This window comes from Panthera onca, chromosome C2, assembly GCF_046562875.1.
Source record: "Panthera onca isolate mPanOnc1 chromosome C2, mPanOnc1 haplotype 2, whole genome shotgun sequence".
NCBI classification, from domain to species: domain Eukaryota; kingdom Metazoa; phylum Chordata; class Mammalia; order Carnivora; family Felidae; genus Panthera; species Panthera onca.
Window position 1 is genome coordinate 125,263,432 of NC_138347.1, and position 72,089 is coordinate 125,335,520.

Genomic DNA, 72,089 nt, shown 5'->3' on the forward strand with positions numbered 1-72,089 from the left:
AGCCAGATGTCCAACTGACTGGACCACCCAGGCCCCCTTCTCTTGAAATTTTTAGACTTTAATTGCTGCATTTCTAGTATGTGATCCCTTTCCATGTTGACCATACTCTTGCTTTCCACAGAGAGATTCCTGTAGTGAGGATGGGTGGAGGGGCTGTGGGTGGGGAAGAACAAGGTATGTCCATTAAGTAAAGTATGTCCATATGTTCTTGACCATGGCTTAAGACTGACTCAGGAGAGCAAGATGCCACCACATCAATTGGAGGCAAGAGAGGACATCAATTGGAAGAACTCATTTGTGTTGCATAATGATAGTCTCAAAACACTTCAGGGGGTATAGAAGGGACCACCCCCAGAGGACTGCTGGACACATGGCATGGAGGGCTTGGAGGACTGCCCTGGGTGCCAGCCATGAGGGACACACAGGATAAATGACACCTGCTGCTATCCAACGGTGTCATTCTGAGGTGGTACTGAGGATGGAAGGGTGAGAGTTAATGCATGGCCCATACATGTGGCAGTGGACTTTGGGTAGCTCAGAACCCCAAACTTATTCTTAAGAAATATGTCACTCCAAATCAGCTTGTTAATACCATTTTAGGGGCCAGTTTTGCATGATCCCTCAGAGAAACAACGCACTGACTAGTAAGAGTGAAGTGCTTGCCTGGCTGCCACAAGTCCCAGAATCCCTTTGGGCATCTGATTGATCGCTCATTTAGGGTAGAGAATCATAGAGCACTGAGAAGGGGAGAAACAGGGACTGAGTTCTCTGTGCCCTTCTCTGGGCTTAAGGAGCCCTATCAGATGGTACTGCTGCCCTGGCTAGTCCAGGCCCTGGAGGGGACTTTGAAAATCCTAATGGGGCCATGTGAAAGAGCAGAGGCCCTTGAGGCCTGCGCCCCTTGCCTGCCTGTGTCAAAGTGTTATATTGCTCCTGCCCTTCTCCTCATTAAGATGACCATAACACCATTAGCAGAGGCAGAGGAGAGTCCTAGGCCTGTGCACACTGGGCACAGGAGGTGAGGCTGTGGTGAGTTTCGGCTTGATGGGTGTGAGAAATAAGCCCACTGACCCAATCAAAGGAGGGATGCAGAGACTTGGAGCACAGTGAAGCAAGGCTTTAATCAATGTTCTTGCAAGAGTGGGTGTCTGATGGACAGGCACACTTGGGGCAGTTACAGCAGACAATTTATCTTCTAGAAGTGGGAAGTCCCTCCCCTGATTCCTCATTGGTTGAGTACCACAGAGGTTACAGCCTTACCCGGAAGTCACCTATGTCCACGTAACGCAAAAAGTAGTCTGATTGGAACAAATGTACCTTCCTTGAGGTGACGCAGAGACTTCACTTCTTTGGGGCATGCTCATTGCAAAGCCAGTGAAAAATAAGCTCTTGAAAAATAAGCTCAAGAAAAGGAGAGGGGAAGAAGAACCAGGAAGTGAAGTGTCTAACCGTTTGGGACTCCATTGTTGCCCGGGGCGGGAGGAGGGGGGCGGTGCTGTACATATTTCTTTTCTTTTCTTTTTTTTAAATTTTTAAAAAATTTTTATTATTATTATTATTTTTTTAATATATGAAATTTATTGTCAAATTGGTTTCCATACAACACCCAGTGCTCATCCCAAAAGGTGCCCTCCTCAATACCCATCACCCACCCTCCCCTCCCTCCCACCCCCCATCAACCCTCAGTTTGTTCTCAATTTTTAACAGTCTCTTATGTTTTGGCTCTCTCCCACTCTAACCTCTTTTTTTTTTTTTTCCTTCCCTTCTCCCATGGGTTTCTGTTAAGTTTCTTAGGATCCACATAAGAGTGAAATCATATGGTATCTGTCTTTCTCTGTATGGCTTATTTCACTTAGCATCACACTCTCCAGTTCCATCCACATTGCTACAAAAGGCCATATTTCATTCTTTCTCATTGCCACGTAGTATTCCATTGTGTATATAAACCACAATTTCTTTATCCATTCATCAGTTGATGGACATTTAGGCTCTTTCCATAATTTGGCTATTGTTGAGAGTGCTGCTATAAGCATTGGGGTACAAGTGCCCCTATGCATCAGTACTCCTGTATCCCTTGGGTAAATTCCTAGCAGTGCTATTGCTGGGTCATAGGGTAGGTCTATTTTTCATTTTCCGAGGAACTTCCACACTGCTTTCCAGAGCGGCTGCACCAATTTGCATTCCCACCAACAGTGCAAGAGGGTTCCCGTTTCTCTACATCCTCTCCTCCATCCTCTCTACATCTATAGTCTCCTGATTTGTTCAACATAGTGCTGGAAGTTCTAGCATCAGCAATCAGACAACAAAAGGAAATCAAAGGCATCAAAATTGGCAAAGATGAAGTCAAGCTTTCGCTTTTTGCAGATGACATAATATTATACATGGAAAATCCGATAGACTCCACCAAAAGTCTGCTAGAACTGATACATGAATTCAGCAAAGTTGCAGGATACAAAATCAATGTACAGAAATCAGTTGCATTCTTATACACTAACAACGAAGCAACAGAAAGACAAATAAAGAAACTGATCCCATTCACAATTGCACCAAGAAGCATAAAATACCTAGGAGTAAATCTAACCAAAGATGTAAAAGATCTGTATGCTGAAAACTATAGAAAGCTTATGAAGGTAATTGAAGAAGATATAAAGAAATGGAAAGACATTCCCTGCTCATGGATTGGAAGAATAAATATTGTCAAAATGTCAATACTACCCAAAGCTATCTACACATTCAATGCAATCCCAATCAAAATTGCGCCAGCATTCTTCTTGAAACTAGAACAAGCAATCCTAAAATTCACATGGAACCACAAAAAGCCCCGAATAGCCAAAGTAATTTTGAAGAAGACCAAAGCAGGAGGCATCACAATCCCAGACTTTAGCCTCTACTACAAAGCTGTAATCATCAAGACAGCATGGTATTGGCTGTACATATTTCTAATAGTTTGTAAACTTATTGTTAACTAGACACCACAGCTTTTATTTGGTGTTTCTGGAAATGAATCATCTCACTCCTTACAATGGGCGATGATGTATGTGAGTCCTCCAAGTTTAGTCTCCTGTTTGATACTCTTTTACCAATTGATCTCTTAAAGTAAGTACTGTCCTGAAGACATTCATTTTGTTCTTAACCATACAGTCAGAACCCATAATGAGGAAAAGACATTTCTTCCATCTGCAGAAGTCTGTCCTAACCTTGGCCTTAAGGAATCTCTATGACTGGGGGGAGGAGCTTTTCTTTCTGGCTTCACCTGGAAACCTTTCATGAAATGTTTGTGGGTTTTTGTTTGTTTGCTTGTTTGTTCTTTGCTTACCTCAGGTCTTTAGACTTGGACAAGCTCTTTCACATCGGGAAATAACCCCTAGTGAGTAAGAATGTCTGTATATGTGGTGTTTGGGAGCTGTTGTAGTTATTGTTTTGTTTTTTTTGCCAATTATTCCTGTGAAATAAAGCACATTTTTGTTTGAGTATGCCTCATATTGCAGTAGGTACTGGATTCCTGATATAACAGAGGAGGAAGTGGATGCTCTTAGTGGTCTGAGCATACCAGGGTCTCACAGCAAGGGTCCGTACCCTGGCACTCACACCCTGGGATACCATACTGAGACCACACCTTGGGACTCACACCTTGAGATTACACTGAAGAGGTGCAGGATGAGACACCCCAAAATGTGCCACTTTGGCATAAAGATTATTTAGAGTTAGAAGTAATAAAAACCCAGCAGATGCATGAAAGATGCTCTGCTTCCCCCATAACCGCCTACATTTACATCGGAAAGGAGAGCCTGCAACAGGAAAAGTATTCACAGAAGCCCCCTTTACAGAAGGAACTCATCTGCATAATAGAACAACCTTGTTTTTCCAAACATCCTCTTTCACCTTCTTGCTAATGAGTTTTCTCCCCTTTTTGTCTTCAGGCCTTACCCTTCTCCTTAGCTCACGTAAACTTCTTGTTGCTTCATTGTCTTGAGATTTTATGTCTGTGTGGATTCTCCCTCTGTACACTATTAAAGTTGATTTTCTCCTGTTAATTAGTCTCATGTCAATTTGATTCTAAGTCCAGCATAGGGCAGAGGAAGGTCTTCCTCCCTGACAATACTATAGTATCACACCAAGGGATCCACACCTTTGGATCATACCTTGGGATCACATCCTGGGACCCATGCCTTGGGATCATACCCTTGGATCACACCCTAGAATCCACACCCTGGGATCACACCCCGGTAAGCCTGGTTCTCCTTTCATGCTTCTCCAGCCCACAAGTGAGTGGTGCTGCCACGAGGTTCTGAAACCTCCAGGAAATTAAGGCGCATCTTCCTGGGGTTTCAATTTTATTTGAAAATGAGGGGATGAAAGGTAAACATTTTATTTGGCAAATAACTTTAAAAGAAGCCCAAATTGCCGTCGTTTGCCCCCCACAACAGCAAACCAAGACTTAATTACAGTTTCAACCTATCCCAGGAATGTGATCTTTTAAAAGTCAATCTGAAATATACTGATTAGCACTAGTGAAATAACCTATATGATAAAAACCCTGCAGCCCCGCCTTCCCCACCAAAAAAAGAAAAAGTCCTGGCCCAAAACAATCCTTTCTTTTCTTTTGTTTATTACTTTTGCCCATCCCCCTTCCATTTTGTATAGCTCTTAGGAGCATTTCTCTACTTTCAACTCATGAATCGCTTAATAAAACCAATTAGGTTTTCAAATTTACTTGCTTGAATTTTGTTTTTTAACACCCTTCAAATACCAAAGCACGCAGAGGTATTCTATGGTGCAGAAAGCAACAAGCACAAGAGAGACCCTACTTGAGTCCAGGCCCTTCAGGCCTCACAAGGACAAGTTTCCCAAGGCTATTTCCCTTGCTTTTGTTTTGTTTTAATGTGTTTTTTTAATTCATGTAGTATAAATGTTACCACTTTAAAATGCACAATTCAGTAATTTATAGTATGTTCACAATGTTGTACAGCCACCCCCACCCTTACTCTGTTTTTAAGGGGTTTTTTGGTGAAAAAGTTTGGGAAGTGCTCTTTGCCACTTCTCCAAAGTAGAATTTGCAGCATCAGTGACAGGAGGTAGGAAAACAATTTTATTTGGTGGTGGTTGGGGGGTGCTTTGGGTATCATGGGGATGCATCTTCAGTTCCTCTCAAGTCCTTCCACTCAGGCAACTGCCCTTCTCTATTTGGGAGGCAGCCCGTTCCTTGAGTGTTCATGCTGCATTATGGATGGATTATCTCTAGAAGAAACAAGGATGGATTCTTCCTGCCGTAGAAATTACTGAATCACAAAGGACTAAGCAGCTTAGAACCTGTGGAGACTCCTGAGAGAATCGAAGAGGTTGGATTTGCTTCCGATCAGGTTTCAATGCAGAGACAGGTGTCCTGTCAATTCCCTCATTCAAGGACACATTTGTCGTGGCATTAACAAACAAAGTCAGCCTCCCCCCACAGACCATCAAAAGCCTGATCCAGTGTGAATTTGTGCCTTTCTATAATGATTTGCCTGGGATTCCAGACAGTTTAGATAATGGCCTTCCTCTCACTGTAGATGCCGTAGCTATTCCAGGGGGCCAGACTTGGTGGTTATGTCGCTTATCACTTGTCATGCAAATTCACAGGCAGACTCAACAATGGTGAGTCCCCTTGTCATTCCTGGCCGGTAGTTCGGCTGAAGGAGGACTTGGGAGTAGGAAAGCAGTCTTTGAACTTGCCTCTGATTTGGGATTTTCTCTTCTTGCCGACTCTCCTGAGATTCTTGAGTCAACTATATACTTTCTAAAAGTCATATAACAAAATCTTGTTAACTTTGGTCCTAGATTTCATGATTTGTACCCAATGCAAACTCTGAGAATTCAGTGTGTAGGAAAATGGCTCCTGCCTCTTTGAGAAATGGTAATTTACAAGGATAGGAATAACAGTAGCTATTCTTTATAGACTGCCATGTGGTAGGTGCTTTACACATATCATCTTTATTCCTTGCAACTACCTTGCAAGGTAGGAATTACCCCATGTTGACTGGGCTGCTGAGGCTAGGGGTGGTTAGTAACTGGCCCACTTTCACACAATTAGCTAGGAAGTGCTCTGACTGCAAATTTCCCAGGACCCCTCCTTCCACTTTCCTATGAACCATACTTCTAATTTGGTCTTTGTCATTGTGCAGTGAAACACCATGGGCTTTGAGTTAGACAGACAGGATTCAAATCTCAGCTCCAGTAATCACTCAATGCATGAGTCTGCAAGTCAAGTAACCTCCATGAGCCTCAGTTTCCTCAGCTGTGTTTGTGATAATGATGCTTTCGGAGGTTGTTATGGAAATGAAATGAGCTGAAACACTTCAACCTCCCCAACGTGGTATTGGTACATTGCATAGCACAGCAGGGTCTCAACAAATGATACTTTATCTTTCTTCTTTATTCATCTGTGTACCTGCCATGGCCCCTGATACAGAGTAGGTACTCAAGACATATTTATGAAAGTAAATTCAAAGGATTTTGCATGGCCTTGCTTCACAGGGACATTATGAAGTTGGACCCTCTCCAAAAGCTCCCTGAAAGAACAAAAGAAGTTTTGAAGCATGTCAAATGTACGCATGTTTAAAATCTTTAGCACGAAGCAGGAAGACAAGAATAATCCTAAAAATAACAATAGTACTACGATTCTGAAGTGAAATTCACTAGGTGGAGTGCTGTTGCTTTTTAAGAAATAGCAATAGTTGAGGATTGTTAAGTGCTCTGAAGCATAAGGGACAATAAATGTGATGAGAATGCCTCTTGGGTTTGTCGGATTGTTCAACAATGACTAGATTGGTTGGAGACAGTGCACTTTTATAAGTGTATCCTTGCTTAAGAGTAGATAAAAAATAAATACAAGATTTTTGAACGCATAACATGGGATGTTGAAAGAAGCGCATCCTCAGTGTAATACGGGGAATGGTTGGCTGACTTCCATCTTGGAGGGATTCAGGGAGGTGAGTGTATGGCAAGTGTACTACCATTCCCCAGCCGGTTCCATGACAGACATTGCTCATTGATCATGACATTCTCTCATACCTGAGTCCTAACAACAGTTAATTGGAATCTGTCCGAGTTGGCATTTAAGATCCAGCCATTTGTTGTCCCTGGCTCCAAACAAGGAGACTTTATGTCAGTTTAGTACCCAAGATTCGAAGACCACTCCTCCTCCCCAGGAAACGTCAGTTGCATCTACTTATCAGCAGGGTTGTGGTACTAAAGCTACTAGTACCTCTCAAAGTATGTCATGGAGATTTTAGTGAAGTAGTTGTTAATATTTTTCACTTCTTTTTGTAGTGAGCTTGCCCTAGAATTCAGATACAAGTCAATCTGCAGTAGATTAGAGGACGATCAAAATGAAACCATGACTCTGTATCCAGAATCATCCCTGCTCATCCTTGAAGTAAACTTGTTCTTTCCCACTTTTCTTCTCTTGGGATGGGATGTCCTAGGACATTCAGTTTTCATGTTTGTCATGTTCACCAAACCCATGTAGCACAGTGGAAATTTCTGGAAGAGCTGTATTCATCCATGGTCCTTGATGAAAACCTGGCATGGTTGTCCAAGTTTGTTTTTATTAGCTATTCTCATGCATTGGCTTTAACTAACAGTAAAATTGAGAGGGAGAGAGAGAGAGAGAGAGAGAGAGAGAGAGAGAGAGAGAGAGAGACTCCCAAGCAGGCTCCATGCTGTCAGCACAGATCCCAGTGCAGAGATATATCTCACAAACTGTGAGATTGTGACCTTAGCCGAAATTAACAGTTGGACACTCAAACGACTGAGCCACCCAGGCACCCCAAATGTTGTATTTTAATAGCAAAATATCTTTATGTTGCTGTAAAATAGACATTAAAAACATACTTATTCAGTAAGTGAATACAGTGAGTCTTGAAAATATATTATGTGCATGAAACTCAATTTGGAAAACAGTGAAGTAAGTGCCAATCTTCGTGTTCAGAAAAAGGAAAGCCAGCCTCCACGTAAGAAAGAGGATGTGAAAGGATTGCACGTAAGTGGAGAAGCCTCGCATTCAGCCTCTTTTTAGGGTTTCCACTCTACTGCAGCTTGAATCAGAGCAGAGGAAGGGAACTGGAGGGAAGGCAGCTGTGGGGTTCACAGTTGCATCTTTACTCCTTGTCTGTGCTGCCCTACTCTGCAAACCACACTCCTCAGCAGCTCTCTGAAGTTAAGCTGTCCACTGCAGAAGCCATGATCGTTCCCTTGAGACAGTCTGGCCCAAAGACTGCTGCTTTGGAAAGGCTTTTCCTCCACATCCAGGAGGGGAAATATGCTTAAAGAGAGGGGAGAGTTGAACTATTTGCCACTAACAATAATGACTAATTGACACTATGTAATCCTTCTGTGAATAGTTTCCAGCACTATTGATTAAAAGCAGAGTGGACTTAGTTTTATTTCTTTTAAAATCGTATCTTCCCTACAGCTTTCATACATACACACAATTCCCCCACTATCACCCTAATGTGGAGAAGTTATTTTAGCAAGTAGTTTCAATCAATTCAGTGTGCTAGGCATAAATTTCCTTTGTTTGTTTGTTTTTCTGCTGTTATTCTTTCAGAAGCTGAGAAATCTTCCTTTCTAGAGAGGTCTAACAAATTGATAGCTTGGTGAGAAATATGAAATAAAAAAATATTTTTTTTTTAAAGCTGACACTACTTCCTACTGTGGGCCAAGACACGCAGAGAATGACCATTATTTTGTTGTCTTTTGTACTGGCTTTGCTGATCATATTAAGACCTATTAGGAGATGCCTTTGAGATATGAGGCTCATGAGGAAATTTGCCTCCTGGAAACTTCATTTCTATATCAAGTGTCTGCAGAGTAACATTTGCACAATTGTTCTTTCAGTTCAGTTGGTTCCCAAAGTTAAGAATTTCCTGGTTTAGTATTGTGTTTAGAGACTGCCAAGATTTGCCCATTACTATTATTCACAAACAGTTATTTGCTTCTTAATGTGGCTCAATTGATACTCCCAGTTATGTGGGGGAGTGTGGAATATTGACAGCCGCCCAGAATTGCTGTGGTGGTTATGGGGAAGGCTAGATACTGTGCACTGACTCTCAGATTCTCAGGCTTTGAACCTTGCATTATACCTAGTGACATACAATGTTCTATTTAATAAGATCTTCATTTCTTCTTGAAGATCCTTGTTTCCATGTGGCATCATTTCCCTTCAGTTTGAAGAACTTTCTTTAGCATTTTTTTTTTTTTTGTAGTCAGATCTGCTGGAAATAAATACATGGTTTCCTTTTCTTGGAAAACTATATTTTGCCTTCATTTTTGAAGGATATTTGAGCTGGGTATAGACTTTTAGGTTGAGAGTTTTTCTTTCAGACCTTAGTATCACACCAATATCTTCTGGTCTCCCTTGTTTCTTTTCTTTTTTTTTAAATTTTTTAAAAAAATGTTTGTTTATTATAATTTTTTTTTGAGAGAGAGAGAGACAGACAGAGTGTGAATGGGGGAGGGGCAGTGAGAGAGAGGGACACACAGAATCTGAAGCAGGCTCCAGGCTCTGAGCTGTCAGCACAGAGCCCAATGCAGGGCTTGAACTCATGAACTGAGAGATCATAACCCGAGCTTAAGTCGGACACTTAACCGACTGAGCCACCCAGGTGCCACCCAGGTCTCCCTTGTTTCTTTTTGATATTATACTATAAGTCCCTGAGGTTTTGTTTTTGTTCAAACTTCTTTTTCTCTGTTCTTGGATAATTTCTATTGATCTGTCTTCAAGTTAACTGAGGATTTCCTGTCCTCTCCATTTTGCTTTTAAGTTCATATAATACATTTTTATAAATTTCAGAAATCATATTTTCAGTTCTAGAGTTTCTGTTCTAAAAAAATAGTTTCTACTTCTCTGCTGAGATTTCTTATCTTTTCATTCATTATAAGCACATTTTCTTTTGTGTGTTTGACCATAGTTACAATAGCTGCTTTAAAATCCTTATCTGCTATTCTATCGCTGGAGTTATTTTGAAGTTAGTCTCCCTGATTACCTTCTCTATGAATAATGGGTTATGTCCTCTACATGTTAAATAATTTTTATTCTATCCTGTGTGTTGTGAATGTTATATTTTAGAGACAGGGTTCTATTATGTTCTTCCAAATAGTGCTGATTTTGTTTGTTTATTTGTTTGTGTAAACAATTAACTTGCTTGTACTCTTACCACAAACTCTGTGTCTTGAGGGCATCTCAAATCTCCATTTAGTTTTTTATCCTAAGCCAGATGTTTACAAGTCAGCCCTGTACTTGTATAGTTCAGGGTTGAATCAGAGAGTTAGGGAAAAGTTTACATACAAAATTTGGACATTACTCCTCTCAGTCTGTTTATTCCAAGATTCCCTTCTCATTTTATGGTGGCTCTGGTTTCCCTAAACTCTGTTCTTTCATTCTTCAGGCCATAAAGAATGCAGGTTTTCTCACTGAGTTTTAGCTGCTCCATGCTGCTTGACTTTGACCTTCATTTGGGCCAGAAGCCACTAGAATGGTTTTATGCCTTTCCTTTCTTCCAAGTGTCATCTATCCTCAGAATATCCCTCTCTTTTTTTGCTCTCCAGTGGCTTCAGGTGGCTGTTTTTTATAGTTTTTTAGAGTTTATATTTGTTATCTGCAGGAGGGTTAGTCTGGCAGGAACTTTCTAAGTCATACTAGAAGTTGAGTTCCTCCAGACTAGTTTTGGTAATAATTTCTGTGCTATGCAAGAGCTCCAAGCCAGGAAAAACTGGTAGAAGCACTGCTTGTAGACCATGAAGTCTTATATACAGCATGGAACATGGGTTCATTTTCCTCACAGGTGATTTCTTTCCCATCCCTAGTGCACAATCAGTAGCACATTTCTGTTCAGTGTTTGTCGGCTAGTGAAGACAGTGTTTCCATTTTTCTTTATGTAGTGAGCTCAGTTCAAATATCTACATGCATGGGGTCTGATGCTTCTCAAAGGAGGTTAAAATATAAACCCATGATGCATGTCTAGTGGAAATCCCCTGTGGGCCATGTGGCATCAACTTCCACTCATCACTCTGGCTTTAAGTTCTTTCTTCATTTCCAGCACTTGTGGTTGCCATGCTCTAGTTTGGCTAAAGATTTTTTTAAAAAAGTTTATTCAGTTTTATCCAGCATTCCTATGTGTTTGAACTGACCATGGGGTGGGGGTAGGGTTCCCATGTCAGCTCAGCTTGCTGCCTTGATTGGGAGGCAACTGCTTAAGCTCCTGATGATTCAGGGTCCCATTTGCCTAGCTGTCTTCTCTCTGAGGTTGGGAGGAGGGGAGGCTCTCATCCAAGAGGAATACCACCCATCCAGTTCCAGACTCTGCCCAAAATCTTGGCATATGCTTCCAGGGGCTGAGACGGGGTAGCTGAGAAATGCCATCCTGTGTTTGATTTTAAAATGTTCTATACCAGATCTGCTGAACCAGTGTTCTAGGACCACACTGGGGCACCTTGCTTCTCTCCTGCTTCAGAGTGACTTTCTTCTCTCCAAGTATAGACCTTCCCCTTCTAATTTTGGAAGCAGACTTTGTTCTCTCTTATTGCTAAAGCCTTAACCTGTGTGTCATGATCCAAGCGTCAGTTGCACAGACATCTGCAATCTTTCTTCCAGATCTTCCTGCAAACAGATCTCCCTCATGGTGGTGTGCTCTGCTGTGTGACAATTCCCAAGGAGGGCATATAGTCTCCACTTCTCCCACCCTCTCCTCCCTGCTCCCTGTCCCTTCATTTCCCCCAAGGTCCTATTTTTTTCTCTATACACACAAAATGTGGTAATTAATTTTTTCCCTTCAAAGCTGTCTGAAATTTTCTTCCCTAAAGAGATTGCTGTGGGATCAGCACATTTGCTGTAGCAAGAAGGTTAACAGAAGGAATTTAATTTGCTCCTTTTCCCATGTCTTCTGGCTGGTCGGTGGAGTCATCACCTGGGATAGGCATGCCAATGGGAAGAGAGCTGAGAGCGGTCCCAGCCCTGGCCCGGGAAGAGTAGGGGTGGGGAGAAAAAGCCAGCTGATTACATAGGCAGGACATCTTGCTGGTTGTTCACCACAGCCTTAGTACAACCTTGCCTCTCTGCTCTGTCTTCCTCAACAGTCCCACTTTTTTTTAAAAAAAATATAATTTATTATCAAGTTAGCTAACATACAGTGAATACAGTGTGCTCTTGGTTTTGGGGGTAGATTCCCATAATTCATTGCTTATATACAACCCCCAGTGTTCATCCCAACAAGTAACACGTGGTTTTTTTTTTGTTTGCTTGTTTTGTTTTTACCAGCAAAAGAGAAACCAAAAGAGTAAGAGAGAGAGAGAGAGAGAACTGCTTTAAACACTTAACTCCAGCTATTTCTTGCAGACAGGGCTTCTCAAATTTCAATGAGCACAGAAATTACTTGAGGATCTTGTTAAAATTCAGATTCTGATTCAATAGGTCTGGGATGGCATTTCTAAAAAGCTCCCTGGTAATACCAAACATGCTGGTCCTTCCTTTGTCCCCGTCTGTCAGTACCAAAGTCCTACAGTTTAGAGGTATAGCCAGGAACTAACATCAAGGGGAGGGAGTCTGGGCCCTGGGGCAGAATGCCATCTGAGATTTTTCCAATACTTCATGGTCTCTGCCACAGTGGGACAATACCAGTGGAGGCAAAGAAGGAATGAGAGGGCATGACATCTTAAATTTGGGGTCTCTATCTTGGCAACAAAACTGTACTTTTATATACTTCATAAATCTGGTTTTTGCTCGGGTCTGATTTCAAAAGGGGGAGAAGTCCACACTGAGAAACAGAAATCTCTATGTGACCAGCATGTGCTATGGAACTTTACCAGTTTTAAACTCCTGTATGTACACACTTAGGCCAGTCTTAAGAAACAATTGCATCAGTTGGGAATACATCCAACTTCCAGTTACAGAAAATCTAGTGACAGTGGGGTTGACTGGTTCCACGTAATGGGAAGTCTGAATCATTGGGGATTGGGGTGTCATCTCTGACCTCTCTTTCTGTATTCCTCCAGAAGTTGGTTCTCAACCCCAGCCAGACCACTTGGGGAGCTTTTAAAAATCCCTATGCCCAGGTGACTGCCTAGAACAATTAAGTCAGAATTTCCAGGATTAGGACCTGGGCATCAATATTTACAAAACCTGCCCACGTGATTGTAATGGTTGAGAACCTCTTCTCTTGGCCTTGCTGCCACACAGCTTCCTCCAATGCTTTTCATCAGGGTCTTAACAACCTGAACTGCTTCCATTGGCTCAGTGCCTGATGGTGTTACCACCAGCATCTCCGTGATTCTCTTGGCCTTTTCAGCTTTGGTTCCCAGATGGCTGCCATGGCCTCACTCGCTCACTGTGTCTGCATTCTAGGCAGTAAGAGGGAGAAAGGGCAGAGACAGGGCTCAGACTTCCACTCACATCTCACAGCTGGAAATGTGCCATGTGGCTTCTGCTAGGACAAATGTGGCTGGATAAGTGACTATTCCAGCCTCTACAGCAGAAGCAGGCAAGAGCAAAGAGAGCTGGGAACGCTATGAGGTAAGAGAACATGTGTAGGTCTTTAAAAATGAGTGCTGTTATTGCAAACATAAAAACTACATGCTCCATACAGAAAATTTAGAAAAACAGAATAGAAGAAAATAAACTTACCGAAGTCTCGGCACTTACACTTGAGAACTGTTAATAGTGTGATGCATTTCCTTTCAGATTGTCTGTTTTCCCCATGATTCGGGTCATAGTATATTTACAATGATGAATTTTGCCCTTTCTTATAACATGAAAGGATGAGAATTTCTCCACTGGCGTGATGATTTTCTTTTTCTTTTTTTTAAATTTTTTTAATGTTTATTTATTATTGAGAAAGAGAGAGAGAGACAGAGCATGAGCATGGGAGGGGCAGAGAGAGGAGGAAACACAGAATCTGAAGCAGGCTCCAGGCTCTGAGCTGTCAGCACAGAGTCTGATGCGGGGCTTGAACTCACAAACCATGAGATTATGACCTGAATCGAAGTCAGCTGCTTAACCGCTTAACCGACAGAGCCACCCAGGTGCCCCTGCTGTGATGATTTCTTTTTTTTTTTTAATGTTTATTTATTTATTTATTTAATATATGAAATTTACTGTCAAATTGGTTTCCATACAACACCCAGTGCTCATCCCAAAAGGTGCCCTCCTCAATACCCATCACCCACGCTATCCTTCCTCCCACCCCCCATCAACCCTCAGTTTGTTCTCAGTTTTTGACAGTCTCTTATGCTTTGGCTCTCTCCCACTCTAACCTCTTTTTTTTTTTTTTCTTTTCCTTCCCCTCCCCCATGGGTTTCTGTTAAGTTTCTCAGGATCCACATAAGAGTGAAACCATATGGTATCTGTCTTTCTCTGTATGGCTTATTTCACTTAGCATGTGATGATTTCTTAAACATAATTTTATCTTCTGCATTGTATTTCACTATGCTACTGTGCTATAGTTTAACTTCTTTCCTGCTGTTAGGATTAAGAAGGGTTTTCCCCCCTTTTTCTGATGTTACAGAATTAAAAACAACCCTGCATGGAACTTCTTTGTGCCTTCCATCTTTTGCCCCTTTGTTCTATGTATTTCTTTTCTTTCTTGGGGAGGAGGGAGGGGAGAAGGTAAAAAAAAAAAAAAAAAGTTTGGTGTTTGCTCCAAAGAGCTTTTCCAAAGAGTGGTGATCCATTTGTATTACATATCATCATGGATGACCACTGTGCTCTGGGCTTTCATGACAGTTTGAATTCAAGGTAACATGTGTAATATGTTTTTCTGAAATCTGTGTTCATTTGCACCTATGCGGGGTGTTCTGTGTGCCCTTGTTCTCAGATGAAAGGTATTGGTGTTTTGGTTCCAAGAAATACAGTCTGTTTGATTTGGGTCCAGACTAATTACTAAGGACCCATTCAGCAATAATAGTCTCAAGTATTTAAATACTTAGTGAAACTGCAATGAATTGAGGGACTATTGGTTCTAAGAACTAGGCAACCAACAGGGACTGAGAGAAGAATTTTAAGTTGGACACCAAGTTCAGAGCCAAATGTCAATAATCTCACTTGTGCAATACTTATAAAGTAGAGGATAATAAGAATGATCTGAATAAGGTTAAGTAAGAAGTACATACAGAACAGGGACATCTTATTTTCCATTAAATTTGCCACCTATTCCACTTCAATAAAATGCCTGTAAGGAAAATAACAATTCAAGGTGGAAGACTCTATTGCTGTTGTTCAGAAACTTCCTGAGAGTGAAAGAATGAACACTGATCAACTTCCCTGGTTTAAACTTAACTATTTGTTTTACAACATATTATTTTGTAACTTGAACATCTATGTTATGCCTTCAAAAGTCCAAGAAGAAAGTAAAATCTTATAGAAAGACAGAAACTTCACCAATATATCTAGACAGACGTTTTCTGGTAGTTTTTGGTGTCTAAAACCTATTTTCCCCACATCATATGGATGCCCTTTTTGTAGGCACAGCCCTGCCAGGAATGAGAACCTGGGTAGTGCAGAGAACTTTTACAAATTCTCCAAGTGGAGAACTCATTCTTTCTATGTGACTGATTTCTTGCTTTTTTGAAGTCAAGGCTTTATTTTTGTTCAGCTTCTTTTTACCATTTCTGTAGTATGTGGATGTGCTTGTGTATTTGGATGTGCAAAGATACGTGTCTGGAGTGATAGCAGTATCAAGTTTCTTTTCACATTTTCTGTACACCATTCTTCTGTCGAGGACTCCCTTAGCGGCAGGACCATGGTCAGGACAATTTCCTTTGAGCAGATTCCCAGGAATGGAACTACTGGGTCTCAGAAAACGAGCCAGGTAGAGTCTTGCTGTATGTTGCCAGGGAAGCTGTCAGGGTCATTGTGATGCCAACTCTCCATGAACCTTTATCGGGTTCTCTGTGTTCTATCAGCTGTGCCCCTCTGCAGGTAGATGGGACGGTCTGTCTGCAAGAAAGCCACTGGAGGGAGGGCTCTGCCAGTCCTTGTGACAAGACAGTCACATGCACTCACTGCTGATGTTCAAAATATCTCCATCCATATTCTGACCTCCCACCCCTCAAAATGTTTGTTTACAACTGGAAGTTTTTGTTTCTCTCTCTCTCTCTCTCTCTCTCTCTCTCTCTCTCTCTGTCTCAATTATGACTTAACTCCTAAGACTTGGGCAAACACTCCCAGTATCATAAGAGGCTGGCTGGCTGGGCAGCCTGTGCCCCATAATGGTATTTTATTCACCCTCCAGTCTCACTCCATCATTCTTATCAGAGCCATTGCTATGGCAACTGTCCTCCTTCGACCATTAAGTATAGGTAGCAAAGTCCTACGTGCCTAATATGTTTGATATTTCACCTTTCAAAAAATACTTTGGGGAAATTCAAGTTGGCTTGTCAAGTAAAACAAATAAGCTTTATTATCGTCAACAAGGACTAAGGGTGGCAGCTTTGATAAGAGGGGAAGACTGGACAGGTCACAAACCTAAGACCAGTCATATCCAGCTCCACTTGAGACAAGAAAGGAATGGGAAGCCTCTCAAAGGTTGGTGGAGACTGACTCAGACCCCAGTGTTGGGGGCCCCAACCTAAGATTAGTGATAAGTTGACATAGGCCTTGGCCCAAACCCAATCTTGGGGACCTTCAGCTGCTACCACTGGAGGATTTTTACCTGCAGACAGCACTTTGGGGGCCCTGGGGTTTTCCCTGCCTTTCAGGTGGCATCACACCACAGTCCTCTCTGGACCTAGAACCCTTAAAATTTTGTACACACATGTTGCCTAGCACCCTGAGAGCTTAGCTGAGGTGAATGCGACAGCTCAGAAGGGACTTAATGTTCTCTTCCATTCCTACCATCTGTCCACCATTTACAATAGATTTGCTCTTGTTTGACATGTTTTTTAACTTGAGAATTAAAAATTGAATTTGCAGGAGTGCCTTGGGTGGCTCAGTTGGTTAAGTGTCCAATTCATGATTTCAGCTCAGGTCATGATCTCACAGTTGGTGAGATTTTGCCCCCGTGTCAGGCTCTGTGCTGACAGCACAGAACCTGCTAGGGATTCTCTCTTTCCCTCTTTCTGCCTCTCTCTCATGCTTACTCTTTCTCAAATTAATTAATTAATTAATTAATTAAAAAAATAGAATTTGCTATGTGCTGTTTTAAGCATTATGCTTGTTGGATTCATAGGCAAATATTTTTTTCTTTAAAGTTGATTTGCTCTTCCCTCCTGCCTCTTCCTTCCTTCCTTCCTTTCTTCCTTCCTTCCTTCCATTTTTCCTTCTTTCCTTTGTATGTATTTTACCTGTTTAGTGAGATTCACTCCAGCATAGTAGAAAGAGAGTGAGATGTGGAGCCATGCTTTTCTGTTAGCTATGTAGCCTTGACATAGGGTGACCAGCCGTCCTGGTTTGCTGGGAGCTGAGGTGTTCCTGGAAATGCAGGACTTTCAGTCTAAACTAAGGACAATCTTGGACAAACCAGGACAGTTGATCATCACTTGGGCAAGATTCAGCCTCACTGAGCTTTGATTTCTTTATCTGTGAAACAGGCATAATAATACTTGTCTCATGGATTATTTTGAGGATTGGAGCCAGTGTACAGAAAGTGCCTGAACCTATCTCTGAGATCTGCTAGATCTAAACAGATGATAATGATAGTAATATTAACATTTATAATTATCTGTATTTTTTTAAAGGTTCAAAATGGTGTTTCTCTAGCAGTCATTTCTGCCATCAATGCTTTCTTCTTCATTTTTAATGTCTGCTCAGGAAATGGTAGTTTATTCTGGGTATAAAATGAAAATATTGTTGAAAATTTTTGAAAAGTCTGAAAAATATAAAGAAAAAGTATTATTATATCCCTAACCAGAAGCAACCACTTTAAAAAAATTCTTTGGATCCAGGTTTACTATTCTAAACAAATGATATATATTTTTAGGCATAAATATTTATGATCATTTCCTTAGAGGAAATTTGAGAAAGGGAGATTGCTGGATTAAAGGACAAATACTTTTAGCCTTATTTTATATTAGATATAACATTATCTTTATATTCATCCAAAAATATAGGTTGACAGAACAAAGTATGTTATTTTCTATGGAAGGGACCTGTATGTTCCTTGTTTCCACACAGGACCCAGTTTTCCTTGGAAGGCTCTCTAAGGAAGAAGTCTGGTTTCTTTTAGCAACCCCTATGGTAGGGGTGGCTAAGAGATTTCATTTTATTTGGTCATTAGGTAGTAGTTGCTTTTACTATGGAGTATTGTGGTGGTATGCACACTAAGCGATCACTGTTAGAACTTTTTTTTTTTGGTATCTAAATTAAATACTTTAGTGACATTTTGTCCCCATGATATAGTATCTGGCACTCAATATTAAACAAAAGGTTTATCTTCAACTCCTAATGCTTATTTTAATGCTTATTTCATATTAATTTGAGCTATTATAAATTTTTTTTTTTAACGTTTATTTATTTTTGAGACAGGGAGAGACAGCATGAACGGGGGAGGGTCACAGAGAGAGGGAAACACAGAATCTGAAACAGGCTCCAGGCTCTGAGCTGTCAGCACAGAGCCTGACGCGGGGCTCAAACTCACGGACCGCGATTTCATGACCTGAGCTGAGGTCGGACGCCTAACTGACTGAGCCACCCAGGCGCCCCATAATTTGAGCTATTATAAAGAGAATAATCTCTTTCCTTTCTAACTGTGGATTGGTAAGTAGGAAAAATCAGCCAGGCTTCAGCTCAAGGAATGGAATAGTTCAAAAGCAGTTCTGAGGCACCTGTAAATGCCTAAGAGTTGAAAAAAATCAGATAAATTAGGGACCCTGCCGAGGATCCAGAAACATAACCAGGCGTTTGAGTGTGTGTATCTGTGAGTGTTCATTTGTGTGTGTGAGTGTGTGTGTGTGGTTGCTGACCCGTGTCTGGGAGCTTTGGGCCCCTCACTCAGACTGGTCACAGGTTGGAGGCTAGTGAGATCAAGACTGTTGGAGGGGTAGAGATGAAGCATGTAAAAGTATTAAATGCAGTACTGATGAACACAAAGAATCAATGCAAAATTAATGAAAGCATGTTGTGAATTCTTGTCGTCGATCCTTCAGGTTCACACTGCTGTTTGGCCTTGGAGTCAGGACAAGTTCGGGTTTCTGATTCCAAGCTCACTGTTCTGTCCAGTGGAAAGTGTTGGCTCTGAAATGCCAGGTGCTTTGGCAAAAACTGCGGTCATTGCAATGGTTGACCCTGTGTAATGTTCTGTGGAGGTGGGATGGGGCTGAGTATTACCCTAGAAAAAGGTGAAAGAATTGGCCATCCCATGGAGACATTGATTATACCTCCTTCCTTTTGGGCCTCAAGGTGATGACAGAGGAATACTCAGTAGTCCATAGCTTGGGATTCGCCAGGGAATTTTATGGATAACGATAGTGAGTCACATTTTATACATGTATGTTATGATTTGATTCCTTCATTTATGTCTTTGCATGAGAGTCTTCAAAATGTCCCTAATCTTGGGAAATCTAAACTCGAATAGCTCAAAATTATATAACCGAGGACAGTTTTCTACTAACCAGTTTTGTAATCCCATTGGTTTAAAGTTGAATGTTACATTTTTGCCATTTTTCTGTTTTAATTATCCATTTTCTGTGAGAACCAGAGTAATCTCTCAGATCCTCCCTCTGTGCTATAAATATGCTGTTTGGTAACTGGTCAGAAAGGTTCAGACGCTGTGCCTCTGAAACTTTTCTTGGAGTTCAGGTTCAACCAAAGGTGTAAAAAAACGAGGCAAAGCAATGAGTTTGCCTGATTTCTAAGGACTCTCGGTCCTTAATGGCATATAACAAGTCTCTACATTTTGACTGTGGGGCCCAGGCTAGGCTAAGCTAAATACCACTGCTCTGGTTATATGAAGATATTTAGGGGTGGCTACATGACTCAAATAGTCCAATAAGTTTTATCAGGATTTTTTTTTCTCCTACAGATATCAGAGAGGAGATACATCCTTTTGGCAAGGCACCCTAGCTGAAAGATGGCATAGGCTGAGAAATATGAGCAGCCATCACTACTATCCTGTGGGGACAACCTGTTCCAGAAGCAAACCAACAGAGAGGAAAGCAGAATTGAAGTATGGGCAGGAAAAAGTAGAATCTTGGTCATATTCCTTGATCCAGCTGTGTCTGAAGCCAACGCTGGCCTCAGGTATCCTAGTTACCTTAGTCAATACCCAGCTTGTCTTAAAGTTATGCAAGTTGAGTGTTTATACCTGCATTATTCCATTATGCTTATCATCCCCATTCCATAGAAACCCACCCTCAGAGAGATTAAGTCCTTTGCTCAACCTAATACAAGTGGTGTGGCCTGGATTTGAGATTGGGCTGTTCTGACTCTATAGCTCATGTTGCTTCCAAAGCTTGATTCAGCCTCAGTGAGTACAGCTAACTGAGCTGGTGAACCCAGCCCTCGACAGCATTAAGAGGACAGACATTGGCTCTCTTGTTTTACTAGCTCATGGGGAGGCCAATGACATTAGACGCTTCAGGCTGGTGCACTAAGGGTCAGACAGGCTAAATGTGGTTCTTGGATCCCATGCCACATGCCTGGCTGCTCAGGAAATCCCTTTTTATTCAGGCTTCTCAACTTTCAGAAACCACTAACCGGGCTGGATCAAATCTAGTTGGCCTCCAGGCAGCCAGGCTACAGCTGAGCAGACAGTTTCTGCAATGAGAAACACTCCAGGAAGATACCCTCAGCTTTGAGGTGCTGAGACTTCCATCTCCACTTCCTGAAGCTCAGGACAAAAGAGCAGCAGTTGTTCAAATGTGAGATCATAGTATTTTTAATAGTTAACAAAACATGCAGGTCAATAGTCAATGCATATACAATAGGACAGAGCAACAACAACAACAAAATTACAAGGCACAGTCTAACTCCATAGAGGCTTTCAAATGACGTGTTGGATAGAGAATGTGCTAATTAAAAACCCAGATGAGACACACCTCAGTGCCTCAGACCTGACCACGGCTTTCTGGTGGTAGGAAGGAGAGCTCATCGTGCCCATGGCTTTCAAGTCAAATACTGAGAACTCTTTACAATCTCCATGCTCTAGGTTGTTCAGTTTTGTCTTCCCCATCCCTGTTTTTTTGTTTGTTTGTTTCTTGATTTATCTATTCATCCTTTATCCCATCTCAGACAATGAGTTCCATGAATACTCTATCTGAGATAGCCTCGAACCATTGGTGTCTCAGTGAGCAGGGTCTCTGAGTTTGTTTTGGCTGTTGGTGAACAAAATTCCTTTCTGTTGAATGGGCTGTGATCTGCATTTCCCCATACAGAATCTGTCCAGCCTGAAGCCCCCTATGAATATTCACCATCTCCTTAGAGGCCACTTTTATATGCACTATTGATGTGAGGACTTTTTCCCCCAAATAATAACCCAGTGGTGAGATTCCCCCATTGCCTGCTGCTCCCTGATTAGGTAATTTGAGAGATTCCCCCCCCCCCCCCCCACCTTAATTCCCAGGGTGACTATTCTGGCTCTGGTGTCGGGATAGAATTCTGGTAACCTGGAAGGAGTGTAGGCTTCCTACAGCAGTGATGTGAACACCAGGAAGGTGTGCGGCTGCAAAGAGCTTTTGGTTCTTGAACATCCAATGTGGCAACGACTGTAGGTAAATTTAGTGAAGGGAAGAGCTCTCACAGTAACAAAGGTAACCACAATGCCAAGTATGTGACCTCTGGCCATGCAAGTGTGGGCATGTGTCATTTGGAAATGTAACATTACATTCAGGGTCATCACTGTTTTCTTGTTTTTCAAAAGAACTTGTTTCAACTCACTCCCTAGGTTTCATCCTTTGGTTTTTACAGGGTTACACTGTATTTATCGTGCATCGTCACAGTCCTGGAGAGCTCAAAGGGAAACAATTCGGATGAGTGAGCATTTCATAGAATTCAAACTTAAGTGTGATTTTACAAAGTCCACATTGACAATATCAAAAGCAATTATTTTTTCTTTTTCTTCAAGTGCAGGGGTGAGGCTAATTCACAGAGACAGTGTATCATTTCACTAATATATAATTTATTCTAATTATATTTAGAATACCAAATATACTCAGATTACCCACAAGTATCCTTTCCTCATTCTTCTAGGGACACTTTCTGGCCTGCGACAGAAAGATGCCCTGCAGTGGAGAGGTCAGGAGACCCCTGGGGGGTGTCTTGCTGGAATTAGCAGATGCCAACAAAAGCAGAAAGCTTTCTTCAAACTGAAATCACTTTGGTCCAGGTAATGTTCAAGATCACAGTGTAAGAAAACTCAGATAATGAGCTGGAGACATTACATATCTCTTTCCCCATCACTTCTTCTTCAATCAGTGTTTATTAGTAGCCAGGTTGGTGGGGGAGGTTAAAATCAAATAGCAGAAAATGATGTCTTTTGATCGACTCTCCTTTTTTCCTTTCAGAATTGTTCTGGGGGATGAGTTGGGAAATAGATCATTGATGGGCTATTGTCTGATAGGAATTCAAACCACATTCTATCATCAGATGAGGAAGGTTAAATTAAAAAAAAAAATAGAGGATTGGAAACTGTGAACTATAGCCTCTAATTCATATCTGATAACTCGGCTGTTTTTGTGATGGAGCATTAGAGACAGAGACATGTGGCCCAGACCATCTAGCCTCTTCATGGATGAAATCAAGGTTTTTCTAACTTCCAACTGTGAGTCAAAAGCAATCAGGAGTCAAGGTAAAATCTCCTTGTTTTTCGAGTGCACTCTAATTGGTGGGGGAGTTCTTCTGCCCATGCCGAGGTGTCTTGGAGTTATACATAGTCGTACTTGGAAGGATGAGACTGTACCTCGTCCTCTGTGCGGGCACCCCCATCGTATATCTTCTTGTTTTTGCTGTTGGGCCCAAAGCCAGTGCTGGCCTTGAAGCCTCCCGGCTTGTAGCCGACGTTGTGGCCCGAGGCATGATAAGACACGGCTTTGTAGCTGAGAGAAAAAGAAACATTCCGTGACCACAGATGTATTTGATAAGACGGAAAGCCACTCCATTTCCCCTGGAATGTCTCTGTTTTAGCCCTGAAAAGTGTCCCAGGAAACCCTTAGCCCTGGGCAAACTGAGACAGGTGGTCACCCCCAGGCTTTGAGACACCAGCTTTTCTGCCTCTGCATTGGAGCAGAATTTCTTGCCTTGTATTAAGCCAGTCATTAGTGACCAGTGAGTTCCCGCTGTTAATTAAAATGAAGCTGAGCCAGGGGCGCCTGGGTGGCTCGGTCGGTTAAACGTCCGACTTCGGCTCAGGTCATGATCTCACAGTCTGTGAGTTCGAGCCCCGCGTCAGGCTCTGTGCTGACAGCTCAGAGCCTGGAGCCTGTTTCAGATTCTGTGTCTCCCTCTCTCTCTGCCCCTCCCCTGTTCACGCTCTGTCTCTCTCTGTCTTGAAAATAAATAAACGTTAAAAAAAAAAATTAAAAAAAAAAAAATGCAGCTGAGCCAGAAACAATGTCCAGGGGAACATGGTTAGGCAAAAAAAAAAAAAAAAAAAAAAAAAAAAAATCCAAGAATTTGTGAGTGCAAAGGTACATACATGGAGCCCATCTCTTCTAATCTGCACAGTTTATGGGTAAGCTGACAGAGGCCCAGAGAAGGCAAATGACTTGTTAGAACTCACAGGACTAGTTAGCACAGAACTGGACTAGGATTGAGGTCTCCCAGCTCCGAGCCCCTTTATGGGGTTACAGTGGGGTTTCTCTGCAGCAGTACTTTGGCATTTTGGAACAGATGCCTCTTTGTTGTGAGCGCCTGACCTGTGCATCGGGCAAGGGTTAGCAACATCCCTGGGCCCCACCCACTAGATGCCAGGATCACCCCCACCCCACCCCAAAGCTGCAACAATCAAGAGTGTTCAGTTGTTGCCAAATGCCTCGTGGAGGGCAGAATTGTTTTCAGCTGAGAACCACAGTTACAGACTACTGGAGTCTGAAGGAACCTGGAGGGATACTTTTCTCTCTCAAACAGGATTATTCCTAAATCTGCTCAGCTGAAATGTTCCTATTCTGTTCTTTAGGTCCCCCATAAAAGAGAAGGCTCAGGATCCTTCAGTTAATAAAGTTCTTCAAAAACCCAGACTGATCCTTCTGGCTGCAAATTATACTTTAAAATGGACTCGGATGAAATGTCTGATTGCATTGGGATGGGGAGACTCACGTGGTTTCCTCAGGCACCAGGCCCCGGCAGGCAATGCACATCATCACACCCCCAATTAGCGTCAGGCCTCCAGCGACCCAGCCCACGAACAGGGCCGAACCAAAGGTGTACCTGAGGGGGGAAGTGAGGCCATGAGTATGGGTGACTCCACTCTCAGACTCTACCCGCTGTGCCTGGCCATGCCCATCCTCTCTGTCAGCCCTTCTGGGGGTTCCACACCTACCCCTGACCATGCTGCTGAATGCTTATTTGGGTCACAGCCGGCTGAACAAGGGACCCTGGAGAACAGAAGTGGGACTGAAGCTAGTCAGTAAAACGGCTGTGAGATTTTCGGGCCCCTGGCATCACTCAGGCATGGAATTAATTATAAGTCTCTACTCTCAGAGAAACATCATTGGAAATCCCCCTTCCTCCCTATTGGCATTGGGTGGGGGGTGTCTTCAAGGTTTGGCAAGAGAAATTTGAGAGATATGGAAGCAGTCTGAAGTTATTATTTCTGAAGGAATTTTGGCCCCTCGAGTTCTTACTGTGGGCCAGTAAGCTCTCATCTTACCTAACTCAAGTAGCCCTGGCAGCCGTCCACACAGGTAGGAGCATTATCGTCAGGAAGAACTAATGTGAAGTGACCATTCATTCTTTCATTTGTTTACTCATTTGTTCAGCAAGTATTTCTTGAGCTCCTGCCGTGTGCCTGGCACTGCCCTGGCACTGGGATGCAGGGGTGACCAAGCCCTCACTTTCATGGTGCTTCTACTCCAGCTCACGCTGGAACTCAAACCTGTGGCGGTCTGATTCCAGTGCTGGTGCCCTTCCCTCCCAGGGGAACACAGTCCCTCCATGGGACTCAGTTAGATCTGACTGGGATTGTCCAAGAACCAAGTCTCCTGAGAATAGAATAATTCTGATTCCACATGGACCTCTGTGGACAGTGGGGAGAGTGGCCAAAAACTTTTAGGATGTCACTGGGTATTTCCGTTGGTTAGAAAGTTACCAACTTTCCCTTCATCTCCAAGAGCCCCACAGAAAAGGACAGCTCAGCATGGCGGATACCTGCCCTTGGAGGTTTTCCCCTCATGTCCACCAAAGAGCATGGGGCTGTCTGTGGAACACCATGAATCACTAGTATGTTTAAAAGTCACCAACTAAGAACATTATACCAGTAGCTGGAAGACAGCAATGTGTGTGCAGACCTCCACAACCTAAGAAAATAAAATCCTTTAGATGTGCTTTAAAAGTACACACATTTTAGCAGGATCAAAGTAAGCAATATAAGCCTGATGACCAAGCGTAATGTAAAGGGAAAAGCTGGCAGACTGAGCTCAGGGCTTGAAAAAGTTCTGGAAGAACATTTATCTGCAGGCAGTTTTTACTTCCTTTGGACTTGGAAGTGACAGACATTTGTTTTGAAAGCTGTTGGTTTGGAATGAAGAACCTCATCCCACCCTGTTGGCCCTCCCCAGCGTGGCTAGGGGCTTAACACCTAACCTTTTCCTGGGCGTCCTCCTGAGAGGCCCCTGCGTAAATCTCCTGGGGGCAGTCTTGGTCCCTCAGCCCTGGCGCAGACAGAACCCCTGTCCTTGATACCTCTAAAGATGGTCGAGTGACCACATAATGTTAATGATGACAACCATCACTAGCATTTATTGAGCACTTACTGACACTGTGATGGGCACCTTTATCACAATCTCATTTAATTCTTCCAACAGCCTCATTTTGCAGGATTTCTCACTCCCATTTTACAGAGGAGGGGATTGAGGTTTAGAGAGGCTAAGTAACTTTTCCAAAGACCCAGGAAGGACACAGGAGCTACTGAAATTCAAATGCAGATCCTTCTGCCTCCAAAGCCTTCATTGTTCATCATTAAGCTAATACTATCTTCTGGGCAAGGGGAACATGGGGACTGAGGTCTCCTTCTTTCACTCAGATCCTCTTGGTCAAGGTTAGCAAACTTAAATACCTAACTAGGACAGCTAAGAAATTTAAATGAGTGAAGTGGGGAAAACCCCCACAAGCATAATGATAAATGGCCTCAGCGTTGGGACATTTGAGAGTGGTGGGATAAACTGGAGAGGGTGAGCTCTTGCTAAGAGGGCAACTATTTTGCAGCTGCAGAGATTGTTGCCATAGAAAGTGAGGGCCCATTACTGCCGGATCTGATGTTTTTCTTTTACAAGGAGCTGGAAAAACGGATTGCATACGTGTGTGTGTGTGCGTGTGTGTGTGTGTGGTGTGAAATATCCTTGTAGTAAACACTAATGGCGCTTTGCCCATGTCCCTTATGTCCCTTTCACCATTTCTGTGTTTCTTCTTCAGCTCCTGTGGTCTTTGCCTTTGCCTGCTGGCCCCCATGTTTTCCTTTGGAGGTCAGGTTTTGATTTAGCCACTGGAGCCATTTTGCCCATGTGCACAGAGGCTGATTGGTGCTGAAGTATGAAAGTTTGGGAGTCAAGACAACTCTGAGGTATGTTTCATGCCCCACAGCTCCCCAGGATTGGGCTGAGTCCCAGAATTCATTGCAATTACCCTCTTCTCTGTCCTGGGTGCCTCACTCCCTACCCGGTCTCCCCTTCCTTAATATATCACTTGCACATGAAACCTCAGAATCTGTTTTTCAGGCTCTGTGTTTGAGTAACCCAACATATGACACTTCTAATTTTTAAAAAGTAGTGAATAATTCAGGTTATAAAATGAAGTGTTTAGGCTAATACAAAACACCTCACAAGCTCTGAATAGCATGAAAGCAGGCACTTTGTAGCTTGGGTACCCTTAACACGGTGTTGGCAGAGGATGGGATGCTGGGACCAAATGGGGTACCAGAAAGCCCATCAGTTCACTGTCAAGACCTTTCTTGGCAGCCATGTTGTCTTGTGTGACTTCTGGGTAGAGAGGATGAGAAAACAGAAAGAAGGGAAAAACTGCTGCCCATCTATGGAGGAAGGCACTCAGTGAACATTCTAGAATCTTATAGTCTCAATCTCAGGACTGAAGTTGCCTGACCGAGGGATGGTACAGGTTGTAGGGAGATGGTGTGAGAGGATGATGTGGGTATTAGCACTGTGTGCCAGTGGGGTGGGTGACTCCTCTTGGCAGGGGCAGTGACACAGGTGCCCAGATACTCTGGGTAAGGTAGGCTCTTCTAAGTAGGCTGACCAACCATCCTGACTTGCCCATGAGGGAGGAGTTTCCCAGGACGTGGGACTTTTAGTGCTAAAACTGGTAAAGTCCCAGGAAAACATGGTCAGCGTACTTCTAAGTTGCCCTTATAACCAAAAGACCATGGGAAGATCACAGAAGAGGATGAGGGGAGCTTATGGGGATCACTTCCTTCTCATTCTTGAAACAAAGCAGGAACATGGATGGGGACTGGAGTTCCTGGGAGCCAGAAAGTAATGGATTTATACAACCTCACCCCCTGTCTGTATCCCACGATGGTGTGGCTGGAGAAATACCAAGTGTATCCACTCCAGAGATGACGGGTCACTTAGATATGATATTTACATCACTGTCTCAGAAGAAGGTTTTTTTCTCCATCAAGAATTTACTGCTGCTTCTTGCTTTGAAATATGTCCCTTTGAAGTGACTAAATGAATATAGGTGTTAGAGTTGCTCTTCCAGCGTTTAAAAGTTCTACCCTCTTCAGACACCAAATTATAGTGGGGTTTCGTCTCCCTCAGCTAGACTGTAACCTCCGTGAGGATGGGGAACTTGTCTTATCCCCAGCTTTCAGAACAGCTCCTGGCTCACATCAGGTGCTCTATACATTTGTAGAATGAATGAATGAATGAATGAATGAATGAATGAATGAGAAGAAGAGGCAGCTGTACAAGGAAGAAACATAACATTACTCTTCTCACCTATACTGCACCTTTCTCAGTTCTACTCAAGCTTTCACCTGTCCCTAGTCAGGTTCCCGTCATGGTCTGGGGATGTGGGTTGATGCTCATTTACATGCCTGGGCTAATAGTGCCTGTTTCATTGCCACCACAACGGGGCCTGTGTAAGCATGTTAGATAAATACTGTGAACTGTCGCTGTATTTCAATGCAAATGTCAGCTCAGCCTCAAGTCATAGCACCAAGGATATTTCACTGAAATGAAGTTTATGAATTTACAGATCATTGTTGATTTACGATATGGCATGGTTGCCTCTGATAAATTTTTGCTATTTCAGGCACTGACAGTCACGTTAGGCATATGTGTTTAATAGGATTTTTATAACAATATTCACCACAGGATACTAAGACTAGATTGGAAGCTTACCTGGTCTGAACAGTCTGCACCATCCCACCCATCCCAGTGTACATGTTCGCTGTAGACATCCAGAAGTTAGTAACCAGCATGTTGGCAAACACAGATACTCCAGCAATTGCACAGAGACCTGTGGGCAAAATACAAGAAAGCGCCAGAGTCAGCTTTAAAGGGATCACAGCGTTTCTGAGGCAATGTATGCTGAAATGAGTTTAGATGAGCAGGCTGCGAACATTCCATTCATATAACAGAATAGCTAATCCAAGCATTGATTATTGAATTCCCACTATGTGCTAGACATTATGTTAGACTCTCTTAGAGTGCTTAGATTCTCTTATCTCTCTAACTGTGGAGGGATTTGTATGTGTGCAGAAAGAGATTTTTCCATGCATCTTGGGACAAAGGATTAGTAATACAAATATTTTGGGTCTGGTCCTTCGATGGTGTCAAGTGCTCTTTCCTTAAAATCATTTTCAAGAATCTTGCCAAAATAATGTCTTTAGGGACTGACTCACATGGCTACCTTAGGACTGAGAATTTCTTATAATAATCAGATGGCAGCTAAGGGGGACCTTAACATTCATGATCATTCTGTAGAGCATAATTGGGCTCTAGTCTCAGATCTTGAATCCTAGTGTGTAAAGTTCTGATCCATGTTCAAACTGTGTTCATTAGGGAGAAACCATGTTTCCTCTGCCAGAATAATTTTACTTTGACATTCCCAGAAAAGCATTTGAGAGAGGGAACCCTGGCTGCTTGTTTACCTGAGATGATGAACATGATCCCAGAGGTCAGTGTCATGTTGGCTTTGGCAGAATCCTCCATGCTGCCTATGCGGATGCACTTCAGGGCGAAGATGGACACCAGCAGGCCAATGGCACCCAGGACAATGCCCACGATCATCAGGGCTCGCACTGCCTGCAGCATGGCTGTGGGGCAAGAGGCAAGACACAAGCAGACAGATGAGACCACTTCTGCATGACCACCAGGCTTTAGTTTAATAAAATAAAGCAACCACAATCAGCCAGCATCCAATTCCTGAGAAATAGCAAGTCCATAAAATGTGAACCTTGTCATTGCCAGGGGATGTGGAATTGTGAGAAATGCAAAACCACCACATACAATCCTCTGATTGTTGAAGGACCTGCATGTACACAATTGTCTGTAGAATGACAAAATCATGAACTGTTGGGAGTAGGGACAACCAATGGATAGCTATTTCATTTCCTCATTTTAAAGCCTGATAAGCTGGGGTCTAGAAAGAGGAAATAGCTTGATTAAGGTGACATGAAAAATTACTGATAGAGCTTATAGTAAAACTGCGTGACTTTGGCTTCTATCCCAAACGTCGTTCTCCTCTAGTCTTTTCATATGGGCTCAATGCTTCATATTGTTGCGTCCGCTTTAGAAAAACCCGATATTCATTCATAGCATGTGATGAAGCAAGGTTACTAGGTGATATACTAAGGGCACCATGTTTTTGCTTGTTTCCAAAGGGACTACTATAGTCAGGGTAAGCTGTAGGTTTTGGGTATATATAACAGACTGCTATATCATTCACAGGCCTTTCAACATGACCAGCTGATCAGCAGTTCCCTTCTCAGGAAGCAATGGGAGCTGTAGATCCTGCTGGGACTCTCCCCCAATGCCTCCCCTCCAGATAAATCCAAAGTGGTTTCTAGTGTGTCCTTAATGTGCACTGACTCATCTCAACAGTTTTTTTCTGAGCCCCTATGACTAGGCACAGGGATGACAGTAATTAATAGGTCAGCCATGGTCTCTCCGCTCACGGATCTTATGTCGAAGTGGAGAAAGACAGTCATTAAACATGCCCGCTACAAGCATAATGCATTTACAAAAGAAAGACAAATGAGTCTTGGTGTTTTCCAGAGGGAAAGGCCCCAAGTGTGGGTATTTCTGGTGGAGCAGAACTGAAGAATTGTGTGAAGCAAAGCAGAAAGCTCTGTCTTACCCTAGTTATCAGAGCCAATTGCAACTTTTGATTGAAAGCTATAAGTCGCTTTTCAGACATGAACAAATCCAGTCCACATTAAAAAACCCCTGCAATGTCGGTGATATGATTGCCTTCATTTTATAATTGAAGAAATTGAGACAGAGAGGTTCAGGAACTTGCCCGAGGACATATTTTGAGGGACAAGCAAGAGCTGGGGATCAAACCCAGAACTATCTCCAAATTGTTTTTCCCATCACAGTACATTCCTTTGAGGTACCTAATCCTGGAAAAACAGGCTGCCATCAGGGTACAGGGATCTGTAAGCACCTAAGAGAATGTATCCTCCAAACTCGGAGACTCAGCCATGAAATATCAACCTCTAAAATGGATGCTAAAAATGTATAAAGAAATATTATCTAAAAATCATCTCAGGGAATAACATGTCCTAGGAGATTTTATTTGTGAATGTGGCTCTCAAGACAAGGACGTCCTGGGAGGAATTTCTCTCTAATCTCTCCAGGAAGATTTTCATCTCAAATATGGCCAATATCAATGGAGCTGCCAGCTTATTCACTCTAAGGTGTGTATCACAAAGCAACTTGTCATGATGGAAGAATTGGGAATCAATGAAGTATACTGAAAAAGGAGAGGCAGATCATTCAGAATTCGTTAAAGAGCCTTTGGCATTGTCTGAGGAATGGAGGCCCTGTCAACTTTCTCTCCGTGGAGGTGATGGCATCCAGCCACTCTAGTTCTATGCTGCTTGATTCTTATTCTCTTCCCCTGAAGCAACTTCTGATTTGAACTTTGCTTCTCTGCTGAGAAGAGAATTCTACAAGCAGCTATGTAATCAGTCTTGGTCCTATTAGCAACTATATTTGCAGGATAAATATATTGGTTTATGGTGTGGATCAATCCTCCAGGATCTGACCATTCATCCCTGGAAGAATTGAATTGATTAACATTGGCATCTTGAGATTACAGCTGAGTTCTGATGCTAGAGCTGTGGTGACCCCAGTTGGGCAAAGAGAACCAATGAGGGCCTTGGAGTTGCCCTTGGATCCACTCTTAATGTAGGAGGGCTGTAGAGGGCCACCTTTGTTCTCTAAAGCCTTGCTCAATGGTTTTGCTGGCCCCACAGGATACTGGGAACAAACATTCTGTTCATTCCCTTATTAACAAATGCAAGCGTGTGTCATGTACTTGTGTATTCATTTATATTTTTGTGTTTTCACTCAGCACATGTTGGTATGTGCTCATAGTCATATGTTACATAATCATATAACTCATCCATGAATTCATTCATTCATTCATCAAGTATTTTTAAGCTCAAATTCTCTACAAAACCCTATGTCAGATGTTGTAGAAGATATAAAGTTTCATGAAAAATAGTCACTGCCTTCAAGCACTTTACAATCTGGGAAGATCATATTTTTACTGGAAATCTTGAACCTCAAATTTCTTTTCACTTTGAGAGTATCTATTCTCATAGTTGCTTATGATGTGGTTCTAGTTCTCTTTAACACATACAATTATACTACTACAAGCCTGGTTCAGGACAGGTATGGACAGGACATTTGCTGGGCAGCCCCAGGCTTCAGGAAATATCCTCCAGGCTATACTGATGTGAATGTTACTACCAGAAAACTGGACATATGGAAAGAGGAAGGTGCTTGACTTTCTCTTCATCTTGTCCTCATGGGCCTCTTGTGAACTTCAAATCCACCCAGAAACTTGCTGGAGATTTTAAAATCTGCTCTTGTTCTGACATTTTAAGCCTTAAGCTATTCAGAAAACAAAATCATTTACCCCTTTTGAGAAACACCTGGCAAGGCATCTGGTTAAAACAACCAAAACCAACCAACCAACCAACCAACTAACCAACCAACCAAAACCAACCAACCAACCAAACAAACTAACAAAAACCAAATAAACGATATTAACTAAGTAGGATAAAGGATGTCCTTTCCTCATTCTATAACAAATTAACATTTCTCCTGGACTCTCAGCAAGGGTGGGGCCATTAACTCTTTAGACTGAGTAGTTTTAATGTTTGTTCTTGAAAACACATCATGAGGGGGCCGTGGCTGAGGCACATGGTCTTGCCTGTCATTGCTGGATTAGAAGGGCTGTGAGATTGGCAAGTGGGAGGTGAAATCACTGTGGACTTGCCTCGTATGGAGAGTTGCTGTTGCTATGCCACAGGAGCCCTTGGGCACTGGAGCCTGGGCCAGCCTGTCCTGCTCAGCCTTTGCCTCAGGCTGTCAGATGCCCTCTTGTCTTTGCTGAGTCAGGTATGCATGGCAAGGCCTCATTTCCTTCCTGCTATCTCTTGACCTCTGGATTTCTGATGAACACTGGCACCTGCTTTGAATCAGGGGTCCACCCTCACCCTGAGCACATTTCTCTTAGCCCGTGGTTGGAAAAGACACAACATTGTTTTATAACTTGTGGGACTACTGTCAGAGTCACAATCCTGGGCCTGGATGCATAGACCAAGTTCTTCCTTGCTTTGGAGATCCCTCGAGGGGTGCTCCTGAGAGAGGGAGCTGTGATGGGGGCAGGTTCCAGGAAGTAGGAGGAAATGTTCTCTACCACTCATTGCTAGAACCCCCCCCCCCCATGTCTAGTAATGACCATGGAGATGCATGGGGGTGACCTGAACTTCCTTTCCAGCTGGAAGAATCTACCATCTGGGATTCTAATCTTCCATAGATAGGTACCCAGAGAAACTGCTCCCAAAGGGGGTAGGTTTCTCTTTTAGCCACACTGTCTCTTATTTGCTATTCTGAGCAAGAGGCACATAAGCTTATCAGCTGATAACAGGTGAGTCAACGGCTCTATAGACTGATTCCCTGCACCAAAGGTGTGACTACGGCATTCTTTCCAATGAACAATGAGGCATTATCAGACTTGAAGGGTGGGCAGGATTCAGAGCTGACAGAAACAAACAGAAAAATGGGAACTCAATGTTCCCTCCCTGTTGCAAAATATCTTATTCCCCCAAACTAGCTATGGACTGACAGGCAAGGTGCCTTTGGGTGTGGTTCCCAACCCTGGTTGTACTTTAGCATCTCTTGGGGGAGCTTTTAAAGAAATATTAATGTTTTGCCTCCACCCCTAGAGACTTTCATTGAATTGTTCAATAACATAAAATTTCAAGGAATAATTTGGGAAAACAACCCTCAAGAGGCTCAGGAGGAGGTGCTCAGAGCAGGGAGTTGAGAGGAAAGAGTTCTCAGGGGCTGGCATCCCTGAACTAGCTGGGGTGTGGGTGTGAGGCTTATGAGACAGCAAATCACCAGGAGCCAAAGGCCTGGACCTGAGGCTTTTGTTGGTGGTGGTTAGAGAGGACCCATACCTCAGGCACAGCTTGGCTTCAGATTGGAGGCAGGGGAGGCTGATGGAGGAGTCCAAAGGAGGAGAGCCCAGAGAAGGGAAATCTGAGGCCAGGCCTCAGAGAAAAGGCCCTTCAGAACAAGGGTGAGAGGGCCTAGCTCCTCCTGACATCTCAGGTAACCAATATGGAAGTCCTTTGTGTCCCATGAAATCCTACAGAACGGTGTGATGCCAGGTAGGTTCGGCAAATCTTTTAACCTCACTGAAGCTGAATTTCCTCAACCCTGGAGCTGGATAGAGATATCTCTTGCACAAAGATGTTGTGAGGACCAGCTGCTGCTTGGCACCAGCATAAAACTAAGCCAGCCTCAACCAATGTCGGTTTCCTCCCCTTCCCTAAAGAGAAGTTCTCTTTCTTCAACCCCACATGGCTTTGGCTGGTACTAACTGTATAAACGTGAATCCTCTCATATGGTGATAGAATATGGTTGAGGATTTGAAAAAGCCATGCATGAGGGAGGATGAGGGGTGAGAGGGGAAGTAGATTGGAGAAGAGTAGGAAGCATAAGTCCTGGGCCAAGGCAGAGAGAAGATCAGGAAAAATGGACTTAAGATCTGGCTGGCAACGAGGAGGAGGGGCAGGTGAGACAGTGAGGGGTGAGGCGCCGTCTTCATTGTCCTTCCTTTTTGATTCTAAGGTGGGGTCCAGCTATGTGACTCTGGCCATGTGTGTCTCCACCAAGAAATGGAGACCCCCCCCACTGACTAGTCCACGCTAGGGCCTGATGCTTTGCGTGTGACTGCCCTGCTGTCAATGCAACCGCCACCACAATCACAAGCTGAGGACGTGTTCTGATTCCTGCATCTGCATAGGGCAAGCGGTCACAGTTTACGCCTCAGGTACAGGTCCTCTCCGGCTTTGCAGATGTGTCCTCAGTTCTCTGTGGGATCTTCGGATGTACGTTAGTGGGGACACATTTGGATGTCTGTCCACATATTTAAAAAGGTATGTTTGGGCCAAAATAGATTTCTTTCTTGAAGAAAGGGGAAAGCAGCTTGACCAAAAACCAAGGGGCTCTCTCCGATTTCATTTCAAGTTTATCACTAACTTATAACCCCTTTACCTCTTAGGGTCAGTTTCTTCCACCAGACATCGGGGAAAGACAAGCTGGTTTCACAGGATCAGGAACACTGGACTTAATGTCAAATAGCCAATCGTAAGAAGAAACACACCAGGTGGCTCCTTTAGAAAGGGTACTGGAAAGCAGTTTGGTATTTTTTTTTTTTTCCTTTATGGATTTGTGCTTTAGATTTTGTAGAATTGTTTCCTGGGTTAAATGTGGTTTCACTAAAACCGCCCATTCCTGGGTGTGTAAATATGATTGGCAGGTTGATGGGACACTCTTTAGGTCTTCAGTGGCTGTTGGTTTTTCACATTGCTAGAGAAAGGGGGCCAATGTGGCCAGTTGTATGAAAGAAAACTCAAGACCTTTAGTGCCTGCAAAGAGGCTGGGAATCAGTGATGTGCCAGAACACAGGTAGCATGGGGGGACTGAAAGAAGAAAAAGAGTACCCTAAATAATATTTGGTTTGGGTATTTGGATTCATAAAAGACACTTGATTTTGGAGAAGAAAAAAAACCTGGAAGATCAAATGTCCTGTTTGAGAGATTTGGGTGGTGTAGACAGGGCAGTAATGACTGACTGACACCAAGAACCAGATCTGCTAAATGGATTGCAAAGCCCTTTCACACAAATACCTTATTGTGAGGCATTTCACAGATGGGGAGAGCAAGGTTGAGAGACCTAGCTGGCCAAGCTAGCCCTTGATCCCAGTTCATCTGCCTTTAACTGTAAGGCCCTGCCATGGCACCAAATTCAATCCAAATATTTGCAAACACATTAGAAAAAATATCACTTGCCTATAATGTCATCATGGGACCAGGGACGTGAATTTGCCAGGTCTCTGCCTCCTCTTCACCCTGTTCATTGACAGCCTTCTGCTCTCCTCCCCCCACTGTCTCCAGGGCAGGGGGTGGGTGGGTGGGAAGGAAATGACACACAAGTCATCCACTCTTTAAACTTGGTACTCCTAATTGTGCATTGTGACGATATGGCTATAAATGGGTCAAGGTGCAGATGTACCCTCTACTCTTAGCGTGCTCAAGTGCAGGCCAATCTCTTCAATTCTAAAGGCAGCTCCTTGTATCTGGAATGTAGAAGCAGGGCCTGAGCATGGGCAGGGCTAAAGACACAGACTTGGAAGCGTTTCAGCCTTGTGTTCATTTCCTGCATCTGATATCTCCTGTCTATGGGAGCTTGGGCACCTTACCTTGTCTCCATATCTGAGCCTCAGTTTCCACTTTTGTAAAAACAAAGCTGATACACATTACCCTGTATTGCTGTGAAGGTTCAACTGGTAGGTCTATGTGCAGTTCAAGAAATGGTCGGTTTTTATTTCTGGGCACTGTCCTTGGAGAATGACATGCTGCTCTGAGTGTTTGGAATACAATGAGAGGGCGTCTTGGGCTATAAATTATACAGAGCTGGTCATATATAGGTAAATAGTCCTGCTACTACAACCATTAACCTCATTAATCTATCTGTAGGTTACATAATATAGCTAGTCGAATGGAATTAAATTATTCTATGGCTGTAAGTTCCAACTAAACGTGATACATTTTTATCAGATGAATGAAGGGTATGTGAGATTTTGGAAGAAAAGAGCTTATCCTTAGGAAGAATTGAATAATTGGCAGTGATTATTATGACTGTTAACTGAAGTATTACAATGGTATCTGCCTCATGCTTTTATAGTAACTTTAAAGCTTAATTCTCTGCTGCAGGCTGGTACTCCCCTGAGCTCTAGGTCAAAATTAAACTTTCAACCTTCCATTTCTGTCTCTGGATGTTTCACCCAGCTCCTCTGCTTCAGTCTCTCTTCCCTCGGCCCCTTGTCATGCTCAAGAAAATGTTCTCAGCAGCTGTTTCAGTGCCCTCTAGGTGCCAGGTCCTGAGTAGTTAATGTTACCCCTTTCAGCTTCCTCTGGAGCCCTACAAGTGTCTCTGGGCCACCCTCTGGCCTTCTCTCTGGCTGCTCCATCTTCTTATGTTCCTGCCTTCAGGTTTTGAGGGTCTTTTTAGCCTATTCCTTCTGGCAATCTTCCCACCCATCTCCTACATTAGTCAGCCAAATCTTAAGTCACCAAACAAATATTTGAATTTTGGGATGCCAATTTACATTGTAGTCACTTTTGCTGCACAAAAGCCTCGCTATTCTTTTTTTTTTTTTTTAAATTTTTTTAAATATTTATTTATTATTGAGAGAGACAGAGCACGAGCAGGGGAGGGACAGAGAGAGGGGAGACACAGAATCTGAAGCAGGCTCCAGGCTCTGAGCTGTCAGCAAAGAGCCTGACACGGGGCTCGAACTCACACACTGCGAGATCATGACCTGAGACAAAGTCGGACACTTAACCGACTAAGCCACCCAAGCACCCCGAAGCCTTGCTATTCTTAAATCCACGCTGTTCTCCATGGCCATACATTAACAGTGATTTCAAGTATCTCCGTTTATGCATATTCAGGCCCAAGAAATGTTTTTCCTGGCTTTTGGTGGAATCCTGTTCCCCTGACTCAGACAGGCAGGACTGGGATATGACTCTGTGATGGCTGCCTGGAGCTTTTCAGCTCTTCCAACTTGCGAGCAGTGTCATGAGGGTGGATGTGCCCAATGTTATTAGAGTGCCTGGGTCTGGTACAGAGATCTGGGGGATCCTATTCAATTTAGGGATGTGAGGAGGCTTCACAAAGGAGGTCATATTTGGGCTGGACCCTGCATATGAGAAGATTCATGGAGATGGCAGTGGAGTGGTGGAGGGGGTACTTGGCAGTGGGAGAAATGGGTATCCAAGATCAAGCCCAGGGTAGAGTAAATAGACAGGGAGAAGCAGAGGCTGGGGGGCAGAGGAATTGTAAGAGATAAGTCAGGCAAGATGAGGGAGATAGGAGGGCATGGGTGTCAGGCAGTCATGTCTACACCTAATTAAGCTGCAAATGGGGGAACCATGGGAGGGTTTGGCTTTTAAAATGCCCGAGAGATGAGAACTGAGAACTGGCAGTCGGTGATTGGAAGATTCTACCCGATCTGCCATAGTCAAAGGAGCAAACACTCTAGAGAGATGAAGGATAGAAACCGGACTGAGAAAGACGAAGAGCGACAGGTGATAGTAAAATGTATTCTTTTCATTTGGTTGTCAGTGACCCAGGGAGAGACAGAACTTGACAATGATCAGAATCATGAGATCTTGTAGGAAAGGAGGATATAAGCCTAAGTGAGGAGGAGAGATGACAAGAAGAATAGGGGCTGATCAGACAGGATGGTGTGGGGCCCCATGTGTGGAAAGAAACAGAATGAGCAAGAGATTGGTAATGTGTGGTTTGGCCCTGAGCTGAGGTTATTGAGCATGAAGTTATGGGATGTCATGCCTCAATTTTGAATATGAGGTCAATCTTTTTCCTTCATTAAAACAATTTTTTTTAACATTTATGTATGTTTGAGAGAAAGAGAGCACAAGCTGGGGAGGGGCAGAGAGAGAGAGGGAGACACAGAATCTGAAGCAGGCTCCAGGCTCTGAGCTATCAGCACAGAGCCCGACACGGGGCTCGAACCCATGAACTGCGAGATCATGACCTGAGCCGAAGTTGGATGCTAAACCGACTGAGCCACCCAGGCGCCCCTTTTATCTTCTTTTAATAGTTATAATGAGGTGTGACTCGACAGTCTATGGTCTTGCACCTCCTCCCTTCTGACCTCTCCCTTCCCAGGAGAGCATGATCCCTCCTCTGCGCTGTCTTCCTGTGGCCAGGTCCCACCTGCCTTGCTTCCCTAAGCAGGTCTCAGTTAGTGATCCTGCTGGTCCTGCAATAGGAATGGCTTCCAAAATGCAGTAAAAACCCCAGTTCTGCTCTGTCACCCATCTTCTTTTTCTTTCCAAAAATGAAGACAAATTAGTTGAATTGCTTTTCATCATTCAATTTCAAGTGCTTCAAAGACTCTTAACAGTTTCATGCAAGTTTATTTCCATCTACCTGTTCATAAGGTGTTAGTTTCAGAGTGGCAAATCAAACACTGTTCCCTTTCTCACCAAACTCCTATCTTGGCCACTCCTTGGAGCCACTGATTAGACTGACCTTTTATTTTCTTTTTGCCCACCCTCTTTCTTTAAATACGAGTCGCTTTCATAATATCTAGAATGCAAAGTTCCTATGTGCATGTTTGAAATAATTATCTGTATTAAAAGCAGGGGTTTAACTTCATCTTCAGGGGTGAAAAGATGTCACATTTATAATTATATTTATATTATGAAATTACTATAATTATAACTTATTCTGGCATGCACTGTTTCTTAGGAGTGCACACTAGAACCTCTTAACGCAAAGCAAAAAAAGGATATTTATAATTTAATGGCAATATGCATTTCTGACACTTTCAGAGACTCCAGCTTTTCAAAGCAAAATTGAATTGAATTGAAAATGAAATGAAATTAGTTCTCCATAAGCGTTTTGGGCTAGAAGAAAATAATTCACCAACCTACTTCCTTGCTCCCACGTATGTGCAGGCAAGAGCAAGTCACATGCACACACATGCACACAATTTTCTCCTTTGAGGACCATTAGTCTATTCTAGTATCATGAGCATGCTTGCCCTTACAACAAATCCCATTCTTTTCACCACCCGCAATTCCTTTGACTTGAGTATGAATTCTCCGATTTTCTCCAGGACGACTATAGCCCTCTTTGTCATGGGGCCAACTTCTCTTATTCACACCTTTTATTCTGAGCTGCAAGGGTCATACCCAGAGGTGGGGAGTGAGGCTCAGTCCCTGGTGTGATTTCTGAGGTCCCTCCTGGCTGCAGGGAGCGCAGACACCCCTCCCCAGCCCTCACCTGCTCGGGGCCCCCCCGTGCTGCCGGGCCTACCTGGAAGGCCCAGGATGGTGAAGTAGGGCCTGCACTCGGTGAACCCTGAGCTCTGCCTCACGCAGCTCCGCCAGAGCCCCTCGTACTGGAACACGGAGGTGACGGGGTTATCGTACAGGTCCTGGGTGCTCCACATGTCCATCCCCGTGGCGGCGATGCACCCCGCCAGGCCCAGGAGGGACAGGAGGAAGCCCACCACTTGGCACGTGGTGGTGGACATGGCCTCGGCCCCGCGCGCCCTCCACCCGCCGCCCGAGGTCTAGTTGCACCTTCCTCCTGTGCAGGGTGTGCGTGGGCCAGTTGTGCTCCTGAGCGGAGCTGCCCTAATCAGATGGTTTCCCTCAGCTCTTGGTGTTTGCTCACTGTGTTTTCCTTAGATAGTTCAGTTTCACTCTTGGTTCAAGGGCATTATGTTTTCATTTGTTAGGGAAGCGGCCCCAAGAGGCACTTGTCGGCCGAGCTGCGCAGGCCCAGCTGGTGTGGGAGCAGAGTGGTTGGAGTGGACACCCTTTCTGAAGGCCTTGCCAGCCTCCCTTGTCCGTGGCTCTGGCTGTGACACGAGCCCGCCGGCCACCGCCTGGGTAGAAAGGTGACGAGTCCAGCGCCGCGGGCAGCCCCCACAGCCTTTTCCTCTAGGCTCTGCTCGGCAGAGAGTCAATGTCGCTTAGGCTGACATCACTTAAAATAAAGGCCCCAGGAGTCTCCATCTTCAACCAGACTTTCACATTTCCTCCTCCACAGCTCATAAACTACTTTTCCTGCACGTCTTTCCATTGCACTCTTACAGGAATGGGTGGAGTACGTGTTATTATCCCACACCCATATATTTTGAGTGAAGTGAGGCACAATAGATTAAGGAACTTGTCTAAGGGCCTTGAACCACAGATGCTTTAAAGTCAGTAAAGGCGGAGCTCCAGTGCCCACTCCCAGTCTGGTGCTCTTTCTCTATTTCCATGTGGAGAGGCAGGGGCAGGCATGGTTGTCCCCACGTTTGGGAACAGGAAGTCAAATCCAAGAGATAATGCTTTCATTTTACAGGTGTTGGAAATAGGATGAGAGGAAGCCAGACATCCTGCCGACCTCCACTTTACCTTTTCACTCATGCCACAAGAACCACGTGAAGATCACGTGGCAGACACAGAAGCTTCTAGAAAGGCCAAAGAAGGGATTAGGACTAGCTGGGCCAAAAGCCCTGATTTGGTTACAGAGAGACCTGGGATCTGCTCCTTACCCTGTTACTAATTCGCTTTGTGCTGGGTGATTTGGGGCAAACTGCTCAGCCCCTACAGGTTACAGTTACTTTATCTGTTCCATTTGCAGACTAAATAGAATACTTCAGAGCCCTCCCGGATCTCATACACTGTCTTCCACACTTGGCAGAAAAGTTTTTACTACAGTTGGTCAAAATATCAAGAATTATATAATCCTGAAAAAGAGAGACTTGGCCAGAAATTAGCCATTGCATTTTGACTACCCAATTCGATTTTGTTCGAGAATTGATTAACCTGCCACTTCCTGGGGGGTCATGTGTATCAGGTGTCTGAATTTGGAACCATTTTAATTCTGGCTTACCCAACTCTGGGTTTCCAGGCTGGGAAACACACTCACCCACCAATGTCTAACCTGTACAGGTTCTCCAGGAAACAAGCCTGTGCATCTGGACATTTCAATGTTATCTTGAGTGCGTCCAGCCACTGCTCCCACAGCTTTTTACCCAGCAAACACAGAAAGCAAATATGGAAGGTCTCCCCCTAGTATGAATGGAGGCAATACTCCCCTCAAGTGCATCCCTTGCTTTAGGTTCTGTGATCAGTGTAGAGAGTGAATCATGAGCCACAAAACTCAAAAGAAGAGAGTAAGCAAGAGTTACATCACTTAGGGTGAAACAGTGTTGGTGTGTCTGTTTTCCCTAAGCCAAGTTACAAGGCCAAGTCCAAAAGGTGGGGAGGGAACAACCAGAAAAAGTGATTCTGATCTTTGCTGCTGGAGGGGGATTAGATTGGAAAATATTGGAATAGTTCTGGAATGATTCTGCCACAGTTTCTGTGGACAGAGTCCATTTTGCTCTTATTTCAACCAAGAAGCCGGCTTTTTATTCATAAAGAGATCTGTAGATGTTTGGTTTCCAACATTTATGTTGGAACATTTATGTTCATTTTATGACATTGGTCTAACACCCACCCCATACCTTGACTACGGTACCACTGAAATAGTCAATTGAAAATGGAAAAATAAAAAAAAATAGGTTTTTACAAGTTATCTACTCTCACATGGCAGTTTTTCCTCTCCCCTTCCCTATGGAAATATTTTTATGCGAGATTTCAAGACAGGGAAAAAAAGTTATTCTGTAATAATGAATTAGCTTTCTTTCCTGTTTGGAATGGTGACAGTGATTTTATTTTTTGGGAGAAGAAAGGGTCAATTTTATTTTTTTTTAATTAGAAAAATTTTCTTTTATATTTATTTATTTTTGAGAGAGAGAGAGAGAGAGATGAGCATGAGTGCGGGAGGGGCAGAGAGAGACGGAGACACAGAATCTGAAGCAGGCTCCAGGCTCTGAGCTGTCAGCACAGAGTCCAACACATGGTTTGAAATCATGACCTGAGCCCAAGTCAGACCTTAACCAGGCGCCCCAAGAAAAGTTAATTTTAAAGGATAAACTGAAGGTGTTTCTACCTAGTAGAATACTGAATGAGTAGAGAGAAAATGTAAGTCTACATACTTTTTAAATGTGAAATAAATATTGCTAGGTTTAAAAACATTTGGAAGATTTAATTTGTCATTTTCTGGTGGGTTTTCTGTGCTATAAAGTGGACCACTGCTTTAAAAAAATTTTTTTTTAACGTTTATTTATTTATTTATTTATTTTTTTTTTTTTCTTTTAAATTTTTTTTTTTTTTCAACGTTTTTTATTTTATTTATTTTTGGGACAGAGAGAGACAGAGCATGAACGGGGGAGGGGCAGAGAGAGAGGGAGACACAGAATCTGAAACAGGCTCCAGGCTCCGAGCCATCAGCCCAGAGCCTGACGCGGGGCTCGAACTCACAGACCGCGAGATCGTGACCTGGCTGAAGTCGGACGCTTAACCGCCTGCGCCACCCAGGCGCCCCACGTTTATTTATTTTTGAGACAGAGAGAGACAGAGCATGAACGGGGGAGGGGCAGAGAGAGAGGGAGACACAGAATCGGAAGCAGGCTCCAGGCTCTGAGCCATCAGCCCAGAGCCCGATGCGGGGCTCAAACTCACGGACCGTGAGATTGTGACCTGAGCTGAAATCGGATGCTTAACCGACTGAGCCACCCAAGCGCTCCTGGACCACTGCTTTTTAAGTGTCACTGCCAAAGAGTGAATGGGGGGTCCACAGAGGAAAATCTGGCTTCTTCGTTCATGTAAGAGGCTTTGTCAAAATACATTAAATGTGTCTCTAATAATAATAATAATAATTTATGGTCTGACTATAACAATATATAATAATACTTATTATTTTTATTATAATTATAATTATAATCATATCATTATATAACTATTTATAATAATCATTATTGTTATTCATGGTCTGATTTTGTTTAACAATAATGGAGTTGATATAGCTTTGTTTAAAACCGTTAAAGTGGAGCAAAATGTTTTGCTGGTTTCTTTGGGGAAATCATCCTTATGTTCACATTTAAATATGGTTCTGGCAGTACCATTTCAGGTTATAAATGTTTAGAAGCTTATATTATTTTACTGATATTGGAGAAAAAAAATTTTCTCACCTTTTCTTTACACCTTTTTAGGAACATTAATATGTATAAAACCTTCTATGGTAATTAGGCAAAAATGGTGGTCAAATAGCAATAAAATGAGTAGACTAGTGAGACAAATAATTGATACATCTATTAATTTCTTTCTCTCAAAGTATTACCACACTGTATGTCCCTAATTTCTGATTCCTCCTTTTGGTACTCATAATAGAAAATTTGGAGGTACAAGGGCACCAGGGTGGCTCAGTCGGTTGAGCGACCGACTTTGGCTCAGGTCATGATCTCACCATCTGTGAGTTCGAGCCCCGCACGGGGCTCTGTGCTGACAGCACAGGGCCTGGAGCCTGCTTCAGATTCTGTGTCTCCCTCTCTCTCTGCCCCACCCCTGCTTATGCTCTCTGTCTCTCAAAAATGAATAAACATTAAAACAAATTTAAAAAAGAGAAAATTTGGAGGTAGAGAAAATTTTAACAAATCACTCATAATTTCAAATCCTAGACAAAATATTTGGTATATTTCCTTTTTATCCTTTCTTTGTATATATATTTTCACATGATTAAGAGATTATATAACTTGATGTTTTGCACTTTTTACTTAATTGCATACATAATTAAATCTCCTTGTAAACATCATTTAATATATTTAATATTAAACATTTAATTTGTTATGAGAAAATTAGTATTTTAATGCTAGCATATTAGTATTCAATTACATAAAGGTTCACCTAAACAGCATCTATTCTTATAAATTTGGATCATACCCTTCCCCCAGTTGTGTGTGTGTGTGTGTGTGTGTGTGTGTGTGTGTGTGAGTGTGTGAAAAACAACGGTATGGTGAAGATTTTTTGTATAACTATTTGCCGGCATTTCTGTTAACTCAGGATAGATTCCTAAGAGTAGAATTAAGATGTCAAAGGGTGTGAAGTTTTAAAAAATCTTTTTTTTATAGAACTGGACTTTTCCCCCCATGAATATTATTCTAGCAGCAATATTTGAAAGATCTTGTTTCACTGCACCCTTATCTAGTTATTGAATTTGGTAAGTTATATATGACCATTTGTTTTAATTTGCATTGCTTTGATTACTAATGAGTTTGAAACTTTTTTTAAAAAGAAAATATTTATGAGGGCGCCTGGGTGGCTCAGTCGGTTAAGCGTCTGACTTCTATTCAGGTCATGATCTCACGGTTGGAGCCTGCTTCGAATTCTGTGTCTCCCTCTCTTTTCTGCCCCCCTGCTCATGCTCTGTCTCCCTGTGTCTCAAATATGGATAATAAAACATTAAAAGGTTTTTTAAAAATAAAAAACAAATACTTATGAAGCATTTGTTTTTTTCCTTTTCCTGAATTGTCAGTTTGTACTTCTTCCTCATTTATGTACTAGAATTTTCGCATTTTGCCTATCAACTTATATAAATAATTTATTTGTTAAATATCTTAATATACTGTTGTAATTACCAAAAATATCTTTTCTCATTGATTATTTGCTTTTTAAATTTTTGCATGGTCTTATGTATTCCATTTATGTGCTTCACATAATTGTATGATGAGCATACCTGGTGCATAATATATGCTTAATAAATGGTTGCTGAATGATGTAGTCAAAAGAGTTTACTTTTGTGTTTCCTCCATCATTTCTATGCTTAGAAATTTATTTTCAAGTTAGGAGATAAAAGCAATGTTAGAATTATTTTAGAATTTTAGAAGACTGAAAAGTATCTTATATATTTTTACATTTAATTAATCTGGAATCTATTTTGATATATATGTTGACTGCTACTATAATTCTTTTTTTCTTTCAAGAAAGCTAATTAATATTATGTGTAGTTTTGGCAATTTCTTATTGAATAATCTTTTCTTTCTCAATGCCTTTGTAAAACCTCCTCTATTTACATTAAATTCACATATATGTCTTTCTAATTTTAGACTTTTTTCCATTGATCTGTCTGTCCATCTTTGGGCCAAAGCACACTTTTAATTACCATAGCTTTATTTGTTTTATTTAAAAACTTTGTAATGTTTATTTTTGAGAGAGACAGAGACAGAGAGTGAACGGGGGTGGGGCAGAGAGAGAAGAGACAGAGAATCTGAAGCAGGCTCCAGGTTCCAAGTTGCCAGCACAGAGCCCGACGTGGGGCTCAAACCCACAAACCATGAGATCATGGCCTGAACCGAAGTTGGACGCCCAACTGACTGAGCCACCCAGGTGCCCCTAATTACCATAGCTTTAGAATTTGGTTAAATATCTGGCAGTTAGACCACTATTTTTATTTTATTCTTTTTTCTTTTTTTAAAGTAGGCTCTACCTCCAGTACAGAGCCCAAAGTGGGGCTTGAACTCACGACCCTGAGATCAAGACCTGCGCTGAGATCAAGAGTGGGACACCCAACCAACTAAGCCACCCAGGTATCCCAATTTTTATTTTATTCTTAAAAAAACTATTAAAAGTTAATTTCATTTGCTGCTTTTTATAGATAAACAACTTTGTCAAATTCCTGAAGGAAAAACTCTCACTGGTATTTTGATTAGAATTTTGGTATGTAGCATAGGTTCTAGAGAAAGTCTGCCTAGGTTTGAATCCCCTGCCTCTTGACTACTATAGTGTCCTTAGGCAAATTCTTTAATCTTTCTGTGCTTCAGTTTCCTCATCTACAAAATGGAGATAATACTACTACTTACCTCATAAAGTCATTCTGAAAATTAAAGTACGCATAGGTAATTTATGTAAATGAATATATAATTATATAAATTATACATATTATTATATGTTAATTTATTAAACTAATACCTAGCACATAGTAAAATCTCAATAAATTTTATTAGTAATAATTATAATAAAAATAATTAAATCATGTTTATTATTATACATTAATTAGGGACAAATTCACATCTTCATAAATTCCCATCTTTATAAGATTACTGTCTAGGAATCTGTATTATATATTTCCACTTAGGACAACTTTTTCTTAGTAAAGCTTCTTTTTCATTTTGATTCTTGCAAAATATTTAAAATTTAAAAAATTTTAATCTTTGATTTTGAGAGAGAAAGAGAAAGAGAACACGAGCAGGGGAGGGGCAGAGAGAGAGAGAGAGGGAGACACAGAATCCAAAGCAGGCTCCAGGCTCTGAGCTGTCAGCACAGAGCCCGTTGCTGGGGCCCTAACCCATGAACCGTGACATCATGACCTGAGCCAAAGTGGGACACTTAGCCAACTGAGCCACCCAGGCACCCCGATTGTTGACAAATATTTAAAGATATTATTCCTAAGTGTTTAATGCATATCATTGTACTGTATTGCCCCCTCTTCAGCACATATCACACAAAACAAAACTAAGGTACTTTATTTCTCTTAACACGCTATGCTCTCTCATGCCACTGTGTCTTTTCCAGATGATGTTCTCTCTTTCTGGAATACCCTTTAGCTCTTTGTCTTCTTGGGTAACTCATACATGTCCTTAGTAGCTCAGCCCAGCTCTCATTTCCTTTAGGAAGGCTTAGTTCTGATTTTGCCCTCACATGAAATAGGGCAATGTCTGGAGACATGTTTGTCCTGACTGGGGTAGGAAAGGGTGATGCCACTCCCTTTGGTTGGTGGAGACTAGAAATGCAGCTACCTATCCTGTCATGCATAGAACAGTACCCTACAAAAAAGAATTATATGGCCCAGAATGTCAATAATGCTGAGGCCGAGAAATGTTGCATGGCACTGGTCTGTTTGCTCTTTGTCTCTTTCTAGATTTGTGATAACTATGTTCCCCATGTGCAGATAGCCTGGGACATAGTAGGTGCTCAACAAGCGTTTGTTGAATAAATAAGTGTTCCTTCGAATACCACAATTGCTGTGTTATTTATTTTCCTATTATTTCCGGGTGTGGGAGAGGACCAAAGACCTTTTTTTTGAGGGGACCTTGTCCAAACTGGGTCAGCCCAGGACAGGTTGCGCCTAGTGAAATGATTTTATCTAGGAAGGCTGACTGCCAGCCCTATGCCTAGAATTTCTGTGGAGGGTTTGATTGTGCCTGACTTTTTCCCTCTGAGCCTGAGAGTCTGTGCTTGGGTTTTTCGGGAGTGTGTATCTTCTCAATGGAAATTTAAAAACTATACTTTCATTTCAATGACAATGGAAGGGAAATTGAAACAAGTGTGGATCAGATCCTCAGGCTGGCCTCTTATGGTTCATGTTTGTGTTGGTGTTAATGATCATGTTTATACTAGAGGACAGTGAAGTCATATTCTCAACTGCTATATGAACAAAGGGTTCATTCTTGCTCAAACAGAAAATGAGGTCAGGGGAATTTCTTTCCACTTGGTGGTACTGACACTCCAAGCTAAGGCACCTGTACCTTGGGGTCAACACCACTTGACCTTCACCAGCAAGCATTGCACTGTCTTGTCTTTACACATACCTGATTGCAACAGTTAGTGGCAGTAAGTATACAGCAGAGAACGTTCTCTCCCCAATTCCAGAAACAATAGGGTTGATAACTTTACAGCTACATTTCAGTACAACCTTACCTCAAACGAACAAGACCACTGCAAAGAGCTATCGAGCCACAGAAACCTCCTTACCACAGACATGGCAGAGTTGTGGCTCGGTGTTAGATGTGAGTACCTCAAACTTATTAATACCATTCTGTAAAACAAACCTATGCAAGTAGAGAATCTGTGTTAATAATATTGAAGTCAAAACACCAAAAGAGGTAAAATGCAAAACTGGGCTTGAGACTGTATCTCTGTCTGTTAGTAAGTACAATTTAAATCAACATTGATGGTCTATAAGAGGTTTTTTCCTTTAAAAGGGATTCCTACAAAATTCTTTTTAAAAAATACTTCTCCAAACTATCTAGTGACAGGATTTACACACACACACACACACACACAAACACACACACACACACACACACACACACACACAACACTACAAACGTTCTGAGAGAAAGCTTAACAGTTTTAGTCTGGCACAATTTGAACTCTGTGAGCTTGGGCGAGTTGCTCTGCCCCTCTGAGTCTCCGTCTATAAAATAAGTGTGGGTTATGTTGACAGCTGTTGTTAGTCCAGGACATCCCCCTCACCCCCACCCCAAGAAGAAGTCTGTGTGGGGCTGGGGCACCAGACTTAGGTAAGAGGTGAGGCTAAGAAGGGCCCTCTGCACTGGGGATTTCTGCTTTGGGTCAGGAGAGATTTCTGTTTCGAGTCCGAGAGTCTCAGGGCTCCACATTAGAGCAATGAGCTAGGGCTTAGGTGAAGGCAGGACAGGGCATGAGCCCTGACTCCATGTGTATGTGACTTTGGGCAAGTTACTCAATCTTACTTTCCTGGTTTCTAAAAAGGTGATAATAAGAGCACCAAGCTCACAGGTGGTTTGCAGAGGTTACACAAAATGTTGCAAGCCAATTGTTTAGTCAAGTTCTAGTGTAGGATCCACCATGTTATCCACCCTTTGTGAAGCAGCATGAACTCCTCAGATGTCACAAGGGTCCTCTGTGTGGCCAGAGGTCAGCTCTAGGCTGATTCCTTCCATCAAGTCCTCTAGCTCTGCATGGGCCCAGGTCCTAGCCTCTGGAGAGATCTTGAGCTTTTGCATTGAGGTGAAGGAGAATCCCAAGGGCAGATGGTTAGACTCAGGTTGAGTCAGCAGGATACAGGGACGTGGGAGTGGCTGGCTCATCTTTCCTCCAGTCTCTAGTGGAGGGAGATGCCACTGAATCCGCAGCTGGTCACCCACTGAACTGGCTCATGTCCTTGTTTACACCCAGTCCCTACCTCTCAAAGGTTGGCATTCAATGCCCTTCACAACCGTGCCCACACAAACCCTCTCCTCCAGCCAAGGTCACTCTTTGATTTTCCCAAGGAGGACTCATGCTTTTGCTCATGCTGTTTTTTGTTCTGTGTTGCTGCCCTTTTCCAAACCCTACCTGATATTCAAAGGTCATTTATGGTTTTTCCTTCTTGGTGGAGCCTTTCCCAAGCAGTTCCATCCTCATCTCACCTCTGCAGCACTGGCCCACTGGCCTCACTTGGTGTCCTGTCCTACTCAGCCTGGGGTGCACTTGCATAGTTTTTAGGGTGCTAGCCCCGAGAGCCCTGAGGTTACATGAGCTCCCCATTCTATGTGTGTCTTAAGTCTTCACTTATCACCTTCTATGTGTGTCTAAGTCTTGGCCCTGCAGTCAGATGGCAAGCTGCTGGAGGGCAAAGCCCCATTTTTTTTTCATGTACATTTATTTATTTATTTATTAATATATGAAATTTACTGTCAAATTGGTTTCCATACAACACCCAGTGCTCATCCCAAAAGGTGCCCTCCTCAATACCCATCACCCACCCTGCCCTCCCTCCCACCCCCCATCAACCCTCAGAAAGCCCCATTTTCTATTCCTGGTGCTCCCTACAACGCCCATCTTGGATCAATGTCCCTCTCGAGACTTTGATGTATATTTATGGGAAGGAATAAAAAATTACAAAATAAAAATGATAAATTTATTCATTGTCTTATTCTGCCATGTGAGTGAAAGACACTTTTAACATTTACTCTTTTTTTGATATACTTTTAAAATGTACTCTTGAGACTTGAATTTTTCTTCAAGTTAAAATTACCAATCTACTAGGCAAACAAACGCACAATCCTTGCATGGCTAATACTCCAATCTGGGGAGATGGGCTGTAATGCCCACATACCTTGCCTGCATGGCAGAGCTCACTTGCCCCAAGAGGTCTCTGCAGAGAGCACCCTGAATCTAATTCCATGTAGCCAATATTTTCTGGAGGTCAGGAGTGTAGAGCCACAGAGAAGGGGCCCATCTGATGTACCCCAGAGAAACACAGCACTCAGTTTTTTTTCTTTCCTCTATCTCCTTCCTCTGCCCATTTCTGTTGCTGCTATAGGGCTTAGACTTCCCTGGAAGCTAGACCCAGGCACCAAAGGGCCTGGAGATGAAATTCCGTTTATAAGATTCACAGTCCCCAATTCAGGGAGGGGGAATCTTGGGGCTAAAGGAATAAAGGGGCTAAAGTATGGGCCTCTTTAGTCCTGTTCCTGTATGCAATGGAGTCCCAATGCCATTGCTCACATAAGAGTTATTTAAAAGGTGTAGCCCTTGGGGAAAAGTGGGCACCATCCAGTTAGGAGAACAGGAGCCCTGACCGCTCAAAACCTCTCCCTAAGCTTCCTGAGTTCCTATTCTGACTCTGGTGGTGGTAGCTGTTGCCTCTCATTCCCCAGTGGTCCCTCTGTGGTGCCTCAGCCAGTGGCCTCATTCTCCCTGGCAGGCCGCTGGCACCCAGTCCTACCTGGCAGCCCCAGCAGGGTGAAGTAGCCCCGGCACTCAGTGAAGCCAGAGCTCTCTCGGACACAGGATCGCCACAGCCCTTGGTAGTTGAATACAGCAGTCACCGGGTTGTTGTACAAGTCCTGGGTGCTCCACTGGTCCATGCAGGTGGCAGCGATGATGCCTGCAATCCCAATCAGTGAGACTATGAATCCCAAGCCCTGGCAGGCAGTCACGGCCATGATGGGGTGCAGTGTTGACACAGAGCACCACACGACAGAGGGACACCCCAGTTCTGAGAGTGCAGGATGTAGGGATGGAGTTTTCTCGGAGAGGCTGGTGCACACGTCATGAAAGGGGCATGTAATGGAGGAGGGGACTCAACAGTGCCACCCGAGCTCGCCCTTCTCCTTTATCTACGCAAGTGAGATAATTTCCACAACATGGTACCAAGAACCATTTGTTTTCCACCATATGTACACTCTACTCCCTGTTTACCTTCAGAGGGAGTTTCTTTTTCTGATTAGCCAGGTTCCCCTCTGTAGAGGGTAAAGCAGGTGCAGAGGCAGAGGGCACAGCCTGAAGGGCCTGCGGGTTGGTCATGCCTCAAAAATACTTGGAGATGAAAGGGCTTCATCTGTGAGGCTTTCCCAAAGTATCACTGCTGCTTTAATTCAATAAATTAAGTAGAACTAAAACATAGAAGTGAGAAAATTATGCAACATGTAGACAGAAATAAAGAGATAGAAAACATGAACAACAGTAAGAAACATGGAAGATAGAATGAGAAGCTCTAACATATATGTAATAGGAGTTCCAGAGAAAGAGAAAAAGAGAATGAGAGAAAGACTATATTTGATAAGCTATTGCCTAAGAAGTTTCTAGAGTGGATGAAAAGCATTAATCCCACATGGAGGATGTCCAATAGTTCCACAAAAGGTAAATAAAACAAATCAACATCTGGGTGCATTGTAGTATTGCATAGTACAAAAGATAAAGAGAAAAACCTTTAAAAACCTGAAAGAAAGGAATTACAGTCATTATATCAATTGCAACAATAGAAACCAGAAGATGACAGAATTATATTTTGAAAAATTGAGAATAAAAATAGCGATCAACCTCAAAAACAAGGAGAAGACAAGTCACAGACAGAGCGAAAATATTTGCAAAGGGAAAATACTTGCAAAGAAACGTTTTGTATCCCAAAACATACTTGGATAAAGGATTCTTCTCCAAATTACACTAATGCCTCTTAAAATTCAACAATAAGAAAACAAGCAGGCTGATTAAAACATAAGCAAAATATCTGAACAGTACCTCATCAAAGAAAATACACAGATAACTAGCATATGAAAAGACGCTCAACATCTTATGTCACTAAGGAATTAGAAATTAAAACAACAAGTACTACTACATACCCATTAGAATGGCTAAAATCCAAAACACTTGTACCCAGTTCTGATGAGGATGTGGAGCAACAGGAACTCTCATTCGTCGCTGGTGGAAATGCAAATGGTCCAGGCACTTTGGAAGACAGTTTGGCAATTTCTTACAATACATACTCTTAGCATACGATCCAGCAATTGTGCTCCTTGGTATTTACCCAAAGGAGTTGAAAACATGTCCACACAAAACCTACACCACATGTTTATAAAAGCCTTCTTTGTAATTGTCCAAACTTGAAAGTAACCAAGATGTTTTTCATTAGGTCAATGGATAAATAAACTGGGATATCCAGACAGTGGAATATTATCCGGTGCTCAAAGAAATGATCGATAAGCCCATGAAAAGACACGGAGCAACCTTAAATGCACATTATTATGTGCAAGAAGCCAATCTGAAAAGATTACATGTTGTATGATTCCAACTATATGAAAAAGGCAAAACTATGGAGGCAGCAAAAAATACCCATTGATTGTAAGGAACTCAGGGCTCTGAGAGGATTAATCAAAGGAGCACAGAAGATTTTAAGGCAGTGAAACTGTCCTGTATGATACTACAATGAGTGGACACATGTCATGATATACTTATGGAAGTCCATAAATGTATAACACCAAGAATGTATGCTAATGTAAATGATGGACTCTGGGAGATAATGATGTGTCAGTGTAGGTTCATTGATGTACCTCTCTGGTGCCGGACGTCGGTAGTGGGGGAGGCTTGGCATGTGTGGTGGCGGGAAGTATGTGGAACTCTCTGTGCTTTCCCTTCCGTATTGTTGTGCACCTAAAACTGCTCTAAAAATTAACGTCTGAGGGCTGAGTTCCATATTTGGGTTGATACTTGAGTGGAGAAGGAAGAACAGCTCTGGAAGGGCAGAGCAGAGGACAAGGCTTCAGTATGGGCAGGGAGTTGAAATCTGAAGAGGGCATGAGAATGTAAGATTATGAGCAATCTTGGAGTGGGAAGTAGACTTACCCAAAGTGGAATGAGGGCTCAAAACAATCTCATTTAGATTTTCAGGGAAAGGCAAACCACCTGGGAGAAATCTCAGTTATATGACTAGCAGAAAAGCAGGGATCGTATCTTGGTGATGTGTTCCATCACGGGAGCACTGAACTCTAGCAGTTGGGCAATTGTGAAGCCTCAACTGGGAAGAGAGAATTTTGATCCAAAATGCTCTTCAGTGACTGTGAATCTTTTCCTTGTAGCTATGCCTCTCTGGCTGTTGGATACCCACCTTAATCCTGCAGTCAAGAGAAAATTCCTTGTATCTAACCTTCTCTCCAGATGGTCAGTGGTCAAGGATTCTTGGAAACTTACGGGATTTTTTTTTAGTTCAAAGTATTATTTTTATTTTTATTTTTAATTAATTTATTGTTTAACTTACATCCAAGTCAGCATATGGTGCAGCAATGATTTCAGGAGTAGATTCCTTAGTACCCCTTATCCATTTTAGGCCATCCCCCCTCCCACAACTCCTCCAGCAACCCTCTGTTTGTTCTCCATATTTAAGAGTCTCTTATGTTTTGTCCCCCTCCCTGTTTTTATATTATTTTTGCTTCTCTTCCCTTATGTTCATCTGTTTTGTATCTTAAATTCCTCATATGAGTGAAGTCATATGATATTTGTCTTTCTCTGACTGACAATTTCACTTAGAAAAATACCCTCTAGTTCCATCCACGTAGTTGCAAATGGCAAGATTTCATTCTTTTTGACTGCCAAGTAACACTCCATTGTATATATATACCACATCTTTTTAATTTTTTTAGTGTTTATTTATTTTTGACAGAGAGAGACAGAGCATGAGTGGGGGAGGGGTAGAGAGAGAGGGAGACACAGAATCTGAAACAGGCTCCAGGCTCTGAGCTGTCAGCACAGAGCCTGATGTGGGGCTTGAACTCATGGACAGCAAGATCATGACCTGAGCTGAAGTCAGATGCTCAACCGACTGAGCCACCCAGGCGCCCCACATACACCACATCTTCTGTATCCATTCATCCGTTGATGGACATTGGGCTCTTTCCAGACTTTGGCTATTGTTGATAGGACTAATATAAACATTGAGGTGCATGTGCCCCTTTGAAACAGCACACCTGTATCCCTTGGATAAATACCTAGTAGTGCAATTGCTAGGTTGTACAGTAGTTCTATTTTTATTTTAAAAAGTTTTTTAAACATTTACTTATTTTTGAGGAGAGAGAGACAGAGTGCTTGCAGGGGAGGGGCAGAGAAAGACAGAGACACAGAATCTGAAGCAAGCTCTAGGTTCTGAACTGTCAGCACAGAACCTGATGCAGGGCTCAAACTCGTGGACCACAAGATCATGACCTGAGCTGAAGTCGGACACTCAACTGACTGACCCACACAGGTGCCCCTATTTTTATTTTTTTGAGGAACCTCCATACTGTTTTCCAGAGTGGCTGTACCAGTTTGCATTTCCACCAGCAGTGCAAAAGAGATCCTCTTTCTCCGCCTCCTCGCCAACATTTGTTGTTGCCTGAGTTGTTAATGTTGGCCATTCTGACAGGTGTGAGGTGGTATCTCATTGTGGTTTGGATTTGTATTTCCCTGATGATGAGTGATGCTGAGTATTTTTTCTGTGTCTGTTTGCCATCTGGATGTCTTCTTTCGAGAAGTGTCTATTCATGTCTTTTGCTCATTTCTTCACTGGATTATTTGTTTTTTGGGTGTTGAGTTTGATAAGTTCTATATAGATTTTGGATACTAACCTCTTATCTGATATGTCATTTGCAAATATCTTCTCCCATTCTGTTGGTTGCCTTTTAGTTTTGCTGATTGTTTCCTTTGCTGTGCAGAAGCTTTTTATTTTGATGAAGTCCCAATAGTTCATTTTTGCTTTTGTTTCCCTTGCCTCCAGCGATGTGCTGAGTAAGAAGTTGCTGCAGCCAAGGTCAAAGAGGTTTTTGCCTGCTTTCTCCTGGAGGATTTTGGTGGCTTACTGTCTTGCATTTAGGTCTTTTACCCATTTTGAGTTTATTTTTGTGTGTGATGTAAGAAAGTGGTCCAGGTGCATTCTTCTGCATGTCACTGTTCAGTTTTCCCAGCACCATTTGCTGAAGAGACTGTCTTTATTCATTTGGATATTCTTTCCTGCTTTGTCAAAGATTAGTTGGTCATACATTTGTGGGTCCATTTCTGGGTTCTCTATGCTGTTCCATTTATCTGAGTGTCTGTTTTTGTGCCAGTACCATACTGTCTTGATGATTACAGCTTTGTAATAAGTCTTGAAGTCTAGGATTGTGATGCCTCCAGCGTCGTGTTTTTTTTTTTTTTTTTTTTTTTTTAAGATTGCTTTGGCTATTCGGGATCTTTTCTGGTTCCATACAAATTTTAGGATTGTTTGTTCTAGCTCTGTGAAGAATGCTGGTTTAATTTTGATAGGGATTGCATTGAATATGTAGATTGCTTTGGGTAGTATTGATATTTTAACAGTGTTTTTTCTTCCAATCCAGGAGCATGGAATGTTTTTCCATTTTTTTGTGTCTTCTTCAAATTCTGTCTTAAGCTTTCTGTAGTTTTCAGTGTATAGATTTTTCACCTCTTTGGTTATGTTTATTCCTAGGTATTTTATGGTTTTTGGAGCAATTGTAAATGGGATCGATTCCTTGATTTCTCTTTCTGTTGCTTCATTGTTGGTGTATAGGAATGCAACTGATTTCTGTGCATTGATTTTATTTTTTTATTTTTTTATTTTATTTTTTTTTAGAGGAGTCTTTGTTTTTTTTTTTTTTATTTTTTATTTTTTATTTTTTTTTATTTATTTTTTTTTTTTTTTTATTTTTTTATTTTTTAATATATGAAATTTACTGTCAAATTGGTTTCCATACAACACCCAGTGCTCATCCCAAAAAGTGCCCTCCTCAATACCCATCACCCACCCTGCCCTCCCTCCCACCCCCCATCAACCCTCAGTTTGTTTTCAGTTTTTAACAGTCTCTAATGCTTTGGCTCTCTCCCACTCTAACCTCTTTTTTTTTTTTTTTTTTTTTTTTTTTTTTTCCTTCCCCTCCCCCATGGGTTTCTGTTATGTTTCTCAGGATCCACATAAGAGTGAAACCATATGGTATCTGTCTTTCTCTGTATGGCTTATTTCACTTAGCATCACACTCTCCAGTTCCATCCATGTTGCTACAAAAGGCCATATTTCATTTTTTCTCATTGCCACGTAGTATTCCATTGTGTATATAAACCACAATTTCTTTATCCATTCATCAGTTGATGGACATTTAGGCTCTTTCCATAATTTGGCTATTGTTGAGAGTGCCGCTATAAACATTGGGGTACAAGTGCCCCTATGCATCAGTACTCCTGTATCCCTTGGATAAATTCCTAGCAGTGCTATTGCTGGGTCATAGGGTAGGTCTATTTTTAATTTTCTGAGGAACCTCCACACTGCTTTCCAGAGCGGCTTGTGCATTGATTTTATATCCTGCCACTTTACTGAATTCATGGATAAGTTCTAGCAGTTTTTTGGTGGAATCTTTTGGGTTTTCCATATAGAGTATCATATCATCTGTGAAGAATGGAAGTTTGACCTCCTCCTGGCTGATTTGGATGCCTTTTATTCCTTTGTGTTGTCTGATTGCTGAGGCTAAGACTTCCAATACTATGTTGAATAACAGTGACGAGAGTGGACATCCCTGTCTTGTTCCTGACCTTAGGGGGAAAGCTCTCAGTTTTCCCCACTGAGGATGATGTTAGCAGTGGGTCATTCATATATGGCTTTTATGATCTCGTGGTATGATCCTTCTATCCCTACTTTCATGAGTGTTTTTATCAAGAAAGGATGCTGTATTTTGTCAAATGCTTTTTCTGCATTGATTGAGAGGATCATGTGGTTCTTGTCCTTTCTTTTATTGATGTGATGTATCACATTGATTGTTTCATGGGTATTGACCAGCCCTGCATCCCAGGTATAAATCCCACTTGGTTGTGGTGAATAATTCTTTTAATATATCATTAGATCCGGTTGGCTAGTATCTTGTTGGGGATTTTTGCATCCATGTTCATCAGGGAAATTGTCTATATTTCTCCTTTTTAGTGGGGTCTCTGTCTGGTTTTGGAATCAAGGTAATGCTGGCTTCCTAGAAAGAGTTTGGAAGTTTTCCTTCCGTTTATGTTTTTTGAAACAACTTCAAGAGAACACATGTTAACTCCTCTTTCAATGTTTGGTAGAATTCCCTTGGAAAGCCATCTGGCCCTGGACTCTTTTTTGGGGGGGAGATTTTTGATTACGAATTCTATTTCTTTCCTTGTTATGGGTCAGTTCAAATTTTCTATTTCTTCCTGTTTCAGTTTTGGTAGTTTATATGTTCCTAGGAATTAGTCCATTTCTTCCAGATTGCCCATTGTATTGGCAATAATTGCTCATAATGTTCTCTTATTATTTTTTGTATTTCTGCAGTGTTGGATGCTCTTTCATTCTTGATTTTATTTATTAGGGTCCGTTCCTTCTTCTTTTGATCAAACTGGCTATGGGTTTGACAATTTTGTTAATTCTTTCAAAGAACCAGCTCCATGTTTTACAGATCTGTTCCACTTGTTTTTGTTTTTTGTTTTTTGGTTTCGATAGCATTGATTTCTGCTCTAATCTTTATTATTTCCTGTCTTCTGATGTTATTGGGTTTTATTTGCTGTTCTTTTCTTCCAGCTCTTTGAGATGAAAGGTTAGGTTGTGTATCTGAGAACTTGTTTCCTTCTTTAGAAGGCCTGGATTGCTATATACTATCCTTTTATGACTGCCTTTGCTGTATCCCAGGGTTTTGGGCTGTGTGTTTTCATTTTCATTGGCTTCCATGTACTCTTTAATTTCCTCTTTAATTTCTGGTTAGCCCATTCATTCTTTAGTATGATGGTCTTTAGTCTCCAAGTATTTGTTATTTTTCCACATTTTTTCTTGTGGTTTATTTCGAGTTTCATAGCATTGTGATCTGAAAATATGCACGGTATGATCTTGATCTTTTTGTACTTGTTGAGGGCCGATTTGTGTCCCAGTATGTGACCTATTCTGGAGAATGTATCATGTGCACTCGAGAAGAATGTGTATTCTGCTGCTTTAGGATGAAATGTTCTGAATATATCTGTTAAGTCCATCTGGTCCAGTGTGTCATTCAAAACCATTGTTTCCTTGTTGATTTTCTGTTTAGATTGTCCATTGCTATAAGTGGGGTGTTGAAGTCCCTTCTATTATGGTATTATTATCAATGAGTTTCTTTATGTTTGTGATTAACTGATTTATGTATTTAGGTGCTCATGTTGGAGCATAAATGTTTACAATTGTTAGGTATTCTTGGTGGATAGACCCCATAATTAGGATATAATGCCCTTCTTCATCTCTTGTTACAGTCTTTATTTTAAAATCTAGATGGTCTTATATAAGTATGGCTACTCTGGCTTTCTTTTGGTGACCATTAGCATGATAGATGGTTTTCCATACCCTTACTTTCAGTCTGAAGGTGTCTTTAGGTCTAAACTGAGTCTCTTGTAAATAGCATATAGATGGATCTTGTTTTCTTATCCATTGTGTTACCCTATGTCTTTTGATTGGAGCATTTAGACTGTTGATGTTTAGAGTGAGTACTGAAAGATATGAATTTATTGCCATTATGTTGCCTGTAAAGTTGGAGTTTCTGGTGGTGTTCTCTGGTCCTTTCTAGTCCTTGTTGCTTTTGGTCTTTTTGGGGGGTAGGTTCATCTTTTCTCCCCTCAGAGAGTCCCTCTTACAATCTCTTGCTGGGCTGGTTTAGTGGTCATGAATCCCTTTAATTTTTGTTTGTCTGGGAAACTTTTTATCTCTCCTTCTATTTTGAATGACAGCCTTGCTGGATATAGAATTCTTGGCTGCATGTTTTACTGATTCAGCATATCGAATATATCCTGCCATTCCTTTCTGGACTGCCGTGTTTCTGTGCATAGGTCTGCTGCAACCCTGATCTGTCTTCCCTTGTAGGTTAAGGACTTTTTTTTCCCATCTGCTTTCATAATTCTTTCCTTGCCTGAGTATTTTGTGAATTTGACTATGATATGCCTTGTTGATGGTCGGTTTTTATTGAATCTAATGGGAGTCCTCTGTGCTTCCTGGATTTTTATGTATGTATGTTTCCCCAGGTAGGAAAGTTTTCTGCTATGATTTGCTCACATAAATTTTCTACCTTTTTTTGTCTATCTTCCTTTTTTGGGACCCCTATGATTCTGATGTTGTTCCTTTTTAATGAGTCACTGATTTCTCTAATTCTTAAATTGTGCTCTTCTGTCTTAGTCTCCCTTTTTTTTTTCTGCTTCGTTATTCTCCATAAGTTTGTCCTCTATATCACTGATTCACTTCTCTGCCTCATCCGTCCTTGCCGCTGTGGCATTTATTTGAGATTGCAGCTCAGTTATAGCATTTTTAATTTCATCCTGAGTAGGTTTTACTTCTTTTATCTCTTCAGAAAGGGATTTTAATCTATTTCCAACCCCAGCTAGTATTCTTATTATCGTGATTCTAAATTCTGGTTCACACATCTTGCTTGTATCTGCTTTGATTAAATCCCTGGCTATCATTTCTTCCTGTTCTTCCTTTTGGGGTGAATTACTTCATTTTGTCATTTTGAAGGAAGAAAAGGAATTAATAAATTAAAAAAAACCTTAAAATTAAAAAAAATTAATGATAACACAAATAAATCAATTAAAGGGTGCTAGATCCTAGGTGTGCTTTGGTCTGGTTGTTGTATGAGGCTTGATAGATGAGAGGAAAAAGGGAAAGAGAAGAGAAGAAAAAAAGAAAAAAGGGGAAAAAAAGAAAAAAAAGAAAACTTTTGAAAATTTGAAAAAGTGAACACAATAAAATAGAATAAAATGAAATGAGGAAAGTAAAATAGAATTAAAAATTTACAAAAAAGTGACAAAATATAGTAGAAAAAATAACAAAAAGTCTTTTTAATAAAAACATAAAGTAAAAATAAATTTTTTCTCTTTCTGTATTTAGGAATAAGAAAAAGAAAAAAAGAATTGAATAAAAGGACCAGCGAACAGAATGAAGTACGATTGAAATTGCATCTGGTTTCCCATAGAAGTCAAGCTGTGAAGCACTTTATAATCCGTAAACTAAGCAGGCACAGAGACTTGCGTTTGTTAAGAGCGCTGTTGGCCCAGTTGGGCAGGGCTTAGTGTAATGGCTCCGTTTTCACTAGATGGCACTGCTTAGCTCACTGGGGTGGATTGCTATGGTGCATGTAGGCATGTGTGTGCATGCGCAGGAGGGGTGAAAATGGCATCACCCAGCTACCCAGTCTCTAGTGTCAGAGCTCTGTGTTCTCCATGACTGGCAATCAAACACCCCTCCTTTGTCTCCAGCTTCCATCCACTCCCACTTCTACACTCCATGACCAAGCCATCAGGCTGCCAGGCAGCACCTTCCCTCCTGAGTTTTATCTCAAATGCGGCTGTTTCCCAACCCCTCATTTCTGAGGGACTGTGGCTTTGACCTACTCAGATCCTCTGGGGGAGGGTCTCGCTGAGCAATGGCCAGGTGCTGTTTCACCCCCAGGAATGTTCGTGAGACTGTGCTTCTGCTGATGCCCAGGGACTGCAGCTGGGTGCCAGCCCGCCTGAACAAAAGTTCACGTGATCTTGTAGCAACAATGTTTCAGAACTATGGAAAATCACAGCACACATCTGGCACCAGGCTTCCCCCTTAATATCCTTGTTCCAGCACCAGTGAGTGTGGTTGTTTTCCAGGGTCAGCTGGGACCTGCTGTGCCCCCCCCCCCCCCCAGCCTCTACCAAATGTCCTCTGAGCAGGGGAACCGCCACTCCGCATGTGGCCCACAGACCCTTCGGACTTCACTTTCTGTTCCTGGGGATTCATCTTTCCCACCAGAGCACCACCAGGTATCGAGTTGCGGAGTTTCAGACTCTCCACTCCCCCTATTTATAGAGTCTTAATGGAATTTAAACCTACTCCTTTCTCCTTTCTCCCTTTTTTGTTCAGTCCCTGTGGCTGTTTCCACTTTTCCACTTTCTCTCCAGCTGCTTTTGGTGTTTGTGGGGTGCTTTTCCCATATTCCTCCCCCCACCCCCCACCGCTCCTACTGCCATCTCCATCCTCTCTCCTCAAACAAAAATAGCTCCCTGCCCTCAGCAGCTTCTCTCTCCCCCAGTTCACCTCTACGTGCCATGTACCTGCTGAATTCTGTGATTCAGGTTGTGCAGATTGTTGTGTTAACCCTCAAATCAGTTTTCTTGGTGTGCAAGATGGTTTAGTGTTGATCTGGCTGCATTTCAAGGATGAGAGACACAAAAAAAACCTTCCATGCATTTCTGCCATGTTGGCCCCTCCTAGGATTTTTTTTAAAACCAAATCTGAGAATCAGAGGCAAAGCTATCTCAGTATGAATGATAACATATGAAGAAGTTCATGTTTTAACCCTAACGCTGATTTATACCAAAACTGGGCCTCTGTTTCCTAGAGAAATAAGGAATATATTTTTAAAAAATGTTTATTTATTTTGAGAGAGAGGAAAGCGCAAGTGACGGGAGGAGCAGAGAGAGGGAGAATCCCAAGCAGGCCCCATGCTATCAGTGGGACTCAATCCCCGTAACTGAGAGGTCATGATTTGATCTGAAATTCAAGAGTTGGATCCTTAACTGACTGAGCCACTCAGGCACCCCAGGAATATTTTTTATTTGCTATATAAGAACGTTTTGAAAACAACAGGCTGCACACCACTATGTCCAAAGGTCCTTAACACTGAATGTGGGCTCTGAAAAAACAATTTAAAATTTCCAGAAGTGAGAGAGCCAACCTACTCTTTCCAGGTGAAATGTCCATTCCAGATTCGGTAAGAGAAACTCAGCATGTTCTTGCCATGAGCTCATGCTGCCGAGTCAGGTATGACTCAGAACAATGACCAATGAACCCTGAGTTTCAGCCTAATGTGGGTGTTTCAGGAACAAGAATTTGCTATTTAGTGATTCATTTCCTTCTGGTTTGGCTTGTGGGAGTAACAAGATAATACTCTTCTGACTGTGGATGGGGGTACAAATGGCCCAAGTGCCCCATGCCATTTCATTCTCGAGATTTAATTCCAAAGCCTGTAAGCATGGGTATCCAATACTGTCCAGCATTCATTGGCTCTCTAGATCTGGCCATGTTTTAGAGTCCCAGTTTACATGACTAATAGTATACAGATCTTTAATAAAAAATACACCTGGCATATTTGGAAAAGAATTTGAACATTACGCATTCTCCCAGACTAAACAAGAATTAGGTCCTTATTTGTCTGCCAAACAGAGTGTCTGTTGGGAAACCCAAACCTTGTCCCCTTTGGTGATAAAGCAAGATGTAGCAGGAATATGGATGTTATCCACAATGTCCATGTTTTTACTATTGCCAGCAAATGTCAATATCAAGGAGTACCCTGAAATATATATGGGAGGCCCCTTTAGGGAAAAAGTTCTAAGACAGAATCAGGCCTTGGTATGAATGTGATGACATCACAGATAATCCTGACTACCCTGCCTCCACCTGTCTATCTTTCTTTCAGACTACCCCTTCCTCACTGATGCTTAGTGTTCGGGGCTCCTCATGCTCCCCACCCCCCAGCTCTAAACTCTGTTATAGGAAAGAGCTGTGCTAAGACATGATGATTGAATAGCACAGGTTAGTTTGTAACCTCTTCTGAACTACTTTTATTTTATCCCATGAATCAATTTCTCTTCTCTCAACCTTAAAAACAAATCAAACAAAACATTTTCTGTTTGTTGATGGTTCAGTTATCTCCATACTTTTGAATTGTATGAATGAGCAAATTTTCATATAAAAGATTCCAAGGCCCAAAAAGGACTACTAGATTTTGATTTTTCCCAGTAAGGCAATAACTAATTATAAAAATCACTCTTGTTTACAAGGAAAATATTTTAATATAAAAATATAGAAAACCACAATCTGAGAATAAAGCATAATCATGGATAGCTAGGGCATATATATTTGTATTTATGTTCCCCCTTATCCTCATTTTTTCCCTCATTTATTTTCAGATGGAAAAACCATTAGCATGGACCACTACAGGTACAGAAGCCCACAGCTGGAGGGCAAAGAGTTGTCCTATAGACAGTGAGATACTTGTCACTAAGGTTGTTGAAGGGGAGCAATGCCAAGATATAGGGGCCAGAAACATGGCTCTTGAGCTGAAGGTGAGGGTGGGAATTTTGGTGATTCTGAGGGGAGATGCTGACTGTGGGAGGAGATGTAGATGGACAAAGATAGGAGACCTTGAGGACTCAGGATGGTCAGGTTGAGGGGACAGGGGCTGAGATGGGTGAAAGTGGGGGTGGTGTGTTTGGTGAAAAACCATTCACTTCAACATGGAAGACAAGGGAAACAATGAAAAGTCCCTAAAGACAGTGACTATGACCTTACAAGGGACTCATTTAGAATGTTTTGCAGACAGAGACTAAGAAACATCATTGATTGATTGATTGATTGATTGACTGATTTCATGTGATTGACTTGATTCATTCATGGATGCATTTGTCTGAGGAGCAATAATTAAGCAGGCAGTACCCTAAGCACTGGGAATATGGAAATGAATAAAGTACCATCCTAGTCACCAGATATATATAATCATAAATGATCTATATGTGCTACTATATTTATGTATTGCACTGTAAAACATAGCCTAACATGGAAATGAAAGGAAGATAATACAAAAATGATTGTAAATAGAAGGTCTGAAATTATCTTTCTGTACCTTAGTGGATTGCTTGGTCCATCCCTGGGCTGTGTCCATTCCCTATTTGGGAATTATTGGCCAAAGCAGTTGTAAGTGAGTTGGGAGAGACTGGCAAGTAGGAGCGATGAAAGAGGAGCATTACTATAAGGCTGAGGAATAGACATGGGCTCACAGAGAGGGTGGCCCTACGTCTTTAGGATCAAAGAGAAAAGAAGGAAAAAGTAAAGAGAAGAGAAATGAAGCAAGAGAAGAGAGAAGAACGTGGACATGGGCCTGGGGGAAATACAGTGATTGAGAAACTCTCAAGGGGTTGAGCGACCCTCAAGGTAGAGCTTACCAACAGGAAGGGCACTTGAAACTCTGGTTGGAGTGAAATCAGGCTTATTTGGATCCAGCCAAGTGAGCAGCATGAGGCTGAGTCTGTTGTTTACGTATCTACCCCACACTAAGCCAGGGACAGTGTGTGCTCAACCACAGAGGACAAGGCAGGAAGGGCTTCCATGAAACCTGAAAGAGGAGAAACCCTAAATTTCGAGGGAGAATCTTATACTGCTTCAGATATATAGGTCACAGGGCACTGTGACTCTGGGTTAGCTTTTTGAATCATTTGATAACCAGCACTAGGGTGACCAGACATCCTGGTTTGCTTGGGACCATCCAGTTTATATCACTGAAAGTCCTAGGTCCTGGGAAACCCTCTGAGTTTTAGGCAAACTGGGAAAGTTGTCACCTAAGTTATAGCACCTTCCTCTTTTGAGGAACAACCCCTTATCCTTATCACTCCATTAGGTTCCAGTGTAGTGGTTTCCTCTCTAGGGGCAGACACGTGACTGAGTGCTGGCCAATCAGCACCTCTGGCCTTGGTCGCAGAGATTAGATCACAAGGGCACATGAATGCGGCAAACCACGTCAGTGAGACTCAATTTTGGACATTTTGTTGGGACTGTTGGGAAAGTAGAGGGACTTCTTTGCTGGGACTTCTGGTACCGAGTCTGATGAATGCTTGGAGATGCTGGAACCTCCTACTGGAATCTGGAATAAAACCAAGTTTAGAGAAAAACAGAAAGGAGAGATGAAGAGATACTGAATCTCCATGATGTCTGAGTCCCTCTACTAGACCATGCCTGAAGAGAGCTTTACTCTTAAAATTTTTCAGTTATGTGAGCCAGCGAATCTCCTTCCAACACCACCATCCCACTTTACCCTTTGCTTAAGCCAGTTTGAATTGGGTTTTTCTAACTTTTAACTGATGGGGGTCCTGACAATGCAGCTTGTGTTGATCAGATAGAGATAGCGAAATACATATTATCCTACCCAGAAGCCATCTTTAATAGCTGCATCTTTCTGCATCTTGATGCCTCGGGAAAGGGGCACAAGGAGCTGCCAGTCTTCCCTAAGATAAAGGAGATAATCAGTAGTTGTATGGGCTTTAATGGTCAGGAATAAAAGTGGAGAACTGATGTATAATGGGACTTGGTTATTACTTCAGAAAGTGGTAAGGAGTGGTAATGCAGGACTAATGCTATAAGAGGGTTGGAAAATTTCAGATTTTTTTGCTTAATTGTATTTATTCCTTTATTTTTATTTATTCCCTTGCCTAGACTGATTAACTGCAAATTTTTGAAAAACTATATTAAAGTGGGTTTGTGAGTGTCTTTTAGGGAGCAGCTAAGCCAGGGGAAGATGAAATCAAGGACTAATCATTTAGAGCCCTCTGTCCAACGTAAAGTCTAAATATTTGTTCAACATTTATTTACAAGTGGCAAAAACAACTTATTCTTATGAACAATTCACTTCCATTGATTAAAGTTGTCCTAAAACTATTCCTAAAACTTTAGGAATAAAATAAAATGTTCACTTTTTTTTTGTAATTCTCATTATCCCCTTTAGTTTTATTATTTTCTGAAGCTGACATCTCCTTGTAGGCTTATTCACAAGTTTACAATTTTAAAAACAAATCTCAGTAAATGGCACTATGCCGCACATGATTCATTTTTATGATTTTAATTCTCTGTAACAGAGAGCTTCAGCAACCATTAGCAGTCTGGTTCTGGGTTGGAGAAATTAAGAGAAAAATATAGGTGCTGAAGAGATGTGTTTTAAAATTTTTTACTGCAGGGCATATTCTGCTTTGGAGGGAGCGGATCTATTTAACTTTTCACCAACAAGGTAAGGAGTTATATAAGGAAACTTAAGTTAGTTGACATTATATTTCCAATGTATTCAGTGATGGTTTAATATCCCATATGGACTGTTACCACTATCAGTTGCCTAGTTAGCCTGGCCTGAATCCAGCTCTGGAGAGAAAAAGTGGTAGCACTGAGAATCACTGAGCGGAAGAAGAAGCTGGATCTCTGAATCTTTAGGAAAGGATGCTTTGAAAAGTTCAGGGAAAACTGGTCTATAATGTTTAGGATGGGCAGTAGAAATGGTAGAAATGCCAGCCAGGTGGGAAGGTTTCCTATTTTTAGAAATGGTGGGCTAGATAATTTGATTGAACCTTTTACTAGGAACTATTTTCAAAAGCTGAAAAAAATTAAGACAGAGCTTCTTGAAAACATAATAAAGTAACAAGATAATAAAGAATTACCAGGCCAAGGTGAAGGAAAAACAGGACCCTGAGATGTAAATGAGCATGGATATCACTTTTAAATGAGGACATTTGCTGAGGTATCAAAATTAGGACCTTTGTTTTGACAACTTGGTAGGATATGTACAGAGGATAAAAGACATTCCCACATTAAACTGGGACCTCAAAAGTGCAAATGCTCAAAATAAGGATGATTCTGAAGTTTAGAGCTGTAGCTTAAAAAAAAAAAAAGCCTAGTATTGCAGATAATTTGATTCAAGGTAGTTTCATACTAGCAACAGTCACAAGCACCTGACACAAAAGAAATTCAAATTCTCCCTTGAGCACTGTCTCAAATTATTCTTTTAAATAATTAAAAAAAACATAATATACAACAAATAGCCAAAGATAACCAGGCATACACATAAATAAGACTCCATGAGAAAAAGCCAGCAAAACCAAAAGACAACACAATAGCAGCTTAGACATACTCAAAGAGGGAATTGATGAACTGATAGATTCATCAGAAGAAATTATCCGGAATAGAGTATGGGGATAAATAAGAGATGGGGTGGGAGGAAGGAAGGAAGGAAGGAAGGAAGGAAGGAAGGAAGGAAAGGAAGGAAGGTAGGAAAGGAAGGAAGGAAGGAAGGAAAGGAAGGAAGGAAGGAAGGAAAGGAAGGAAGGGAAGGAAGGAAAGGAGGTAAGGGTCTTAGAAGATACAATGATAAGATACAAACATATGTTTAATGCAACCCAAGAAGTGGGAAAGAAGGTAGCAGATGCTGTATTTGAAGAGATAATCACTGAGAATTTTTCAGAACTGATAGAAGACACCAATGCATAGATTTAAGAGGCCCAAATTCCCAAGTAAGATAAAGGAAATATACTCCTAGGCACATCATGACATTGCTGAAAATAAAAGATAAAGAGAACTTTGAATAGCAGCCAGTGAAAAAGATATTACTTTCAAAGGAGTAGCAAGTAGACTCACAGCAACAATGGAAGACAGAAGACAGTGGAATCTCAAGGTGCTAAAAGGAAATAGCTGCTGACCTATAATTTTATATATATGTGGCACATGCATCTTTCAAGAATGAAGAAAAAAAATAAAAAAAATGAGTGAGTTCTCCATCAGCAGATGTGTAACAAAGAAAATTCTAAAGGAATTTTTTAGAAAGTAAAAATATGACTCCAAATGTCTTAAATCTGATACAGGGCATCCACAAAAACCACAAAGTTAACATACTATTTAATGGTGAAAGACTGAATGCTTTCACTCTAAGATCAGGGACAAGACAAAGATGTCTACCTACTTTCATGACTCTATTCAACATTTTACTGGAGGGTCTACCCAGGGAAGTTAGGCAAGAACCTGAAATAAAAGGCATTGAGATTGAAAGAGAAGAAGTAAACTATTTCCATTTGCAGATGACATGATCTTATGTATAGAAAACACTAATAATACTAAGTCTACGAAAAAACTAATAGAGCTAATAATGAGTTAAGCAGGTGGCAGATTATAAGGTCAGTATACAAAAATTAATTTCATTTCTATATTCTTGCAATGAAAACTCTGAAAATGACATTAAGAAAATAATTCCATCTAAAATAGCATCCAAAAGAGCAAAATACTTAGGAATAAATTTAATGAGAGAAGTATAAAACTTACATTCTGGAAACTATAAAACATTACCGAAAGAAATTAAAGGAGACAAAAATAAATGGGAAAACATATCCTGTTGTTGGATTGGAAGACTTAGTATTGTTATTAAGATGGAAATATTCCTCAAATTCATCTTTAGAGTCACTGCAATATCTATAAAATTTCTGGCAAACTTCATTGTAGAGATGATGAGCTTATCCTAAAATTCATATAGAAATCCAAAAGACCTGGAATAACCAAAACAATCTTGGAAAAGAACAAATTGAAGACCTCACACTTTTCAACTTCAAAACTTATTACAAATCTTACTACAGTTGTGATACAGGCATAAGGATAGATGTATGTAGATCAATAGAATGGGACTGAGAGTCCAGAAATAAACACATTATAGTCAACTGATTTCAGACAGGGGTGCCAGGACCATTCAACAGGAAAAAGAGTAGTCTATTCAACAAATGGTTTTGGATGACTGTGTATCCATATGTGAGAGCATGAGGCTGGAATTCTACCCTTCACCATCTACAAACATTAACTCAAAGTGGAACCAAGACCTAAATGTAAGAGCTGATACTGAAATTCTTAGAATAAAACGTAAGAAACGAATCTTCATGATCTTGGAGTAGGCAGTGGTTTCTTAGATATGACACCCAAAACACAAGCAACAAAAGAAAACAGAGGAATGCGACTATATCAAGATTAAATTTCTTGTGTGTCAGAAGACATCTTTAAGTAAGTAAAAAGACAACTGACAGAATACGGTGATGTGAGAAATGATCTTATTTAAGAATTTGAAATCGAAATCTCACTTTGGAGAGTAGAGGTATGCTAAAAGAAAATACACTGCTAGTCCTCCTGGGAAGATTTTGTATGTTGGGCTGATAAAAGGGAGTGCTGTGAGGTCTCAGAACATTCCCCAGAAGTCAAGTGTGGTGACTGTTTTCCAAACTAAAGAGTTTGTGTACATCAGTTGGGGAGGGTTTTTTTCCTCCTGACTTTCGATATTGGAAATAAAAAAATATTAAAATGCAAAATGAAGTCACCTTTAGTTAATGTAAGTAATAACTCCCTATATGGGAAGTGATTGGGGTGATGATCACTGAGGTTTTCATTTACCCACCAGCTCGCACCTTATCTGAGCCAACACTCAGAATCAGGAAGCAGTGGAACTTTCTGTCTCCCGCTCTCAGGAAGAGAATGAGGCAAGAGAGCAAACAAGGTGGGGGCAGCTGGTTTCTATTTGACTAGCTGTAGGCCCTCAAGCCTCCCTGCCTCCTCCTGATACTCAGCACACAAACTGCATGTTCACTTTCGGGTGTTTTTGTTCAGGGGAGCTGAACAGACACCCAAAGAGTTTCTGAGTCAAGGGGAAAATGAATGCTTCAACTTGCATTTACCTTCACAAAATGGTTTCTTTAAATGACAGTACTTGTTTTTTTCTCATCATAAAAGTAATATAAAGTGGTAGAAAGTGTTAAAGAATAAAAAAGTTTAAGGATCCTGAAGAGGGATAAATTAGTGGAGCATAGGATTTTTAGGGCAGTGAAAGTACTCTGTATGATACTATAATGGTGGATACGTGTCTAAACCCATAGAAAGTACAACATCGTGATGTGTCAATGTAGGTATTCTGTTTGTAACAAATGTACCATTCTGGTGGGGATGTTGATAATGGGGAGGCTGCACGTGTGTGCGGGCAGGGGGCTTATGGGAAATCTCTGTCCTTTCCCATCAATTTTGCTGCGAACCTATAACTGCTAAATCCAACAAAAATTTCTTTTAGTGAAAGGAAATTTTTTTTTAAATCCAAGAAATAAAAGCATAGAGAATAAAATGATAAACCATGAGTCCATCTCAAGAAGTACCATGGCTTTATTTCCTTCTAGTCTTCTTTCCTTGAATAGGTATTTTTTTACATAGCTGAGATCATACTATAGACCGTTTTTATCATGCTTTTTTATTTAGCTTTGTATTTATCAAAAATATTTCTTACTTCATCAAAAATTCACTGCAAGCATAAATTTTAATATTCAATTATGTGGAGGTATCATGTCTGTTTAATCTTTCCCCCATTGTTGAATATTTACGTTATTTGCAATATTTAATGTGTGAAATGATTTTTGAGAAAGCAAAACTTCTGGTTTTTGAAAACTTGAGGATAGAAGTTGAGAAAGCTGGCATTTAAGCTGTAAGCAATTTTCTATTTCATTAGAGATGGGGGCTCTAATACTGTTTCAAGACAGGTGGTATTTTGTTCTGGGCACTACTGGAATTAACACTACAACTACACACATGTAAATTACTTACTCATTTAGTATTCTTGAGGAACATGTGGTGTCACCACCAACCATAACAGAAGTTTTTGTAGATTGAGAAACCAAATATCCTTATAGTTAAGATATATATATATATATATATATATATATATACACACACACACACATATACATATTTATTTATATATATAAATAAATATATAAATATATATACATATTTATATATATAATTTATATATATACATAATATGTACATGTATATATATGTATTATATACATATACTATAATATATGTACATACATATACATATAGTAATATGTTTATATATAGAAGTATATAAATGTTATATATATGCAGACAATTTTATTTTGTAAAAAAAAATATATGTATATATATACATGTCTATATTTTTTTGTAAGAAGTGAATGGAGTGAAAAAAAGTTTTTTCTCAGTTTGAAACGAAAGTTTTTTTGCCTAAAGGGTATGGATATTCACATCCGTGTATATGCTGTGGTACCCAGAACATTCAGCCTCTGGAGATCTAAATAAGGCTAGCTTTATTACTCATTCTATAGCTCAAGAGTCTCCAAAGCCCTGCCCGAGAGTTCTATGACTTTCTGAGTCTTATGTTCTCATCGCCTTGGCTTCTGGGAACCTGTGCTCCTGCAGCTGTTCCTGTTCCATACCATCTGCACCCAGATGTTAAAATAAGCTGCTTCCTCAATTTCCACAATACTCATACAGCTCATCCCTATGTGGGGAAATAATAATCATGACCACCAACATTTATTGAGCTCTTACACTGTACCAGGTATTATTGTAACAATTTTAGAGGCATTGCCTAATTTGATTTTTGTAACAATTCTAGGAGATAGGAACTGAAATGTCCTAACTTTGCAAATGCAGAAACTGAAGCACTGAGAGATCAGGCATAATTTAGGTGCCAGTGTGTTTATTAAAGCATTCACTTATTGAAAAAATTAGTAAGCATCCTAATAATTCTGTGAGGTGCTAGGGATTCAATGGTGAATCACACAGACATAGTCTTGGCTGTCAGAGAGCTCACAGTCTAGAAGCAGGAAACAGAAAATTAAGAAGTTACCAAAAACACAAAGTAGGTGAAGTATAGAGTGACACTCCAGAGAATTTTTTTGACTTCTGTAGTTATTGGAACTTCCTGAAGGAAGTGACAACTAATAAAGACCTGCAGGATGATTGGAAGTGAGCCATAGAAGGGTGGAGAGAATCAGGTAAAGAATATTCCAGGTAGAGAGCAGTTTGTGTGAAGGCTGGAAATGAAGCGTAAGTATGGTGAGTGCCAGGTGCTAATGGAGGTTTGGAATGGCTGCAGCCAAGAGTGAGGTGTGGTCAGCAATGAGAAGATGGGCTGGGGAGTTGGGCAGAAGCCAGGACCTGTAGGCCTTGTAGGCCATGGAAGTTCTGGAAGTCTCATTAGGAATATTAAACTCCAACCCAAGGGTAAAGGCAAGCCAAAAAAAGGTTTAAGCAGGGGAGGGACATGACCATATTTGCATCTAGAGTGTTCTCTAACTGCATATGGAGAATGTAATTGACCAGAGGGTGATGACTAACAGCAGCAAATCCAGAAGGCTTTTGAGTGGGCCATGTGAGAACTCGTGGTGGCCTGGACC

At 41.6% G+C, this 72,089-nt stretch overlaps 1 protein-coding gene and 1 pseudogene across 1 annotated transcript; both read right to left on the reverse strand.

Moving 5' to 3' along the window:
• Window positions 1-15,417: 15,417 nt before the first annotated feature.
• LOC132682708 (cysteine-rich PDZ-binding protein pseudogene) lies at window positions 15,418-16,075 on the reverse strand (annotated as a pseudogene).
• Window positions 16,076-20,827: 4,752 nt separating this feature from the next.
• On the reverse strand, window positions 20,828-40,138 carry CLDN18 (claudin 18). The gene is made up of 5 exons (XM_060638748.3): window positions 39,739-40,138; window positions 29,229-29,393; window positions 28,477-28,594; window positions 24,218-24,328; window positions 20,828-22,998 (listed from the first exon to the last, which is right to left on the reverse strand). Exons 1-5 carry the CDS (start codon window positions 39,956-39,958, stop codon window positions 22,827-22,829), a joined length of 786 nt encoding a protein of 261 aa, XP_060494731.1. The 5' UTR covers window positions 39,959-40,138; the 3' UTR covers window positions 20,828-22,826.
• Window positions 40,139-72,089: the final 31,951 nt, after the last annotated feature.

Coding starts and splice junctions, on each gene's coding strand:
- CLDN18 (XM_060638748.3), bottom strand. CDS start 39,958: ATGTCCACCACCACGTGCCAAGTGGTGGGCTTCCTCCTGTCCCTCCTG. Junction 29,394..39,738: donor CACCATCCTGGGCCTTCCAG/GTAGGCCCGGCA, acceptor CTTGCCCCACAG/CCATGCTGCAGGCAGTGCGA. Junction 22,999..24,217: donor CTGGTGCCTGAGGAAACCAC/GTGAGTCTCCCC, acceptor TTTTTCTCTCAG/CTACAAAGCCGTGTCTTATC.